Raw genomic sequence first — 64279 nt, forward strand, 5'->3', positions numbered from 1 at the left:
GACTGAACTAGAAGTTGGGACTCAAGCGAATGAATGTGTCGAAGAAGTCTATGAGCCAAATATTGAGAATTTTGTAGAAGACTTTGGAGACGACAAGACCGGGTTAGAGTTTCTCCAGGCTGAACCCCAAAAGGAGCCCACTGATCCAAATAACCAAAACCCTAGGCTTCATGTGGTTAGGTGCACTCTAACTCAGACTAAGACCGTACAAGATTGGCGTAGGACTTCCCTATTTTACATGCTCATTAAGATCAATGGTAAAACATGCAAAATCCTATTTGATAGCGGAAGTTGTATTAATGCCATTGCTTCCGGAGTTGTCTCCCGCCTCGGCCTGAAATCTACCCCTCATCCCAATCCATATAAAGTAGCTTGGGTAGATAAGACATCTCTTTCGGTGTCGGAAAGATGCCTCGTCCCGATTCAATTCCTATCCTATAAAGACGAAATCTGGTGCGACTGCATTCCGATGGACGTAGGTCAAGTCATCCTAGGAAGGCCTTGGCTATACGATATGGACATCACACTTCATGGGCGTCCGAATTCGTGTAGCTTTATGTTCCAGGATCGGAAAATTATACTGAACTCATTGCCTCCTAGAGAGTCCGCCCCTGAAAAGAAGAGTGTCACTCTACGAAAAGATAAATCACTTCACATCATTACTTCGAAAGAGGTAATGAAAGATATCGAAAGCCAATCACCTGTGTTTGCCTCGTGGCTAGGGTTATCAATGTGGAGTCGAGCCCTGAGCAACCACCGACAGTAGTTCCCCTGCTGGAGGAGTTTCACTCTGTTTTTTCTAAGAATCTTCCAGATACACTTTCTCCGATGCGTGATATCCAGCACGCAGTTGATCTCGTTCCCGGAGCATCCTTACCAAATCTTCCTCATCGTAGGCTCAACCCAAACAAGCACACTGAACTGAAATGTCAAGTTGACGAACTTCTCACCCAAGGGTATGTTCGTGAGAGTCTGAGCTCCTGTGCTGTACCCACACTCCTCACCCCTAATAAAATTACGGTTAAGTATCATTTTCCCATCCCTAGGCTGAACGACCTCTTAGATTTATGTCTAGTGCCACGATCCCATGGCAAGATGTCAGTATGACTAGAGTTGCCAAACTTTATTTCAATGAAGTCGTTAGATCTTCTGACCTTCCAAAATCTATTATATCTGATAGAGATGTTAGATTCATGAGCTCCTTTAGAAAAATTCTTAGGCACATGATTAGCACTAAATTAAAATTTTCGTCGGCCTATGCTAGGACTTGGGATTTAGTGTTACCAACCGCCGAGTTTGTATATAATAGTTCGGTCAATAGGTCCTTAGGCATGAGTCCCTTTGAAGTGGTGAATAGATATAAACCTAGGCAGCCCATAGACTTGATTTCCATGTCTCATCAACATAGAGTCTCTGAGTCTGCACAATCATTTGCATCACACCTGCATTCATTGCATCAGAAAATCAGCAAACGTATTCACTCTAATAATTTAAAATATAAATTTCTTGCTGATTTGCACAGATGTTATAAAGAGTTGAATATAGGAGATTCTGTCATGGTGAGAATTAGACCTGAACGACTTTCTTCGGAAACATTCAAAAAATTGTAATCCCGTAGTGCGGAACCGTTCAAAGTTCTAAAGAAAATCAGTTCGAATGCTTATGTTGTAGATCTTCCTGAAGCCTATAGGATTAGTACGACATTTAATATTGAAGATTTAGTTCCATTCAAAAGATCTACATTCATTCCTTCTGATCCTTTTGTTGATACACCTGTCTCTGTTGATCACCTTGCCCCATCACCGGCTATTGAGCCTCCACCTCCAAAGTTTCATGCACGTTGAGAACACATAGAACATATATTAGATGAGCAGATTATATCTACCAGGAGAGAAAGCTACCAACGTTACATTGTTCGGTGGAAAGGTCGACCCGAATTGAATGTGACATGGATTTCGCGAGCCGAGTTGCAGCGCCTTGACCCTGACCTTCCGGAGCAATACGACAGCCGGCCAGACCTGCACTCGACAGGGTCGAGCTTCTCCCACCCGGAAGAAGTTGATGGGGACATTAGAGCTGACCACCCTACCGTTTAGTCCCCAATTTTATTTGCATTTTATTTTCTTTTATTTCTGGGTTTGCTTGCAATTTTATTATTGTTGGACTTTATTTGTGTAGTTTGGGCTTATTGGAAATTATTTTGTGTAAGGGGGTTTTATTTTAATTGTTCTTATTGGGCCCTATTTATAGGAGACTTTTATGTTGATTAGGGTTAATGAAAGTGAATTAAGAATTTCTTTCCCCACGTCTCTTCTCCTCTCTCTCTTTTCCCTCTCCTTCTCTTCCTTCTTTCCTTCTCCTTCTTTCCCCCTTTCTTTCTTTTTTCCCCTCCTTTCTTCCTCCTCCTCTTCCCCCTCTTCTCTTCCTCTTCCTCCTTCTCTTCTCCCTCTTCTTCTGTTTCCATCTTACAGCTACAACGTGCAACAGTAATCCCAAGAGTACATTGTCACCACCGCAGTCATCCTTTCCGAAACCGGTTCTACATCACCGCTGGTGCTTGATAGCTTCACCAACTAGTTGAAGAAGTTGGGTATGCTTGGATAAGATCGAGATCGATGCTCTAAAATCGGTCAAGATGGGTATCCTCATCCGAGGGTGGTCTTGGGTCTTTTAGCAATTCTTCATGTACGAGAACATTCTGGTGTTTTGCTACTATTGTGGAAGGATCAGCGACAAGGACGAGGAGTGCTGCTTTCTCCTTCTCTTGCCGACAATAGGAGGTGGTGATCCGAGTGGAGCTTATTTAGCCCTGATGGTGGTGGAGATCGACAAGGAGACCCCCCCCAGAGGTGGAGGAGGAGCATCCTGTTGTGGGGAAGCGCTTGGTCTTTGGACCTTCGTTGGCCATGGTGAAAATTCAACCACCTGGGGTTTCCAAGGAATAGGTGAATTGAGGAAGAAGGCTGAGTCGACCCCGGAGTCGACATTGGGGCCAGGTTCGTCTCAGTCCGAGCCAAATTCCCTTTTAAATTCGACCGAGTTCGTCGAGGTCTCCATCGGATTTAGATGGGTGGCAAAAGCGATCCAAGGTGGTGCGGCGAAGATCTTCGACAAAAGGCTGCCCTGTCGATGAGTCTTGCTTGCTGGGTAGTGAGATGACTCAACCCGATTTTGGATCGGAGCTAGGCTCCAAGTCGTAGTAGGAAGTGGGCCAGTTTAGTGGAGACAGGCTACTGGGCCAGGCTGATGGGCTGAGCACCCCGAATATTGTTATGGGTGAGGTGGGCTCAGGCCTAGGCTAGCTCAAGAGGGATAAAAGCCCAGTCCCTCCTCGGGTGACTGCCCTTGCGGAGGAGGCTAATTCAGGCTTGACCCATATGCCGGTCCGAAAGGCAACACCAAGTATGATGGAAGGGAGCGATGGCCTTCATTGATCCTGATCGTCTTCTCCGTCTTTGCCCCCATCGGCAGAAGCCAGAAACCACTGGCAGTCCGACGCCCTCGATGACAAGCCGACGGCCACTTGGGAGGGAGGAGGGGGCGAAGACCCTTGTCCGAATGCAGAGGAGGTCATGGTCACCGTACTCGGACTAGTGAGTATAGGGGACAACAATTCGTCGGTGGCCATCGGCGAGGAAGGCTTGCCTAAGCAGATGGGTTGGACAAAGTAAGGAGGTGCAGCTGAGGGGGAAAACGATCAGGCGACCGGTAACCTAACAGAGGGCGGTGGGCATAAGGAGGAGGTCCGAAGGCTAAATTAGTCTTGACTGGTGGCCCTGCTGAGTCAATTTTAAGGGAGGGGGAGATTAGAGTCATCAGTGTTGACAAGCCATGTAGTGATGGGGGTGGTGCTTGTCCATCCGAATCTTCTGCCGGGTTGTGATGAAGTTCTTACTATGAAATTATAGGAGAGCCAGAAAGCCATCCTTTGCGTGCTCCTTTAGATGGCTTGTGCAATTGTATGACCTAAATGTGTGTGTTTTAGTTAAGATGCGCCTGTCTAGTGGGAGTCTACAACAGGCTAGGCGACATTTTTCTCCATCCCGAGGTTTTTATGCCATAAAATCCAGGGGTTTATCTGGGGGCATTATAGTGGTGTGGAGGTTGGGCTGTGCCACTATTGATGTTTTTCACAATTGTAGCGAACGAGTTGTTATAGTGATCTCTAAATCCAATAGGAAACCTTAGATTTTGTCTATGGTGTGTGCTAGCTTGGACTATCAGGAACGGTATACCTTGTGGGTGGAGGTGGCCAGCCTGATTCGATAAGGGGTCCCTGCTATTGTGGTAGGAGATTTCAACTATATCGATGGGCTTTAGGAGAAAAGAGGCGGGGGCAAGGCCTTCTCTAGTAAGTTGGAGGTGAGGGAGTTTTAGAACTTCATATCTTCCAATGGCCTCGTCAACCTTGGCTTCATAGGACCCAAATTTACATGGTGCAATAATCACATGGGTAGAGTGAGAGTCTAGGAAAGGATTGATCGGGATTTTGCCATGGCTATTTGGATCCAACACTACTCGAATTATCAGGTGCGCCACTTGTCCCATATTGCTTATGATCATTGCCCGATCCTAGTCCGCACCGATTAAGTTATTCCATATCGAAGTTCTTTCCACTTTGAGAGAATCTGGCTTTCTTATCCGCAATCCTAGGATATTGTGTATGGTGCATGGAGAACGACAGTGTGGGGGGACGCTATGTACCGACTCACCCGCAAGTTGGAGTTAACGATCCGAAGGTGGAATAGAGAGGACGTAGAAAATATTTTTAGGAGATTAGAGGAAATAGAGGACTCAATAACCCACTTACAAGCTGGGGGATTGCCCCTTAAGGAGATGGCAGACCTTAGAGGGAAGCTAGCAATGCACCACTCCTTACTGTACAAGTAGGACGTGCTCTGGAGGTAGAAATCTAGGGTGCAGTGGATCAAAGAAGGGGATAAGAATATAAGATTCTTCCACCAGTCGACAATTATCAGAAGACAGGGGAACATGATTCGAAGCCTAAGGGACAGTAGTGGCCAGACGATCGATGATACCGATAACATCAATCGGGAGCTCTTGCAGTTTTTTCAGATCTAGGTGGATGGCTCATCTTGGGTGAAGTGGGTTTATCTCCAGACCCATGCCCCCTGAGAGGATCTCGGACTCTAAAAATGCTATGCTCATCAGTCCGGTGGAGATGGAGGACGATTTGGTCCCTAACAGAGGACAAATCTCCAGGTCTGGATGGTTTTCGCCCCTTTTTCTTTAGGAGGTACTGAATGATTATTTGTTAGGAGGTAACTATGGCGGTCCAGCAGTTCTTCAGCACGACCTCTATATTTCAAGATTGAAAGAAGACCTACATCACCTTGGTCCTGAAGAGACAGAACGCCATGAAGCCTAGTCACTATAGACCTATCAGTTTGTGCACCACTCTTTATAAGATGGTAGCGAAGGTCATGGTGTCTAGATTGAGGAAAGTTTTGCCTGGTCTTATCAGCCAAGAGCAGGGGGCTTTCATTGGTGGGTGGAGTATCTCAGACAATGTCCTCATTGTACAAGAGTTTCTGCATGATCTTCAGAGGGCCACATGTCGATCCAGCTTAATTGCGATCAAGCTTGATATGGAGTTGGCCTATGATCAGATGAGCTGGCGGTTTCTTTCTTAGGCACTGATGAGCTTTGGCTTTCACAATATATGGGTCAAGTGGATCTTGGGTTGTGTCCATACTCCCTCCTTTACTATTCTAGTCAATAGTACAACGATGCCTTTCTTTGACTCTACGGTCGGGTTGAGACAAGGTTGTCTTCTATCACCTTATCTTTTTATTATTTGTGCTGAAACCCTATGTAGAGCCCTTCGGGTAGCTTCCTTTTTTAGGGTCCTAGAGGCCTATAGGCCATCTCCCTCCTCTGTGACGATCTCAAACCTTCTCTTTGCTGATGATTGCATGATCTTGATCCATGCCACGATGCAAAATGCGGTGGCTGTCAGAAGGATTTTGGAGGCATATTGTGAGGGGTCTGGGCAATAGGTGAATTTAACCAAATCAGCAATCCAGTTCAGTCCGAAGATCAAGCAGCAGATCAGGAGCAAACTTATTGGGTGTTGGGGAGCAAGAGGGAGCCTGAAGGTATCTTGGCATACCCATTGCTGGGGAAGATTACGAATGGCGGAGTGTAGCATTATTGAACAAAATATCCAGCAACGGCTTGAGGGGAGGAAGTTGAGAGTACTCTCTATGATGGTAGGGTTACTTTGACCAGGATAGTCCTTAGCTTGGTCTTGGTCTACCTTTTGTCCAACGTTGTATTACCGAAGGTCATATTGGCAAGACTGGAACAGATGTTTGTGAGGTTCTATGGGGTACTTGGGAGGTTAGGGGTGGAGTGCACCTCCTTGCATGGGAGGTGGTCTATCAGCCTCTTTGTTACGATGGGCCGAGAATTCACTCACTGATGATGAGGAGAGAAGCCCTAGTTGCCAGGCATGTAGCCAGATATATGCTCGAGCCAGGGAGCTTATGGAGCTCTAGGATGAGCGCCTAGAATGGCCTACGGATTGTTGTGATAGAATTTTAGGCCGGTCGCCATTGCTCTTATATCTAGAGAAAGATGTGCACCCGGGCTCTGCTGGTATTGCCCATGATCAGATGGATAATTGGAGATGGGTAGGCAGTTGATGTAATGGATGACATCTGGGTCTCTGACTTGCCGTTAAGGCTCTAGCTTATTACAGTTAACCCAAAGTATGTGGAAGGTCTCAAAATTTGTGATCTGCTTCTTCCTATTGAGAGGAGGTAGAATGTTGATGTTGTTCGATGCTCCTTCGGAGATCAATTGGCAGAAAGGATCCTAGTAGTGTTGATTCCTAGACAGGGGATCTCGAATAGGAGGATATGGAGGATGGCCATCAGATCAAAGGTTAGAGCTGATGACCTTTGTGATTTTAACAGAGCTGAGACTACTAGGTTGATCGATGGAGGCTGAATCTAGAAGCTTCGTGTTCACCCTCGTGTTGTCTCTTTCTTTGGAAAGTTGTATGGAATTGTCTCCCGACTAGAGGTGTTCTGTGCAGCAGAGGATTGAGGCTTCCCCTTTCATGTGTGGACTGTTCGTCGTCGGAGGAGTCTATGGCTCATGTATTGTTCCACTGCCTGAGGGTGGCTTGGGTTTGGAGGTGTTATGGGACCAACCTGACATTTCTACAGCAAATGGCATCGATTGAAGCTTTCTTGGCCTTACTAAAGGAAACTATGAGGAGGCCAGCCATGGTCCTTCTAAGTGTCAAGACAGCCTACATTACCTACCATATCTAGCTTGATAGAAATGCCCGACTATTCAAAAATAAAAGGCAATATTCTAGGCAAGTGGTGGATAGGGCCTTACTTTATGCGACCGAAATTCTCCATCCCTTCTCTACAAGTGAACTTGGAATAGTTAGGGACATCTGGGACTCCTGTTAGGCTTCCGCAGCGACTCGAATGATCCTCGTCTCCTGGGAATCTCCACCCTTGAGCTTTTTCAAGGTCAACTTCGATGGGAGCGTGTCTGACGACAGACACAAAGTCAGAGTGGGATTCTTGATCAAGGATTCTTACTCTAGATTGGTGGTAGCTGGGGCAGGCGCATCCATGATGTATCGGCTTCTTAAGCGGAGCTGAGGGCTGCATAAGAGGGTATCACCTATGTAAGGAGTATATTGAGAGCTGACAACATCCAACTTGAGGGGGACTTGGCAATGGTGGTTGGCTAGATTTAAAACCTCGCGGAAGCAGGTGGTGAGCATCCACTGTTGTAGGACATCCGCATGATGGTGATGGGTTGTGCCGCCTTCCGAGTTAACTATATGTATCATGAGACGAACTGGATGGCTGAATGGGTTACTTCCTATATGACTCGGTATTTTGGTAGTTGTTTGTGAGATAGACTTGAGGCTATCCCTTTGTTTTTTCATATTATTGTCCTCTAACTTATATAGATGTACCATACTAGAGTTGTATAATCTATTCGTATTATCAAAAAAAAAAAAAAAACAGAGAGAGAATCCGAACCACCAATGGGCTCAAAAGTGAAATGTAAAAGATAGTTATTTCTGGCTAAAGCATATGACTATTCATATGTTGCAATCAAATAAATCAAAAGAATCATCTGCAAGGTGGTAGCAGGCATGTGGTGTGGTCATGTGCTCCATTCAAGCCCAATAACTCATGGGATAGTTATGAGTTTCTTCTAGAAGATGTAGATTGATTGCGAACTATTTTATGTTTGTGCTCATATTTCCTATTGAAAATGATCTTTTGATGCGATCATTGTCAAAATATTCTCTAAAGTATTAAGAATTTATTATTCAAAAAAAATTACGTCATGCCAATGACTTTAGGAATTATTTTTTTGATATATGAATTTTAGTTATTCAAAACTATTTAGTGAAAACATGCTATGATGAAACGAGAGAAGCACTATTTATTGTGAACGAGGAATAATATTCTATAGGTCGAAAGCACAACCGTTATGGCGCGATGATGATATCCGATAAGATTTAGATGAAGAGATCTTCAAGGACGTCAGAATCCCTAGGTACTACCCACCAAAGATGAGAAAGTTGCTGGAGAAGTTCAGATGCAACTTCAGACAGTCTTGAGCTCAATACAAATTAATTCTTCCAAAAAATATGGAATCCACCTCAGAGGTGGGCTGTGTTGGATACTGGACATGCAGCACACTCCATGAGCCTGAGGTATCAATCTGAAACCCACACTTGCAGATGTCCAAATAAAAAAAATCCATGCCCATACTGATAAACTATTCATACCAAAAGGGTTATATCCATTGATAAGTTGTGAAGAGTTTAATCATAGATAATCTCTTAACCATCCCATCAAATAAGTGGAGGATTCATTAAATTGTGAAACATTACCCTACCATAATGTGATGTATTTCCAATGCCAATAAAAAGTAATCCATCCAATAGTATTTAACATCCAGAAAACTGCCAAATAAAATGTGTCCCAAGCAGAAATATCACAAGTACCACCGCGTCCTGGGCTGTTGCAAGGAAAACTATAACTGAAATTCTTTTTATCTGGCATTAACTTGGAACCGTGTGCATCTAAAGCACCGAACTTTGTGTAGCACATAATTAGCACTAATTCTATGACCATAGAATTAAAAAAAACAAAGAAAAGCAAAGAGGATGGCAAATAGTACCTATGCTTGCATTGTGAAAGCATTACGTAAGTTTTTTGTTCTTCTTGTATTAGAAGGAGATAAACATACTTTAGGGTCTGTTTGAGTGCATGGTGAGCTTTGCACCAAGCATATAATAGATGGTAGAGGCTGGGAAGAGGTTAGCTGGAGAGAGGAGAGTGAATGATGAAGAGAAACATTTTTTCTGATTATAGGAGCTTCTTTCTTTCTGGACTTTAACCAATGACTAAGATGAGGGCATGATAGATGAGGCCTATAAAAATGAGACAATTTGGTATGGCGTACGTCGCATGGTGCATGCAGTGCATGATATAATTTCTCTGGACCGACCCACTTATAATATATACTCTCGGCTGCAAAATGACAAGAGAAGACAAACGACAGCAGAGGAGATGATGAGCACTCTGATCATTGTTTTTGCAGTAGCCGTAATGTCTTCAAACCTGTTCATTTGGTGATGACAAGTGTATCCTGTCTATGGTTACGAATAGTGCTGGTTGCATGTTTTTGTTGTGTTATTTGTGCACCGCAGGGAACCAACATATGTATTAGTAATGGCTTTTGCTTGTTTTTTAGTAGGTCCCATACATGGGTGAGCAACTAGTCTGTTGATGTTTCAATAAGCCTGTGAGACAATTTAGCTCAATTAGCATGGTTAGCTAGTTCAGCAATTAATTTGAATCGATCCGGACTGTTATGAGTTGGGTGTAGGCTTTGTGAATTGTGAGATTATTGTTGGGATGATTTTCTCGGACCAATTCTTATTGCTTGTGTTGGGAGGAATATCCTGTTTCAGCAAAAAAAAAAAAAAAGAGTCCAGATTTGTTTATCATTTTAATTCCTTGCCGTCAAGTCACTTGGCTTTGCACTTGTATCTTCAAGATAGTATATCCGACCTCAAGCCCAAGTCATTTTTATCTAATGTAATGTTTCATAATACAGTAGTGTAATAAAGATATTTGATGGCTGAAGACATCATGGGCATAGATATCATTTTTAACAAAGTAAAGACTCATATAGAGAATTCCAAACCTATGACATCATTTACTAATAAACCTACCAAAGATGCTCCAAAAATGGTATCTTAATCTTATCTAGTTCAAATCAACATAATAATATGCAATCATTGGCCTACTCATCATAACTAATAAGAAATCGCTAAACTAAATTTGGACATGAAAATGACAACTAAATTTGAACGTATACCGCTGGAAAAAGGTGCAGGCACATAGATATTGGAATTAACTATTAACCCGAATAGCAAAGAGTGAAACTACTAAGCAAGTTTTTGTAAGAAACTCAATTGGGAACAAAGGAATCCTGTATTAATCTTAGTTTAAGAGGGTGTTTCGACTCGTAGGCACATAGGTTGGAGAGAACTATTAACCCACATAGCAGAGAGAAAGTACCAATTAAAAGAGAAATAATCTTAGTTTAAGGAGGAGAGTGATGCCAATCCTCAAACCCTTGCCAAGGTGACAAAACAGGAACATCCCTAGCCATCAAGACAAGAGGGTGATTGTTAATTTATTATTAAACCTAACATAAGAAACTTAGACTATCTTGGAGACCAAGAGGATTAGTTAAAAACTAAACCACTTGAAGGTTGTGCTAACAACCAAAGCAATTACTGAGATTTCTCTCTTCATAGATTTTAGGTACTAATGAGTTTTACTGGACAACCTTAGGAACAAAAAGTAAAGAAAATGAGAAGGAATAGATGAGTGAAGAAGACCAAAAGCGGCAGGCTGGTAGGATAAATCTCGGATGCTACAGTTATCTAACATAGCTCTTTAATTTTAAAGGCCACTCTTCTCATATCAAAAAAAAAAAAAAAAAAAACACTCTTTAATATTATTGTAAGAATCATGCAGGTGTATGTTTAGTCTCACATCGGTTATTCGCTGAGTAGATATTGGGTACTTATACAGGATCAAGAAATCCAAATAATACCTTCCAACTATCTATTTTAGGTGAGGTCCTGATTTGTTACAAGACAAAAAGAATATTCACAGGGATGCAGGAGAGATTGGTTCAGATACAAATAAGAAGAAGAAAACAAATTGAAACCTCACAAACCAAGTGAGGCAATCTTTTAATTTTATGCCAGACGCTACTATCCTCGGTTAAAGAGATGAGAGATTGTTGCATGTTCAAAAAATCCATCTTTTTCTTTCTCCAAATTGAGTGTGCCGATTCGGAGAAAAACCTTCGTTTCCATTCGACGCAAAGGCCTTCAATGGTGGAGTTGGTATGTAGGACACCAAGCAGTGCCAAATTGATGAGAAGAAACTAGAGCTGGAAACCAAGCGATCAACGGACTCAGGTGATTGGTGACAAAGAGCCCATCCACCAATATTTTTTTTTCCCGAGCTCTCTCCCAAGCACTTCACTTGTGGCTTGCGTTCAGCGTTTCACCCCAGCAGAGCCAAAGAAAGCATTTCTCTCTGAGGGGCACACTGATGCCCCAGGGAGAGGAAGCGAACCTACATTCAATTCCCCAAGTTAGGAAGTCGGCAGCTGGATGCGGTCTAGAACGCAACGGTGCAAATGCATCGGGTTGGGTCGGTTTGTGAGTGACTCCAATTCAACTCGGTTTCTTATTCGGATTCTAATTTTGGACACAGACCCAACTCGATAGAAGATCGGATCGAGTCTACCGCTACAATTTTTGACCCAACAGTTCATTCGGGTCGGGTCCATGTATAACCTGGACCCAACTCAAATAATTTGGGTCCGGGTTGGGTCCGGATTAGATTCGGTTCGGGTCAACCTATCCATGCTTTCAGAACTTGTTTGCACCCCTGCGGGCCCAAATAATTTTACAAATTCGGATCGGATCAGATCATAGGTTGAAAACCCAAAATTATCCAAATTTCAAATGGGTGGGATTGGGTCAGATCTGACTTCAGTAAACTCAGACCTAACCTAAAAAATGGAACAGGTCCAATTTTAGGACCTGACCCTGCCCCATGGGTCCTCCAAACGGCTCGAGTTGGGTCTAAGTGAGTCGGATCACGGGTTGGATCAAGTCATAGGTCAACCCTACCCATTTGCAGCCTTACTCCTATGCTACTTAGTTTCCAAATAAATTGATCCTTTTCTTTGCCCTGTTGAGAGACAACCAAATCAAGGAAGGATGAAAGGCGGGAGAAATGAGATTGATCCTCCAATGATGAGTTAGCCAGCAGCCTTGATGCCAAAGGAATAAAGAAGAGAAGGAAAAATCAACTAGAGAGGGGCATCGCATATCTAGCCGACCTTCCAAAAGAGCTTTTGGGTTCGTTGACCAATTCCTTATTTGAATTTCCAGAAGCCGAAAGTGCCTTAACAACATCCTTCCAAAGACTTGGGCATCTCTGTGGAGGCATCCATGACATGACATCGATGACTTGACGACTTTTTTTTTGTGATAAAGCGGTCTCAATTTATTTTCTCCAAATTCCAGGACCATTAGAGAGAAACCTCCCTCCCCATTTGGTTTGGAAGGAATTATTGAATTGTTTTGAGGTCTTTCACATTAAGACCTCCTTCTTCCTTCTCTATGCACACAGTTCTCCAATCAACCTTAGAGCCCATACAAGCTAGAGGACATGGTCCAAAAAAAAAAAAAAAAAAAAAAAAAATCCTTCTGTATCCATCGATTTGACAACCCAAGTAGGGAGCTTAAAAAGTGACATGAAATAGAGTGGAAACAAGGAGAGGACCAAATTGATCAATGTAAATCTTCCACCAAATAAGAGCTATTTGCTCTTTCAAGAATGAAAAGAAATGGGGACAATGGGCCATTCTGCCTCAACCCTCATCTACAAAAGATCCAATCCCCTATTTCACCATTCATATTAACGGCAAGTTGTTCTGTGAGGAGGATGTTCTCTATCCAATTGATCCAACGAGGAGAAAAATCTCTCAAAGATATTAACCTAATCAAGTACTTTGGGCAAACCCTATCGAAAGCTTTTATAAAGTCCAATTTACGGACAACTCCATCAATATCTGACTTCCGAGAGTGATGCAAGATTTCATTAGCACAAAAATAAAAATCTCTATAATGGATCTACTTTTAATGGACGCCATCTTTGCTGAATCAACCATTCCTTTTAGGAAATGCTGGAGTCCGTTTGCAAGGACTTTGGTGATAATCTTGATGCAACTATAAGTTAGATAGATAGGCTGAAAATTAGAGGCGACCTTAGCTGCCTCTTTCTTAGGAATGAGAGAGAGGATGACATAGTTTAATCTAAGTCAAGATTCCTCTCATGAAGGTGCCTAAAAAGCAAAAAAATATTATCCTTGATGAGGTCCTAGAAGTGCTGAACAAAGTGCCTATTTGATTTCCTCCAAGGAGAAAGGTGCTTCTAAGCTGCAAAGATTTTGGGGGGGAAGAGTGATAAATAAGGTTTCAATCCAAGTTAATGTGTGCCTCTTTAGGTGCCCCAAATATGCCTCTAAAGAACTGAGTGAAGTTTTTTTTTGATCTCCCCTTTTTCGATATATTCCGAACCATTCCAATCAACACTTGAGATCTAGTTATACTTCCTTTGGAGGTTGGCGGTATATTGGAAAAAATTAGTATCATTATCTCCTTCAGCAAGCCACTTGATCTTCACCTTCTATTTCCAATATCTCCTCTGATTGAAAGATATGCAAAAGCTTTATCCTATGAGATTCTTTGGTGGCTCTTGCTCCTCTTTTCAGTCTAATTCTCAAATTTTCTGAAGAAGTTTATCCTTATCTGCTTCGACAGAAGATCTTACTTTTGTAGACCACCTCTTGGGTGCATTTCTGGTAGACCTTAACTTGAGCACAAGATTAACTACTGCATCTCAGAAGATCCAGATCTATCCCAAACCCTAACTACAACTTCTGTAATACCTTCCAAAGACAGCCAACTTCTGTCAAATTTGACTAGTTTTTTGGTCTTTGAGGACCTAGAAAGAAGAGCTTGATTGGCATACGGTCGGAACAAAGATTTGGGAGGGCTTCCTGAATCTATCTAACTTAGACATGATAGGTAGTTTGCTTCGATTGCTCCAAGTATAGTCTTGCCTCTTCAGAGGAAGATCCAATAATTGAGTTGATCTAATAAGGAAGTAAAAGCTTTGGATTATTTTCGGGCTTGAGGCAGATCGCTTCTTTCATGGTGCTTGTAAGTAGCATTAAAATTCCCCTCAACAATCCAAGGATCTAGTAAGGGAGAATGAATTTGTTTTAGTTCTCTCCAAAGAAGTTTTTTGAGGTCATGGTCTATCCAGGCATAAACACAAGTGAAGGTCCAAATAACATTCAAGATTCAATCTGTCCACTGTATGGTCATGAGAACCTCTTAATTTCACTTCCTTTGACATCAAATCTTGCTATATTCTACCTAACGCGAATACCCCTTGATGATCTAGTCGCACCTCGAAAAATCCATCTGTCAATCTTTCCCCATGAAAGTGATCTAAGCACCCCCATAGAGGGCTCCTCCAATTTAGATTCCTGAATTCCAATGATGGAGCATACATTTGAAGCCAAGAAATCTCTCATAATTCTTCTGGCTCCCCAAGCCCTGCACATTCCAGCTAATTAGAGTCATGATTAGATGATGCACAAACCACTGTAGCCAAAAAGAGAGAGAATAACTCCATAGGAGGCAACAGAGAGAATAGAAAGGCAGCACAACACAAGCTGATGAGGCAAACGCAGAGAGAGGATCAACCGGAGACTAGCAACAGCTTTCATAGATTTCAGAGCAATAATATTGTGAGGGCCCATGCGGACGTGTGTTTAATCTCACATCGGTTATTTACTGGGTAGATCTTGGATATTTATACAGGATTAAAAAATCCAAATAATACCTTCCGACTAGCCATTTTGGATGAGATCCTAAGTTATTACAAATGGTATCAGAGCGGATCTGGCCCATAACCTATGTGGACTATGGAACACTGCAGCACGGATCTATTGGGACTAACAACGGGCTAATCATAGTGTTTGTGATTAGATTTGAATGGATTTGAATCCTTAGCCTGACAAGGACGTCAGGACTTGAACGGAGGGAGTATGTGAGGACCCGTGTGGGCATGTATTTAGTCTCACATCGGTTATTTGCTAGGTAGATTTTAGGTACTTATACAGAATCAAGGAACCCAAATAATATTTTCCGGCTAGCCATTTTGGATGAGGTCCTGAGTTGTTACAAACATAGCACAAAGCATTTCTAGGTAAGATACAACATTGCAACATAGAACTGCTATCTGTGACAACTAGAGGACCAAAAACAGTACTCAACCTTCATCTGATGGTGATCCATTCTTGGGGTTACCAAAGATGAAGAAAACAAAACAAGGCCTACTCACTCCAAACTCAGCAGCGCTCAGCTTAGCTCTGCTGGCATCCAATCCTTGAAGAATTTGTACAAATCTTTCCGCCTCAGTATCCAAGATCTTGACATCAGATAGGCAAGCCCATGGAATGGGGTTTGAGAGGGCATTTGTAAGAGTGTTGAAATTATTGTTCTAACATTCTAGTGTTTCATTTATACTGAACTTATAACATTCCTTACAAAGACTTCTAATTATTATTTACTAGAATATGGTATGTGTGATGCATATAGCCTGGAAAACATAGATGGTGAAATGCGAGTGGGGAACATAAACAGACATAATTTGAACATTCAATAGAGTTAGGTGATGGACAGCCCCACCAAGATTTTGTTTTACGTGACAATAAAATGGAATAGATCAATTGGAAAATGAGACAAATCTCAGTCTTTTGGGGGCTAAATAATGTTTAAATCAGTGTTTTCCTTTCTTTGGATCTTAAATCTCTCCTCTCCATCATCTATTTTTTAACCTATAGTCTTGCTATGGCATTTGGTTTGTACACAAAAGGAATGCTATGGAACTAAGTGTTCTTATGCAAATACTGTGTGACCATTTAAATATCTGAAGTTCTGAAAAAATTATGCACCTGACTATTGTTTTGAGAGACAACATGCACCTAAAATATATTGTCTCAAGGAAATTATGCACCTGCAATATAATATCAATGTTAATATGATCCTAGTGGTTGAAATGACTTGCTTTCTTTCTTTCATGACCCCTAACATGCAATTTCAGTTTTGCCCAACTATAGCCATAGTGTATATATATATATATATATATATATATATATATATATATATATATATATATATGGGGGCTGGCTTCTAGCAGTACCCAATTAGCAAATTTGATTTCGGTCTCTAAGGTATCGTTCGTTGTAATTTTGTCCTTCCAATCTATCTAATTAGACATATGCTTCCAACAAATAAAACACTCTCTTACCAATATTCTTCCGTCGGAATTAGAAAATAGTGTAGCAAGTGTGGATGATTCAATCACAAGTGTACAAATTATAGGCATTAGGAAACACAAATTCCCTTTAACTCCAAGTTTTTCACAGCAGCTGTATAGGTGCCTCATTTGATTCACTTTACTTACACATGTAAAAAAACTTAGAAATCTAAGGTGAGATATCAATAAAAATGGTCAATAAATGTGGAATGTGGCAGAGCCACAATTAGCTCTTGGTAATTTCTCTCTGGGTTTTTTCCTCTTTTTTTTTACTGATGTAAACTTTGTGAACACATCTGAATTCTTGCATTATAATTTTTTTTCCATTTCTTCTATAGACATTGAGAATCCTTTGATGAACATAGACAGTCAACTGTCTATAAAAGAAGATTACTAATGAATGTGAGAATTCCAGTGGGAACTGCACAGCTCTTGCATTTGGGCCCAAACCACCAGCAGCACAAATTTGCTGCCCCTTAACAACCCATCATGAGCTAACTTTTTGGAAGGCCATCAGAGGCAATCAGGCAAAGAGCAACTACCTTAAAAGATAATGACTGGTGCAAGGATCTAGGCCTACATCTTAGATCCTAAGAACGCAATGTCACATCAAGGTGTTTTGAGCCCTAACTCAATCATTTGGTCCCAATCTAGGGACCCAATTTCACTTCTATCCACTTCATCTGGTCTGGGACCCTGGAAACATTGAGCTGTGCTGCTTCTGCAATGCCTAGCCCCTTACCTCAAAGTCCAGTTGAAACACTGTTAAATAAGGTGGCTACATGGATGTAGAAGAAGGTGGTACTAGGTTAAGAGACACTGAGGTAGACTCCAATTGTAGTGGATGCTAGTGGTTAAAGGTGGTACATGCTTTGGAAAAGTGAACAAATATGATATATAAGTCGCCTGTACTGCTGTTCATCTGGCCGGTTGCTGATGTTCTCTCTACTGAGGTTGGCTGATCTCCCACAAAGACTTCCTCTTAAACCTCAGGTGTAGTGGAGGCTTTGCTCTGCTCCTTCTATTTCTATGTTTTTTATTCCTTCCTTTTGTATGTGAAACTTCCCCTTTCTTTAATAAAATTTTGGTGACTAATGGAGGTTTAAGCTCTTTAGTCTCCATTTATATCAAAAAAAAGGGCAAAGTTTAGGAGAAAAGATCAATAGTAGGATTGGTAAAGCAAGATACAGATGCTATTCTCCTTAGTCTGTTAAAACTGAAATGAAACCTAAGCAAATAAGTACACAAGTTGGGGGGTTGTCAGTCCCATATTGAGGCCTTAAAGCCCATTATTCTCAGAACAGATATCTGAAGAGAGGGCCCACACCATCACATTCAGGAGCTATCCCAGGATATCATATCAAAGCATCTATTTCACTGCAGAAAAATGGTCAGGAGATAAATGAAGAGGGAAGGTGAAGAAAAAAAAACTTTGGTAAATTGTAAAATTATGATGAGCTGCTCTTTTAACCAAGCACCAATCATGTTTTGTTTTGGTGATTTGGGACTCCCATGAGGATAGCAGTTTTAATATTCCACTGACATGTCCTCTGCTACCATGTACTGAATCTTAATGTGGTTATGCAAAGGCTATACATGTGTGGTTCCCCCTGCAGACCAACTAATTGCAAGAAAAATGCAGCTCTCTTTTTCCTGTAATTTAGGGATATCTGATCACCTTACTGGAATTCAGCATGTAATTAGGAAGTAAAATTCTTGTTAGACTCTAAATGTGAGCCCACATTCCTTTTCTTGTCACAACTTAATAGTTGATAACCAGTGGGTAAGTAATCACATTCTGTTGAGTCGCAGGCCAACTCGTATATGTTAATTGTAGTCTCACGCATTTTAGCAAAATTTTTTATGACATAATGCAAATACATTCGATGAGACTATAGATATTTGAAGTGGATTATTGTGATGCTACCAAAATACAGTATCGTCTAATTTATGCCCCATGGAGCCCCACTTATTTATACTGGGATGTGAATTCCTTAGTGCAACTATATAAATATAACTTTTATAGTTGCCTAACTATATATAACTTTGGTAGTGGCCTACTTTGTAAGAGTCGAACCGTAACTTGGTTTTTATTTATGTTTAAGGATCGTAACTTTATAAATTCATCATCAATATTTCTTTGCCATAATGTAAAGTAAGTCTGCACCATAAATTAAAAAGAGATTGACATATAAAGAGGGAAATAGTAAAGAGTGAGAGTGCATATGAATGTGCACAGGATAATTTCCTAAAGAGAGAAACAAGAGATGCACATTGATCAACATAGGATATTTATCAATTCACACTACTACTTGCGTTATGCGAATTGGCCCAATGTTAGGCTTTACGAGCTTGAGTTATCAATTAATAGGATTACTATGGCCTTCGAATGTTTCATCCTCTTAAATAAATCACATGGACCGAAGGTGCCTTGCAATGATTCCTCTACCATATAGGCTACTTTAGAAATCACCTCAAATAATGGTATGATAGCGTACGGTTTGACATGTTAAGATGAAACATCACATGCCTAACATAGGACTTACATTGTACAAACCATTAGGTCCTAAATTTATCAAGTACGAAGTCCTACTAGCTAGACTGATAGAATTTATCAAATTGTACTTTATCACAACTAGCAGTTAAGGATTTCATACTCATTCTTAAGATGGTATCAACCTTAATTAGGGATTCAAGGTACATATATATTCTGATTATTTGGGCAATATTGATAATCATTTTGTAATGTCATGTTGTGTGAAACGATTTCTTGTACTTTTCAAATTTATATTATTATTGTGTTGATATGTATGTGTGAAAATTCTTACTGTGCTGTAAAGCTCACAACCCTTTTCTCTTTCTCTTTTTCAGAGTTGCAGATTGCATAGTACATGATTATGGTTGAGATCGCAGGTGGAGGGGATAATTAGATAGAGCATCGTTATTACAAGTTGGTTGATCAAATTTTATAATTGGACCAACTCTATTGTTTGGTATGAATTGAGATCATTATTATTTAATGATATCAAGTTTGTAATATAGTTTTTTAGGCCTTGCATATTCTATAGAGCTCTGCCCTAGAAAGTGTGCAGCCATGTCATGTGCTACACCCGGATGCTGCATTCTAGGTGTGACAGATAGCGTACGGTTTGACATGTTAAGATGATACATTACATTCCTAACATAGGACTTGCACTACACAAACCATTAGGTTCTAAAATTCATCGAGTAAGAAATCCTACTAGCTAGACCGACAGAATTTATCAGATTGTACTTTCTCACAACTAGCAGTTAAGGATTTCCTATGCATTCTTAAGATGGTATCAACCTTAATTAGGGATTAAAGGTAGTAGTAATTTGAGATACCTTTTTCTTGATTCCATGTCCAATCCATCTCACATCAACATCCAATCATGGGAATTGGCTGTTAGGGAAGCAAGTCATCACTGATGTTGGTTGTCTCCACTAATAGCTTGGAAGTTTTTAACCCCACATTAATTAATCAATGCAAAGCTACTAATCCAAGCAAGGCAGGAGGAGAAGAAAATGGACAGATGGGATCCCTTCAATCAATGTTCCTGCCTACCATCACCATGCCTAGCCCACCGACGACACATTCAAAGACCAATGCCCATCTTTTCAATTATTTCCTCCTTTGCTTCAACTTTTCTCCTAACCTCCTTGTCTCTTTCCCATCTTCTTTTCCCCTTTGTCTCTTTTCCCATCACCTCTTCAACTCCTCTCCTCTCCTCTCCACCGACGAGGCATTGAAAGGAGAGCAAAGGTCACCCTCCATTTGTAAAGAGGGCTTGCTAAAGGCCAAATTACTCGTCTAAAACTGCTTTCTAATGTCTATATATATTGCTTCTCCAATATCCCTTTTCCCTCCCACAAGTCAATTGGGCATGTCTTGGAAAAAAATAATGTACTAGAGACATAAAGTATTCCATAGGCAATACAATCTTGCATTCTTTAGTTAAAGAAAGATATAGATTAATTGACATCAAGTATGTATTATATAAAACTAATCATCATGCGCGATGCTCATGGGAAGATAATTGGCAGTAGGTGACATCTATGTTGAATGATTGCCAATATTATATCGACGCACAGTCTAATATTCTCATGAATGTATAGTCTTATATGACATATTTGAGAGAAAAGATGATACTGATGACATTATATTAAGCTTTCTTTAATATTGCAGTTATGGTATTATGCGAGGATTAAGTTTATAATGGCTTTTCCACTCTAGATGGTACCATTTGATGCTCTCTTGGAAGCTAAGCCCAAGTTTCTTTTGGACAAAGCTCCAATATAACTTTGGAAGGAAAGCAAACAGCTTTGGCAACGAACCATGTGGACGACTGTCCTCGCTTTAGCAGTGTGACGTTGTGGGCCGGTCAACTTCAAATCTCTCAACATTCAATAATGCTAAGGTTATTGCCGAGTCACTTTCAGCCTAAAAAATTGAGGACAACGATAAGATCGAGAAAAGATCTTAACAATTATTCAATGAGTTCATTAAGTTGGGCAGGGACTCTCATGGATTAAAGCAAATGAACTAAATGTGCAGTGAGTTGAGTTGGGGTGCATGGTGACAATTGGTTGGCTATTGGATTCGGATCGAACTACAAGCCAAATTCCCTGTAACCATGAGTTCTAGTCTTAATGTTCCAGATTCTGCATCCGATTTCCCCTACCAATGCGACATTTTCGAGCACTTGGAGTCAACTTTCTGCCGAACCCATGGAATCTTATTCGGGATATCGAAAACTAATCATGAGTCAAGATCGTCGATCTGAATCAAAGACTACATAGATCCAGATTAAGTCAGCCCACCCCTTTGAATCTAGATTGCTGAGGTCGGCCTTGAGTAGACTCGGCTCGATTGCAGCTTTAGCTGAAACCATGGAGGAGGTGAGATATGAACATGTAGCCATTTAGGTGGTGTTTCCATGGGGTTAATCAAATCAATTTTTTAGGGTTCCTCACCATCATTTGTTAGAGTAAATCAATATATAGACATGGCTTGCAATGATAGGATAAAAAGTTACATGCATAAATGCAGTGTGGTCCCCCTGCTACCTCTATATGCATATGGTATATAGTATCCCTAGAGGATATGCCTCAGGTCTATAAAACCTAGAAGGTACATGGGGTGGGAGGATAAGATATTTCTCATCTCCTTTTGAGGAGTCTAATACTCTTGGGGGGGGGGGGGGGGGGGGGTGGAAATCTCATAGATAATTTCATTTTAGAATGATATGCCCACAGACATGTACTCCAATGTAAAAGTGGAGACCATCAAAGATGGCTCATTCATTTATAGTTTATACTACCCAAAAACAAGGATGTTTCATCTATCATGGTACACTATTAATATCATAAATTAAGAAAGACACTGGACCCTTTTTATCTTGTTTGAAGTGATATCTAAGATAAGCCTTCTCTTAGTAAAGTAGTGCATGAAAAAGATATCATGCATATATATGGATTGCCTTGTGCCACATATAGTTCCAATTTCTGCCTATTGAGTTGTAACATATAAGCTCATACAGTTACTTTTATCTAAAAGGAGGCATTTAAACCACTTCCTTATATTTGAGCACAACCAGTGGTTCTCAACTTTAAAACATGTGCAACACTATACCATGGGAGTGCATGCCACATTTGAGAGGCCCACCTTGGATTTCTATTTTTCTCCTCAAAAAAAAAAAAAGGAAAAAGCAATACGCCTAGCTGAATTTATGGTGGTATCCCTTCAATTGCAAACTCCTTTTTTCTACTTAGAGAAAGTTTGACCACACCAATAAGCCTTCTTTAAGGCGACATACAAACATCCAAGCTTGATATTCATAATGGATTAAAGTATTTCTAAAACATAAAATTAAAGATTGATGATTACTCTCACTTCTATTCTTCATCTTCTTTCTTAAACTCTTTTGGTGAAACATATCCATGGATTAGCAGTTAATTAGCATAGTATCTTCCCTAGCCATCTCTTCTTCTACCATTTGATTATTTTGGCCACGCCAAACGTGATCGAAGGTAATGCTTGCTTCTATACCAAATCCATTAGCAAGTCAACTGCATGCACACACATAAATATAGTTTAATGTACTTTTACTTTTCAAGGATGCACAAGCGTTCTAATAGTGCTATGGACTGAATGGCATCATATATATGTTGCTGCTCACATGAGATTGGCACCATGGATGTCTGATTCTCCTTGTCAATTGTTAGATATTTTATTTTTTGATTCCTATGAAGGAGTGAAGTGGATCAGATAATAACCATCCGGACCTATTTTCGTATCTGAATCTATCCGAATATGGATAAAAATTTAAGCATCTGACTAATATCCATATCTTTCAAAGAAAAATGGATATGAATATGAATCGACAACTATTCCATCCGTATCTGAATATCCAATTTTATTTGTAACTCTATTTAATTTCATATAACACCCATAAAATTTTAAGAAAAATAAATGACCACATTAGCATGCTATTGACTTAATTGATTATCCACTTAGCAATTAATTAATATTTTTGATTATGCCGTAATGAAGTTTAATTATTCGATTTGTATACATATATGTTCAAAATGAATACGGATATGAATTTTTCCATTCGGCTAGCATCCGTATCCATATATGTAGTCATCAAATAAAACAAATATCTTGTCTGAATCCATTTCGATTTCGGCCCTATATATTCTCATAGTTGTATTTACTCTAAATTGGTTTAATGAATTCCGGTTTAACAATAATGAAAAAAAGTAAAGTATATAAATATAAGGTGCCAAACAATAATATCACAACAACTGGCGACGACGAAGAAGATAGGAAAGAGGATAAGAAAAAATAAATATTGGGAGGTGACAGTGGAAGCACGAAGCCGGCTCTCCGTTGGTGACAGCAGTACATGCAAAGGTGCATCCCACTATTGTAGATTCTCTTCGCTGTCTGTACCTTCCCTTGTATCCTCCATGTTCTCATCCCTCTACGTTGTCCAATTCACCACTATGCACCATGAAACCACTCCATGTATCAACCCCAAGAAGCTTCTCCTTCCCACTCTTCTAAATTTTTTAAAACTATTTCACAGCTGGAACTTGCTTTCCCTAGACGATCGAAGTCTCACTTGACAAGCCTGCATGGTGCTCAATGTCATGGATGTCAGTATGCATTAGAGCTATATGCGCTCCTGCTCCCACAGAGATGGGGTCGAAGAGTAGTTGGTTTCCTTTAAATGATTCATGCGTCGATGGACCACATGATGATATCGGGTTTCATCTCCCCACTGATGGTTTGGTTTCGGTAGGAGGCACAGGAATGACATGCATGCCTTGGAGGAGATCACTTAATTAAATATCGATATAGTGGTACTGCTGTTGGAAATGAGTAATGATAGGTTACTGGTCACGGTCCCCTCCTCGTTGTTTTGTTTTAGCCAACATCCCATGAGCTGTAGAGGTACATCTACTCACAAGCACTTCGCCCTGGGCATCAAATGGCAGGACCACTTCATGGTTATAAGGTCAGTCCCAGGATGACAGCACAAAAGAATGAGAGAGAGGGGATGAGAGAGTTAAAACTAGAGGAATTACTTTGAGATATATATATTACCTAAACTTGTATAATTAAGAAGGATAATATGCCTTTCATTCACCTAACATTCTTCTTTGCAAAGTTGATCCGACCTAACTATGTGAATAAAAAATTGGAGTTAACTTTTAGGAATATCGATGTGCTTTATTGTAAGACATATAAATGGTGGACAGCTTTTTAAAGCGGCTTGAGAGCAGGTCATGTCGAGCTGTGGAAACTAACATTCCGGATTCTGTAATCTTTTTGATACTTCGGAGAACTCATTAGCATCCAAATGCATGCTCCGAGGTTTCCACACCTATTTTTCTACACCTCTCACCTGGATTCACCGCTGTCAAACAGTGTTATGAAACCGGGTCCCACCCCACGAGATCACTCTGAACTTTGTTTGATGACGATAGGATTCAAGTCGAGAACGTTTGCCTGCCATCAGAAGAACATTTATTTATGGTTTTCTATCTTTGGAGTGTGAATCAGCAAGACTCCTTGAAATATAGAACAGCACCAAGCAAGCACCAATGGCCACCATTTTGTCTCCTTGCCTCCCTTTGCATGGTAGTTCATCAGCACAAACTACTATCACCTTCCTAATTCTACCTCCCAACGACTCCACAAAGGCCCAAAGTTTCAGAGCCAATTCCTTCTCATGGGGCCTGGCCATAGTAAACAAATCCAGATAAAAACAAAGTCCCCTCTAATGATCCTCCCCCTTATTCATACTCCTCTTTCCTCTCTCAAAAGTAAAAAAGAAAGAAGAGAAAGGAAACTGTGCTCTTTTACCCCTAGAACATAGAGGCCGGTGGTGGTGGACCGGACGATAAGGATACGTTATGGCCAACGGTACCTGGTCCCCTCTTCTCCTCTCTTAACGGAGATCCATCCCTCAAAATGGGCAGGCCGGGGCGCCATGTGGAGGACTTATAGTTGTCGGAGGCCTAGATCTGGCTTTGGTTGGTGACCACAAACTGGAGAAAACTGCCTCATTAAAAGGATGGAAGATGAAACAGAGCAAGGAGATGCCTCCCTCTCTCATGACAGCATCTCAATTAATCCAAAAGTGGATGAGTCTCCAATGAGACAGCTTGTATCATTAGCTTGTAGTAGAGGGGAAGAAGAATTGATCATGCATGGAGTTAAATCTTGGTGGTGTTCAACTTATCATTTTATTATCACGTAATGTAATTTAATTATTACCATTGCATGATGCAGGCACGTGTTTTTGTATCAACTTTTTTGAGCTTTTTCTTCCCTGTACCAGACCTCTTACTAAGTAGTAAGTAGTATAGGTTGTAGGCTTTTGTGGGGAAGCCATTGTCTCTTTTTTCAGCGCGGGAGAGATGCAATGAGAAGTGTTATTATATTCAATGGTGCATGCTCGTTGTAGCCGCAGCCTGTTATTTATTTCTAAATAAATTTCTATGCTCTTTTGTTTTGTCCTCCGCGTAGTCTTATCCGTCGAGTTATATAACGGTCAATAAGTAATAACTTCACCATCCTCGATCTTCTGCATCCAATTTTTTTTTATTTAAAATTTTAACTGAATTGAGTTGGAATATTAGGTAATCAAAAATTTATCTGCAAAAATCTACTCCAACTATTAATCGTCTGTTTTTTTGTTTTTTTTTGGGAATCAGTACGTAACTGTTTATTTCGAATATATATATATATATATCATTAAAATGGTCTAGTCCAAAATCTTACAATTTGGTAGAATCAATGATTCTGGACTAGAGAAATTGATACATCTTAGCTATAATATATTGCTCTTTTGAAGCGCAAATAATTTTTTATTCATTATATGCATCATAAAAATGGACTTATCCAAAATCTCACTATTTGATATGATTGTTGATTCTGGATCATAAAAATTTTACCTTCCCAAAAAATGGAATGGACTTATTGCTACTATTACTCTCTTGCTTTTTCTTACTAGTAATTTCCTTTTTTTAATATATATATATATATATATATATATCATTAAAATGGTCTCGTCGAAACTCTCACAATTTGGTATAATTGTTGAGTCTTGGCTATAGAAACTGATACATCTAAGCTATAATATACTGGCAAAAATTTTGTATTGCTACTAAAATTGATCTACTATGCCTTACCAAAGGAAGAAATAGATCTACAACTACCACTAGTCACTTGCTTTTTTTGAGCACTAAAATTTTATTTAGTATATATATATATATATATATATATATATATATATATATATATATATATATATATATATATATATGTATCATTAAAATGATCTCGCCTAAACCTTCACAATTTTTGGTACCATCATTGATTCTTGACTTTATAAATTGATACCTTGTAGCTATAATATATTAGCCAAAGTTTTATCATCTCTTCTAGCCATCCTTTTTTTTTTAAAAAAAAAATAATTATTAGATATAAAAATAATAATTGTCATCATACTGTTGCTATAATTTTAAAATATTTTGGTTTGGGAATTAAGTAGGCAATATAATTTTTCTTTTTCTAAGTGAAAGTAGGCATTTGACTTAGAGAATATCAAACAACAGTTAAACCTAGTTCAGAAGTTGAATGAGAAATTTTAACACAAACCTTTAAACCCTCGGTGTATATACACACAAATGATAGGTGCTGGTTGGTTTTTGTTGCGAAAGATAAGTATATCCTTAGGTTTTTGCTTGCTTTTCCTCGGAAAGGGCTTCTTGCAGTCATTCTAATAATGAAACAAGGACAGCAAATGTGGATTACATTACACTAGTCATGAAGAATTTATGGAATCAGGGAGTTCCCATTTATTCATGATTTAATTGAAGTATTGAGGATCAGCAATCCTACTTTGTTTTTTTATGACTTTGGGTATTTGCTCCTAGAATAACAACATGCAGCCTCCTTATCTTGAGAAGCTTTCCTATAATAGAATACACATATAAGAACATTAGCTTAATCAAACTCACTAACATTGGGCTATCCATACCATGAAATTGCTATTATTTACTATATAAAATTTTCATTTAAGCTTTTCTTCCATTTTCTCTCTTGATGGACAAAAACATTATTAGCCTAAACTTCTTCGAGAAGTTATAATTAAACAAAAGAAAGAATAATTTATATAATTTCTCAAAAAGAAATAACTTAGAGGCCGTTTGGTATTATTTTTATTTTTAAATATTTAAGAGAAAAATATACCCTATCGGATCCTGTATGGTGAATTTTTTCTTTATTTTTTAAATTAATTTTTGCAAATATCAATAGTCTTTGAAAGTAAAAATTTATTGCTTTCAGAAAACTAGCAGGAAAGAATAGTGAAAGTTTGGTACCAACTTTACCTTCCACATCAATTTGCACATAAAATTTTTATTTTTTAAAGAAATAAATCTCATCCACTCATTATTTGAAAAAGAAAAAAAAGGGACAATAAGATCCATATCATTTGGGTTTTTTACATAAGCATCCTCCTAACTATTAAATTTTATATGAATATCCTTCCAAAATTGATATTTGCATGTATACCTTTGTAAAACACTTATTTTGCTATTCTACCCATTTTTATCCTTGTTTTGTAAATATACCCATGCCATCTAACGCCGTTAAAAAATTAAGAATTTTAAATTAAAATGACTAAAATATTTTTAATAAGCAGATGTGCTAAAAAATATATATTTATAAGAAGATCACAATAGAGGACCAAAAAGAAATTTCAAAATTTAAATTTGTAGAAGAAAAAAAATCTATCAGTTTTTCCTGTCTAAGTCCATCTCCTGGGCCTGAGCCGAGTCAAACCGGCGGAACGGTTCGGCTCCCACCCCCTCTACGGCTCCCCAACAATTGTACCAAAGAAGACATCACCGTTACTAAAGAGTGGGATTGTTACCCGACGGCAGCAATAGAAAAAGAGAGAGAGAGAGAGAGACAGTAGTAAGTAGGGGGGAGGTAAGATAATGAACCGATAAAGACCGCATCACCCATGTCATCGTTTTTAGACGATGGATAGAATCGATAGATCTACTCCCTCCCTCCCACCCCCGACACCAAAACCAACGCCTTCATCATTTTTCCCCGCATCGGGTTTCGGTCCCCTTCTCTTCTCCCCCGATCCCCGCCTCATATCCACACTCCCTTTCGGTTTCGAGAACTCCGTCGCCGCCGCAACCGCGTCTTGTGCGATAACTCTCCTCTCTGGCGCCCCCTCGCGACCTATGCGGGTTGCGAGATGAGCACTCCGTCGGACGAAGAGGAGGAGGACGAGGAGGAGGAATTTTACGAGCCGCTTGATCGGATTCTCTCGTCGTCGTGCTCCTCCACCTCTGCATCCGACGACGACGACGCCGACGCCCACCACCACCGACGCCGCGGCCGCCACCACCTGCCTCGCTTCCCGCCGCTGTCCGCGGTGTCCCTCGACGTCTGGATCTCCGAGCCGGCGTCCGTGGAGGAGCGCCGCCGGAGGCTACTCCAGCAGCTGGGCCTGGCCGGCGATCCCGCCCTCGCCCGCCTCAAATCCCCCGCCGCCGGCGAGGCGGGGATTCGGGAAGGGGAGATCGGGAGATCCGTGTCCTCTGACGGCCTCTGCCGTCGCCCCGGTTCTTCCTCCGCCGCCGCCGCCGCCGTCGGCCCCGCCATTGCGCGATCTAGATCCGACGGCTCCGTGGATCCCGGCCCTGTATATAATCAGCTGCAGTTAGAGCGGCCGCAGGTGCACTGCCATCAGCGGGCGATCCATATGCCGGTCTCCAGCAAGCCGCTTCTCGTCGGGAGAACCCGGCCGGCGTCGGGCGGGAATCTTGAGGCTTCCGACGCCGATGGCGGCGGCGGAGACCGCCGGGAAGATGGCGACGACGGGGATGATGATGATGATCCGAGGTACTTGATCAAGAATCTCGACAACGGGAGGGAGTTTGTGGTGAAGGAGTTTAGGGAGGACGGGATGTGGAATAAGCTGAGGGAGGTCGGGACCGGGCGGCAGCTCACGATGGAGGAGTTCGACATGTGCGTCGGCCTGTCTCCTATAGTCCAAGAGCTCATGAGGCGGCAAAATGTCGAGGAGTCCGCGAAGGGCAGCGGCCTTGGTGCCCTTGGTGGCGAGCCGAGAGCCGGCGCTGGGTCCGCGGGCGCGATGAGGTCGAAGAAGAGGGGGAGCTGGCTCAGGAGCATCAAGAACGTTGCAGGCTCCGTGGTGGCTGGAGGCCACCACAGGGACCCGCGGAGCAGTGATGAGAAGGACACATCGTCGGAGAAAGGAGGGAGGAGGTCGAGCTCTGCCACTGATGACAGCCAGGATGGTTTGCGCTCTCTCCGTCACCACCACGGCCCCGAGCGGACTAAGGTCCGGCAGTATGGCAAGTCGCACAAGGAGCTCAGTGGTCTGTACATGACCCAGGAGATTCAGGCCCACAAAGGGTCCATCTGGTGCATCAAATTCAGCTTGGATGGGCGGTACTTGGCGAGTGCAGGGGAGGACTGCGTCATTCATGTGTGGGAGGTGACGGAATATGAGAGGAAGGGGGAATTGCCGGTGGAGAGGGAGGATAATGGGAGTTGCAATCCTTTTGCTGCAATTAGTAATGGATCGCCCGAACCAACACTGGCACTGGCTTGTGTGGAAGGGAACAATTGGGAGAAGAAGAGGAGAGCAAACGTCCCCGGTGGCAGGAAGTCAATGGCTTCGGACCATCTGATGGTGCCGGATCATTTGTTTGCACTGTCTGAGAAGCCGGTCTGCTCTTTCAGAGGGCACTCGGATGACATTCTCGATCTCTCGTGGTCGAAATCACAGGTATATCTCAGTTGCTCTGACTGCATTTTTGACATGTATATGAGAAGGGTAGTTTCATGTGAAATTCAGGAGCTACGTAATCTTGAATTTTGAGTACTGAAATTTAACAGTTGTTCTAGCACATAAGGTTCTCTGTTGCTAATGGTTGCTAAAGAACTGACAAAGTTAACCAACATCCTTTTTATTCATCGTCATCCTCTTCTTTCTTTGTCTGCGACAGAATAGAAGCTCAAGAGAGTATATAATTTGACCTGACACTTGAATTTTAAAGCAGAGATATTGTTTCTAAGGACTCTTTAACTTCTAAGATGCTTGAGGAGAATCTCTGGTGGAAGGTCAATGTTTAATGAGATAAAGACAAATCTAAGTGGACGACAGTTTGTAGCATAACAGATAAAACATCAGGTAACAGTTGGGGCAATACCTGATTTACATCTGCATTCTGCACATGTCTTCCCACCAGAATGTATGTGATTTTATTTCCAAAAGTTGTATGTAGGAAAGAGGACATCTGTATGATTTAATTTGTATGACGGATATTCTATTTTTCAAGAAAAAGAAATGCTAGGCCACTAACAGAACTAAAAGTGGTTAACATTTACATAGGCCTATAACATTGTGATGAGCAAGGTTAATTTGGTCATTTAGTTTTACAAATATGATGACTGGTATTTGGAAAGTGCGGTGCATGCAAAAGCATCTATGGCTGGGATTCTATGGAAGGCTAGTGGGCTCCAAGCTTTTGCATTCAGTGGGGTTCTGAAGGATTCTGTTCTTGACATAAATAAGAGAGGGTTTGTTGTGTCTGGTTTCAAGTTGAGAATCCGGCACCTTGAGGGACTAGGTGAGGCTTTTTCATTTTCAAGATAGAGTGCTACATGAGCATTTTACAGCCAGCTAATAACAAAAAACATCAATACATGGAGTGAAATTGATCCATCAAACTGTGTTTTAGTTGTGGGTTTCCCATGTGTATTCAAGTTCTGGTACACAATTTGATGCTTGTGTTAGTCAGGCAGATCCTTATTCTAGACATGATAAGCTTTCTTTCATGGGAGAAACTTTTGATTTTTTGGTATGGCTTTCTGATACTATCATATGTAGACTGAATTGGACAACCTTATTGGGTTTAAAAGTGATGTTTTATCATATTGGTATATTTAGGTATGGAATTCTAAAGAAATCATTTCTAAGGTGGTGGGCATAACTAGGTTCTTTATGTAAATGCAATGTTTCTTTAATTATTAATTTTTGTTATTGTTTTTAGTTTCTAGAGCAATTTTGAATATTCTAGTGTCATTTTGACAGCATGAACAAAGAATTTCTTCAGGTAGGATTTGCTTTTTGTAATGTTCGGTATAACCAAACCAATTTTATTTTCTTAGGTGGTATTGATTACAACATGACATGCTCATTTGCTGTACCATCTATACTCCCATGCTTCCATATTATTAGTTTTTTAGGTTGTTTATATTTCTTTTTTTCCACTTAAGTTATGGGTATTATCTACATGTAATTTTGGAATGTTAGCTCTTTGGGCATGTGGAGATGGACAGCATGATACCCCTGAACACTCTGAAAATATTCCTGCTTATGCTTAATATGTCAGCACTTCGCACTTAATATTTGGAATAAAATTTTAGTGTGTCTTGCTAATGCAAGTAATGACGATTCAAGTTTTCAAAAACTTCCAAAAAAGTGTCGTATGATTGTTTGTCCCGAGGTACACTATTTTGGTACCAGGCCTCATACCGGTGTCATCCTATCACTATGTCGGTACATCCGGCATAGGGACCGGTTCAGCGTACCAAGTGTAGGTATGCCCCCCATATCGGTACCGATACCTGTACGCCCCCAGTACACGAATGAGGCACATTTTGTCCCATTCTTCTAAATAACATGAGAATGAAGCACATTTTTGAACACAAATCAATGCTAATAGTTTAATCGGAATTCAACATATTTATCTAAATTTTATCTGCTAATTCTTTATGTTTTCTTATTATGGTAGTTTTCTGGTGTCATCATTGGAGGTTCAAACACCAGACGCTTTGGGATGAATTGAGACTTGGCACCCAAGTGATTCGGTATCGATGTGATTTATGGAAGGGTAATGGGAAGGTTAAGAGTTTGTGGAACTAGACTGGATAAGGTTGGCTTGTTATTCTACTATCTACGACAAGAAAAATAGAGAGTTTAAAGGAGATAGGGAAAGATATATAAGGGTAATCCTAGTGGGTTATCGACCATAGCTGTTAGAGGCTGAGATGGGGTAAAAGGTTTATGATCAGTTTATGGATTTGCAGCCGTGTCCAGGATTGCTATATGCAGCAACTCTGGCCAGATTTCAGTGACCAATTTTATGTATATATTATGCTGAACTAGGTATAATGTGCAGTCTTAGTGTTATTAAGCTTGTCTAGAGATTTCGGGATTGGCTAGGTGAAGAGTTGAAATCTAAGGAGATTGTTGGTTTTCAAAGTTGCCATTCCTAAATGCTAAAATTGTCCACTCAAATTGTGTTTTGGATTTAGAAGAAATGTTTCGCCGAACACAAGCTGGAACATGCACCAATCTTTTTTAACTTTTCGAAAACAGAACTATCATTGTGAAGTAACCATTTTATTGTTGGGATTAAATGCTATTCTTCTGTTTTCTTATAATACTATACAGCCATTGTTTCCTTGATCTTCCATTTGGTGACCCGCATTATTTTCCTCTCAGTTAGGCTGAACAACCAAATTAGGAATTAGTTGTCTGATGCTTCTTACTTATCATCCTAATCTACTATAGAACGGTCGTGGGGAAGTAGATATTTTACAAACACTTTAGTAAGAAAATGTTTAGGAAGCAGGTGCATGTTTAAGATTCCAACAAGATTTTGAATTGGATATGTTACCTGATATGCCTCAGAACCGACCATAGCCGACATGACAAACCAACTAATCAGAGCTCGCCTCGAAACCTTCAATCAACTAGTCAAAGCCCTCTACGTAGCCGACCCAGAGGCGTGCAGAGAATCCTTTGAATTTCAAATTCTCCCCCCAGCTGGCGACACCTTGGCCACAATCACGAGCAGTTTCTATAACCGCACGGATGAGACGTGCGAAGCACGATGCATGGGTGAAATGCCCGCATGTGATCTTTAGGACATGTGATGGGCTACCAAAAATGGCCGATTCGCATGCCCAAATTCTTTGGCAATGGACTCTGACCGTCGCCTATGTCAACCATTTTTGGAGGATCCTCCAGATAAGTGCTCTCGAGCCCTCTTATGCTCTTGTGCTGCCACTTTGTTGCTCTCACAACACCGCTGCTGTTTTTTGAGAGTCCGTCTGACTTAGGCGTTAGAGGGTCCTCTGTTAGACATTTTTCGGCAAGAGGATTTCTTTGTCTTTGCTGTTTTAGATCAGATTCGGCGTCGGAGTGAATGTCCGAGCACTATCTCTTCCCAGTGCCATCTCGGGAGCGACCAACGTTGGAGCCATTGCCACCTGAGCACAATGACCACTGCCTCATCACCTTGGAGGCATATCGCGATCTTTGGCCAACCTCTAGGGTCTGAATAGCCAATTGTCCGAGCCCTCAAGAAGCTTAGTCAAGTTGGTGCCTCAGTTGGGCCAATTTCCAGCGACAACAAAAAGACCGAGGTACTCGTACTAGAAGCAACTCGCCAGGCTTGAACGAGCTCCGACCTGGAGACTTGGTGCTCAAAAGGACTAAGGTGGCCCAACCAGCAGAACAAGGTAAGCTCGCACTGAATTGGGAAGGGCCGTACAAGGTATCCGAAGTCGTACGCTCTGAAACCTACTGTTTGGAGCATCTGAATGAGACACCTATACCTTGGACACGGAACTCATCCAACCTTCAAGCTTATCACTAGTAAGATGTATCAATGCATTCTATGAACTTGACTTATCAATGAAACTCTTTTCTTCTTGCAAGAAATTGTTCTTAAGTTTTTTAGGTTGGGTACTTAGCTCCCAAGCGAGCATGAGGTCGGATACAGCGACCACCGATAAAGGCGCTCTCATTCGTAACAAGTCGGGCGAGCCATCCAACAACCCTGACTTGCGAGCCCCTTGTGGCTAGGAAGTTCTTGGAGAGCTTCCATGGAGGCTAAACCTCTGTTCGTCGGGCGAGCCCTCCAATGATCTTGGCCTGCAAGCCTTCACAGCTAGGAAGTTTCTAGAAGTGTCTCCATGGGGGCTACACCTCCGTTTGTCGGATGAGGTAGCTAATGACCCCGACCTACAAGCCTTCGCGGCTAGAAAATTTTTGGAGGAGCTTCCATGGGGGCTACACCTTTGTTTGTCGGACGAGCCATCCAACTGCCCCAACTTGCAAGCCTTCGCGGCTAGAAAGTTTCTAAGGGAGCTTTCACAGGAGCTACACCTCTGTTTGATGGGCGAGCCATCCAACGACCTCAACCAGTGAGCCTTCGTGGCTAAAAAGTTTATGGGAGAGCTTTTGCATGAGCTACACCTCCGTTCGTCGGACGAGCCATCCAAGGGCCCCGACCTACAAGCTTTCGCATCTAGAAAGTTTCTAGAAATTTTTTTCGTGGGGGCTACACCTCTATTCGTCCAACAACCTCGACTTGCAAGCTTTGCAGCTAGAAAGTTCTTGGAGGAGCTTTCGCGGGGGCTAACCTTTGTTCGTCAAATGAGCCATCCAACTGCCCCGACCTACAAGCCATCGTGGCTAGAAAGTTTCTAGAAGAGCTTCCATAGGGGCTACACTCCCATTTTTCTGATATCCAAGCTGAGGACTTAGCGAGCTAACCAACTTCTCTAGGTTGGGACGACCCAAGTGGAGATGTCGACCTTTTGTCTATCAGCCTCTGAACTAAAAACTGGGCGAGCCAACCGACCTATTCAGGTTGGGATGTCCCAAGTGGAGATGCCGACATCCCGTCTCACCGGCCTTCAAGCCGAAGACCTGGTGAGTTAACCGATTTCCATCAAGATGGCAACGACCCAGGTTGAAACGTTGACCAACGTCATGGGCAAACAAATAAAGTCCGCCGACCACAAGGCTACAACATAGTTCTTGGATCTTGATAGCTAGAGGTTCAAGCCTTTGGGTATTCCTTGCCTGCAAACACTACCTTAAAAGCTCCAAGTCCCCGCTTTAGCTGAGCAAAGCTGAGACTAGGGGGCAAGACTCTAACGACCTCCTAATGGCGGTTAAGGAAGACCGAGATAGGAGGGCAAGGCCCCAATGTTTCTCCAACGATAAGCTCACTCTTGGCCCCTGGGAGGGCTAGCCTGGACAATCATTGGGGCGATTACACACCATGCCGATTGGTTCTTCTCAATAGAATTGCATGCATCACAGAAATTAGAGCAGAAAAAAAAAAAAAGTTGAGAACTTTTATTCATTCATTGCTTTAATTATAGTGGTGTTAGCTTGGCAACCGAGCAGATTTACAAAAAAACACAACCTAAGACACTATAGATAATTCGGATGAAGCAGCTACTGACTAGGAAGCCACGCTCCGTCTCTTTTGCCACTTCGTCCTCATCAAAAAGCAGCTTGAGGATGGCCGGACCCTTGCTGAGTACAACATCCAGGAGTTCGACCTCCGCCTCGCCCCACATCTTAGGAAGACCAAGGAGATCAAGGGGGAGTCCTCAGTCGAGCAGTCCCTAATGAGGACTTGACGATGTCCCACTCAAGCGCGGCCAAAGGCTCGCACTCCATTGCTTAGGCAGTCTTCCCTTCGACTTTCATGGCCTGCTGTCAGGTGACCTGCAACTCCTTCAAGAGTTCGGAGATCTTGAGGTCCGCATCCTACGTTTGGATTTCACCCATTCTCAGCTCCGCCTCCATCTGACGGAGGATCGTCATCTTCTCTGCGGCCAACCTATCTCATTGAAGCCTCAACTCACTTTCGACCTCCACCACCCTCTCTATGGCCTGTTGGAGGGCCAGCTGGAGAGCCTTAAGGTGGTATGGTAGCCATTCTGCTGGCGAATGATCCATAGCGACAGAGCAAGGGAGAAAGAAGACAGAGAGGATGAAAAACATAGAAACTTTTCCATCTAGAGGGGCGATGCCCTCTCCTTTTATAAAGTTCCCAGACGATTGAGATCGAGCCGTCCCACCTAATCGCTCACCATGTGTTGAGTTTACTGACAGTCCATCTTTTTTTTGGAAAACATTCTCAAGGACCCGTCCTTCGAAACACCGCCCCAAAGTTATTATCCTCATAAAGCCAGTGTAAAGTTCGACAAAGGATTTGCACCAGGCAGCAAGCTTGAGGAAAAATTTTTGGGACTTTGAAAACAAGCATGGTGTCATCAGCACCTTCATAAGGCAAATAGGCGACCTTGGAAGGCCGTCTTGGATGCGCGATCTTGGCCATGCTGAGACCGGGGGACAAGCCACCTTCGAACCTGCCTTAGCTCATGCACCAATCTGCCTCATTGGATTGATGATAACTTGCATGCTCGCCTGCTCGAGCAGACCTACATTGGCTCATACACTGAGCTACAATGAAGCTTACATCGGCCATGGCGTAGAACTGCTTCAAACGACTTAACAAACTTGGCAAAAGCATGAGTTAGGCCTATGGATCGAGCGACTTCGAGCAGAACACTTAATGAAAAGCAAATGGACTAGAGGAACATAAAAGGATAGTTCATTTTATTTCAAAGGAGAAGGTTACAAAAGAGCAAGAGAAAGAAAAGGGAAATACAAAACCGCAGTTTGTGAATACCCAAGTTGGGGGACTATCCTACTCTCCTTCCTCTTCTCGTTCCTCCTCTTTTTCTTCTTCTTCGGCTCCTCCCAAGAAATCTTTTTCACTAGAAGATTCTCCCGAAAAGATGATTGAGTTGAGGTCGACCTTGGTAAGTAGCTTGTTGACCCTTCCCCTACAAATGGTGAAGCTCTTCTTGAAGGAGTCTCTAGTGGCTTCCAGCATCTCGTTGCGAAACTTCTGCAAATTTTTGTACTCTGTGGTCGCCTGTCGGGCCTCCTCAACTTGGGCGGTTTTCTTCTCGTCTTGGATAGCTTTCTCCTTAGATTGGACGGGCCTTGTCTTCCGCCTAGGCGAATCTCTCGAGAAGCTCTGCCCTCAGCCTCTGCCACTAGGCCATTGAGATGAGCGATCTCTTCCTCGTCCTCCTTTCTGATTTGGTCGGTGCATGGTGGGCATAAGGACTTTTCATTTGTTTCTCTTCGTGCGGCAATGGTGCCCATCTCCTTGTTGATCTCCTGTTGGATCCTCTTGAGCTTGGCCTCCAACAGGTTGAGCTGGGCCTCGGCGGCATCGACCCTTATTTCGAAGAGACGAGCTTAAGCCTCAGCCTTCTTCCTCGCCTTCTCGATCGTCGATTGCTTCTCCTTGGCCTGAGCCTTTCCTCACTTGGCCTAATGGATCCGGCGATCGGCACTCTTTAAGTTGTGCTGGTAGGTGTGGGTGATCTCGACGAGCAACCATGCAGCGTAGAGCCCATGTGAGCAGAAAAAAAACGGTCAGTTCTATTAATCAAAGAAGAACTTCGAAGTAGCGAAGCTTGTAACCTTACCTCAATAGCAGTGCGCACAATGAGAAAATAAGACCCGACCGACCACTTTCGGAGCTCCTCCTCATCCTCGGGTAGCGTAAACTCTCAGTCCATTTTCCACTTCATCTAGGGGTTTTTCTGGTGGAGCACTGATATTCCCGCTACGAATGATACCGCTTCGGAAAGTGCAGACGTCGGCCCGTCCTTCATAAATGAGGTATCTAGAAGATCTCTGCAACAAAATCGAAGAGATGGCTGCGATGGCTCGGCTTCGTTGCTTGATTTCACAACCCGGCTTCACAGCTCACCTCAGTTGGTTGGCCTCACCTGCAAGTCTACTTCCATTGCTCGAGTCAACAAGTTAGCTCGGCTTCGGAAGTGGGGGGCAAGTGATACGCCTTGAAACTGATCACAATTGATGTGGCCGACCGACCAATCAGAGCTTGCCATAAAGCCTCTTATCAACCAGCCAAAGCCTGCCACATGGCCAACCTAAAGGCACACAGAGTTCTTTGAGTTTCAAATTCTCTCCTAAGCTAGCGACACCTCAGTGATGACCGAGAGCAGTTCCTATAATTGCGTGCGTGAGATGCATGGCTGAAACGCTCGCGCGTGACCTTCAAAACGTGCAATGGGCTACCAAAAACTGTCAACTTGTAGGCCCGAATTTTTCGGTGACGGGCACTGACCTTTTTCTATATAAATCATTTTCGAAGGACCCTCTAAGTAAGTGCTCTCGAGTCCTCTTACTCTCTTATGCTACTCTCACAACACCTTCGTTGTTTCTTGAGAGTCCGTCTGACTCAAGCATCAGAGGACTTCTTCGGATTTGTTGTTTCGGGTTGGATCCAGCATTGTAGTGAAGGTCCAAGCACGGTCTTCTCTTTCCGGTACTGCATCGGGAGCGTTCCAACATTGGAGCCATCGCCATTTGAGCACAACGACGACCACCTCGCCACCTTGGTGGCACATCACAATCTTTGGCCATCTCCATGGTCTAAACAGTCAATCGTCTAAGCCCTCCAGCAGCTCAGCTAGTTTGGCATCTCGGTCGAGCCAATTCCCAGCGACAATGTTATCGTAGATAGAAGATTCCCTCTGCTAAGCTATAAACCACACAATTCACTGTTGTCAGATGCCATAGGATCTTTTAATCAGATTATTGCTTCTGTTGTTGTTGTTTTCTAAATCTCATGATGACATACAATCCACTTCTATGCTTATGTTTTAAAGTACGTGCAGCAGCCTTCTCTCCAATATGGCATGGAATACCGATTGCTAATGGTTTTTTCAAGTAATTGCTAAGGAATGATTTTTCCTTCTGTTTTTTTTCTGAATCTCATTAAGACATGAAGTCCGGCTTGTCTCCATCAAGGCATGGAAATGTCCTACTGATAACAGCTTTTTCATTAAATTGTTTAGGAATGGTTTGTCCGTAAAGACTCGTTGAAATGCCTTTGTCTTGCATTTAATTGGTATTTCCTTTCCCTTATAACACATTTACCCATAGGAGCAATTCTTGAATCTTAAGCTAGTTTAAGTTTTAAAGCATCTAATCATCAAATTTTACCTTGTTTCCTGGTCATCCAAAACCTTTGCCATTATTCCAGTAATAAGTAAGGAAAAGACTCTGGTTAACATCCTTTCACAAAAATATCATGTCAAAAGCTGATTTTCATCTCATTCCTTTCTAAAGTCCAGCTCTGACCTAAAAGGAGGCACTACCTTGTAAAGATAGGAGGAATACGGTTCTAGAGGGTTTTTGGCTAACCGAGAAAGTTCCTCGTTGACCTATAATTGAATTAAGCAAACAGCATATGCAATTTTGTTCACAAAAAGATATATGATATAAAAGAAAGTTAAAGAAGAGAATAAAGGGAGAATTGATATTAGACTAGGAGAGGAAGAGGGAATAGACAAAAGAGGAAGAAAGAGAGGAAGAAAAAAAGGTGAGGATAGGAATATGGTTCTAGTGGGTTTTTAGCTAACCGAGAAAGTTCGTAGTTGGCTTATAATTGAATTAAGCAAACAACATATGCAATTTTGTTTACAAAAAGATAAATAATATAAAAGAAAGTTAAAGAAGAGAATAAAGGAAGAATTGATATTAGACCAGAGGAGAAGGGGGGAAGAGGAAGAAAGAAACGGAGAGAAAGGATTATAGAACAGCAAATCTCCATGACTCTTATTCTAAGTAAATTAGAGCTCTAACCTGAGCAGCAAATCTCCATATGGACATCCAAAATCTTTTCTAAAATGCAAAATTCTGAAGCCCTCAGGCCCCATGTGGAGAGATGGCTAAAACAACAACAAAAAAAAAAAAAGAAAAAAAAACAGAAAGAAAGAAAGAAAGGAAAAAAGTGAACTGACTTTGATTGTTTCAACGTCCATGAACCAAGAAAAGAAGCTTACATGTTGCAACATAAGAAGATTCTGGATTTAAGAAAAATCAGATCATATATTTTGTCATTTTATTTGTTTTGGAAAGTTTTTTTCTGCCATGTAACATTTATGCCTGCACATACATACATGCAATGATAGTTTATTTGTTGTTGTATTAACCTAAAGTTTCTTGTGGGGTTTATGTCCATGACTTCTTTTTGTGTATCTGCTTTGGATGGGGGGAGGGTTTTGCAGCTAAGATTTATTATGCTGTGTAACTTTGATGGCATCCCTAGGCAATAATGCTGCTAGAACAAATGGTTACTGTAATTTTTTTCTTAGGTAGTAATGCCATTACAGCAAGAAATTTGCTGGGGATGTGTCTAAGAAGACTACGCATTTCTGGGACCATATTGTGGAGAGAAGAAAGGCTGTTCCATTGTTTTTGCAAGAAATGAAACCAAGAAGGGGAAAAAAACCACTAGGTCACAATAACAGGTTTTAGATATTATAAAAGACTAACATGCTTGGGGAAGTGGTACTCATGCGAACAACATTGTGGTAGAAGTTCTAGGAAAGCTGTAGTTCCTTTGTGTTTTATAATTTTACCTTCCCCCTATATTGGCTATTTATGCAGAAGGTACTATAATTAGTGGGTTTGTTGGTGAATGAGGATACATAAAGCCAAAAACTGAACATTTGGGACAAGGCTTGATGGCTATGGTTATGGTAATACTGAAATGAGTGAAATAAAATGATGTACTTCTTTCGGCAAGAGGTAACATCTTTAATTACATATTGGTTAAGGAACTTTTGTTCATTGTATTAGTATTCCAAGCCATTGAATTACATTCATCAAAATATTAATATATCATCTCTATACTTTGGTGGATCAGTTACATTGGCTCTCATACTTTTGTGTTGCATATTCCAGAGCTAGAGAATTAGATTGATTCAAATTATAGCTCAACATAGAAAATTCAAGCCAGAAAGTCAAGTAAGTATGAATGTTCATGAGTTCATTTGTGTTCAGTCATTGTAATTTATGCACTTAGTGAATCGTTCAAAATAAATAAAACTATAAGCCTGATCAGTATTAACTCATTAAGGATATTGATAAGGTGTTTGGATATTCCGAAAAAAATGAAAACTCTGTTCAAGATCGTGTAGTAGATAAAATTTTGGAATTTGACTCATCTAGTTCCCAGTGGTTCTAAGTCAAGTCTAACATTTGATTTTTAGTTGGGCAAAATGTGTAGCTTGCTTATAGAATCTGACCCTATCAAATTTTTGCCACCTTGTCCTTATTCTATTTCCACATGGTTTAAAAGGCAGCAAAATTAAACAGGCACTTAAGCAGGTTCTGTAGATTCAAGTCCTAGATTTGAAACCTAGTTGCGTGATATTTGAATATGTTAACAATATTCCAGTCAAAAAAAGAATATGTTAAAGCTAGAGCACCTCCATCCCATTACATCTACTGGCCAGTTGGTTAATGCTGATGATTTAATAATGGTGGCGATGAGGCAAATTCATTATTATGTGTTCTCAAAGAATTTAGTGGTTGGGTGAGGATAATCTTGGTTTTATAACAAGGAAAAAATTTATGGAGGTGGGATCTTTGGAAAAACAAATGTAGTGTCATAGACCATAAACCCACAGAAAGTAGATGTCCAGAAACACGACTGGTGTTTGACCTAAAGTCATATAAATTTAATTAAAAGGAATGGACTGAAAGTAGGTTTGAGTAAAAATTTTCTACTTCTCTATATACTATATAATCCTAATTCCTAATGCTCCAAGAAAGTTAGAAATGCCTGTATAAGTGAAATCTGCCATTGTAATACATACCAGATTTTGAGAAATAAGGCAAAGATTCTATCTGTTCTTCTTCATGGTGTTCCATGCGCTGAATGTGAAACCCTATGATCTTAGATGTGATTGCTAGTAATTTGGTGGTCTAATGCCGCCTTCCTCGTCTATCTTATTATTTCCATCTATAATTTTTAATCTAAAGTATCTCTAATACCAATGCATTTGTTTCTTGCCTTATTTTTGACCTTTGTAGGTCTCTCCCAATTAAAATTGAAGTAAACTTTAAATTTCCAGTAAACAAAATATTTAGCTTCTCCTATTGTAGAAACTCCATAAAAAATCTCAGTGAACCTGCCTTTCTAATGCATTTTCATTAAAATATTAGACCCAAGTTCTAGTAGACCCTGAATTTTAGGTTTAATAGGCTGAACCCTGTCGGACCCGCGAGATCATTATCTATATTCCTGTTATACATATTATTAGTTCAGTGCTTCACGTGTTTGATTTTGCAGCATTACTTCTTAAGGTTAACAATCTACATAAAATATGAGAGGCCAAAGATTCTGCAGAAAATTATCATAAATAAGTTCATCTTATTTATATCGAACTTGGCCTTATTTTCTGACTCTTGCTCATATTGTATTTGCAGCTTCCTTTTAAGCCCTGCATTATTTTATTATTTAGGAAACCAATTTCTTGGAACCATCTTTAATTAATTTATTAATGAAATCAGATGCCATTTAGTATTTTGTGGATGTTGTTTCTTTCTGTTATGTCTATTTTATTTGAAACTAGAGAAAAAGTAAAGCGGAAGTATTATGGACACAATTAGACTATTTATTCGTGAATGTATAAACTATGTGGCTTAACAGTCATGTGATTATATATTATGAATTTTTATGCATTACAGGAATATGTATTTGCTAGTTTCAGTAACCACTCATATGAGAGCTTTCTAAGATTTCTATTATATATATATATATATATATATATATATATATATATATATATATATATATATATATATATATATATATATATATATATATATATATATATATATATATATCTTTGTTTATCAGTATTGCGCTGCTTTTAGTGTTCCTGAGCGATGCTTATTTAAGATAAATAGATATTTAGAGTCAGGAGTTTGTCATATTACTTGTAGTACTGAGTGATATTGAGTCTATTTGCATCACAGTATCTGCTATCATCTTCAATGGACAAAACAGTTCGACTATGGCACATGTCTAGCAATTCCTGTTTGAAAACATTCTCTCACAGTGACTATGGTAAGTATATTATGTGCTTTCTTGTCTTGCATTGGTCCTTCATTTTGGTTTAGGCTTCTTAACTAGCTAATGTCTTCATGATGCTTTCTTCACTTTCCTTGATGTAGTGACTTGCATCCAATTCAATCCTGTTGACGACAGATACTTCATTAGTGGATCCCTAGATGAGAAAGTTCGCATATGGAGTATTCCTGATCGTCAAATAGTTGACTGGAATGATTTGCATGAAATGGTCACTGCTGCATGCTATACGCCTGATGGACAGGTTTTTATGCTTGATACTGTGATTACTTCATTTTTATTGTTTCAGTTTACAATTACATTTCCAGGAATTTGAATCGATCCTCCAGGTTTGTCTTAATGCTTGTTATCTGTTGGCTTCTGAAGGGTGCACTAGTTGGTTCACACAAGGGAAGTTGCCTCTTGTACGACACATCTGGTATGGACCATCACGAACTTATCTCTCTCTCTTCTCTCTATCTCCATCCCTCCCCCTCCCTTCCCCACTTCTTTCCCCCCTCATGTGTCTTATAGTGAACTTTTTTTGCTTGTCTGATAGGGAGCTTTTTGCTACGCCAAATCTAAGTGAAGGACCTGTATGTTTATACTCTGTAACCTTTTATTTGTTCTTCCAGATAATAAACTTGTTCAAAAATGTCAAATTGACTTGCAAAACAAGAAAAAGAAGTCTAGTCACAAGAAAATTACTGGTTTCCAGGTATCTAATTGCAAAAGGCATGAATTATCTTTATTCTGATCGTATCTCACAAATTTTTTGAGGTTCTCCATCTTGTAGTAAATTTCAGAACATTGTATGGTTGGCTTTGCTGATTAGTTCTCTTCGACAGTTTGCCCCAGGGAGCTTCTCAAAAGTGCTGATTACATCTGCAGATTCACGAATCCGGGTAATTGATGGTGTTGAATTGGTTCACAAATTCAAAGGTAGAAGCCTGTCCTTGAAATTATGCTCTCACTATACAGTATACATAAGGTTGCATATTTGCAAGTTATACAACATAGCTTAAGTTATATTAGTAGAGATTAGAAAATTTTCATTTAAAAGATGACTGCTTTAGCTGCCTAGACAGCCTGCTTGGGTGCCTCATCTTAACATTTTTTATCATGTTAGAGTGTGGAGGATGTGATTGGTTGTAGCTTTGTACTGGATCCTGCCATGTTGATACCTAACAATTCTTAGTTCTTAGATATTCTTTTGTATTGTTGATTATTACTGTTTATTTTATGTTTCTCTTATTGTTTTTTGTAATTTATTATTTTGGTCCATCTTGACCTCTCGGCACATATTTAGCACCAAGGTACCAGGCACTCCCCTTGGCTGTCCATTAACTGCTTGCAGTCTTTGAGACAAGGATCTCTATGCAATTTCCAAAAATGGACTATGAAGTTGGTAGCATATTTCACATGTATTCTAGTGTGAATGATTTGTACTTACCAATTTTTGAAGAGAAGTCCAAATCTTACTCAAGATTGTCATCTTCTCCCATATGCTTGAATTTGGAATTCTTAATGCATCGTCCATCCCATCTTCAAGCAAGGATAGCACTTTGTACCTATCTCCTCATAGATGATCCAAGAATTATTAGTATGATCATTGTATCTATCTGCTTTCAGTTATGGCAATATGAAATGTGAGATTGAATTGAAGATGTCAGCATAGCTACAATTTGTATTAAAGATACTGCCAAATGTAGTTTAGCAATTGAGGTGAAATGGCTTGGTTTTCCCTCTTTAAAATGAGCTTTTTAAGTTTCATTTTGGAAGGGTCTGTATCTTTTTAATCTAGAGTGAACCATGTGAAGAATGAAAGTCATTATAACAATTAGAGGATGAAAACCTTGATATAAAGAACTTCAATTTTTTTTACAGCAATACAAATTAAGTTCATGTTCCAGTTATTAAGAATTAGTGGTCTTTGATATATTTATTTGTAGTTGGTTCCATTGAAGCTCAAGCTGGGTTCATTTCCAACATTATAGTACTAGCTCCAGTGAAGCCAAAACAAATATGGCTTGTTGAATTTGAATTTTTCTAGTCCTAATTATAATCATATTTCACCTTCCTTGTTACATGTGCACAATATAAAAATAGCCGAATGCTTTGTGAATTTCACTGCTATTGCTTAAAGTTGTTGAAACTACACACAAAGAACCTATACTGCAAGAAAATACTGTAGAATGTTGTTAATAATTTGTTTGGTTTCTTTGGCTTTCTTTAATGTTTTCAATTTTTTGAATTCTTGTTTTCTTTGAATGAAACCTGAAATTTGGAGCAAAGCTGCCAAGACAATCAAAACTCTGAAATTGGAACTCCATAAGCACTACTGAAGCTGAAATTCAGTTTTCACCCCATGTTTCTAATTATTCTAGGAGTCAAAATGTAGCTACTTGTAAAATAAAACACCCCAGGGTACACCAAATTTAGTAGCAAGAGATCTAGGCATAGAAGCGATAAAGAACAAGGTAGAATTAGAAAACAAAAGTCCTGCAGAAGACAGAGGTATTAATCATCTTATAATGGAATCTCAAAGTTGCGTCTTTCATATAGCTTGTCTTTGAAATGTTCTTCCCCCTCAAACAGTGATTGGTAGATTTTCACAAAACAAGGACTAAAAGAGAACTTATGGGCGATCAGAGGAGTGAACAAAAGCTAAAACTTTAGTAATTGATGAGAGTTGAAGAAGCCATTAAGAGGGCTGTCGTCTGCAATGCGATTACCATCCTCAATGTTGATTAGAAAACATGACAGGAAAGAGGGTGCTGGGGACTGGAGGTAGGAGGCGAGGGCTATGGTGTGATAGTATGAGTAACTAGATGCGAGGTAGCAGAGGATCAGGGATTTGATGACCCAATTCCCTTGATACTCTCAACTAAGTTCATTGAAGGCATCGCTTCAATTTATTGTTAACTATGTCTACACATCAAATCCTTTCAATGTATAAAAATTTTAATGTGAAATGGAATACTTCCTCTTGTTTCTCTCGTTCTCACTTGCTTGATTCTTTCATTAGCATGGCTGCTTAAATATTCTTACATCTTCATCTGTGTTTGGTTTTTTTTTTAACTGATTAATGCTTAGAATGGTGGCATGGAGATTGGACATCTTAGGTTTCAGATTTGACAGCCGGTTAGGTTTATGGACTACTGAGGAGGCTGGATATGGCATTTGGGAACTGGTGAAATCTACAGTAGGGACAGTACGGATGTTAGTGGATTTAGAGGTAGGAGAGTAGAGGATTTTGATCTAAGGTAAGGAGCTATGATGCATGAACGATGGCATATCATAAGTTAGGGCTGGACCACAAGCTTATGATGGGTTAACAGAAATATCTTATTAATGAACTATGATGCACATGAATCACTTTTTATGCGGGTAATATTTTTCTGCAACACATAAAAACAAAAGTGCATAGCTTCAGCATTCAGTTTTATTGTTTCAACTAAGGCAAGATATCTTCTCATTGTTCATATCAAAACTAACTTATAAAGAAAACATCTTTTTAACAGGAGAAATTAGCTAAGTTTTCTTGTTAAAAGGGCATAGCAAAAGTTACCATGTTGACCAAATATTTTGCTGGTTGCTGATGCAATCACCTTTTTTTGAGGAAGCGAAACATGACAGTTGTTAAAGTGAATGGACCAATAGGGTGGTTTGACAAATGATATGTGAGTTCTTAACTTGGTTGATCTTCCTGCAATGAGTTATAGATCTTCATCCCATGTTACATACCAAGATTAACTGTGCATGCTAATCCTGGGACATGATCAATAGTCTTACTAAAGAAGTCTCATGCCTTGGACTGGAATATTTGCCTGCAACCATCGCTTTGTTGCAGGAAGCTTCTACCTAGGTAATATACCTGCTCCAGAAACACCCTAGAAACTTGAATCGGCATCCCACGACCTTCCTTCAAGTGTTTTTAGAATATTTACTTCCTCGTACTCGCAGCAGTACCCTCTCTTTATTCTGGCAATTAAGAACTATCCACCAAATCTCAGTAGTCTACATTTTACAATCCCAAAATTGCCTCCATTAATTAATGGGCATGTCAAATTTGCATAGCATGTGATACTTTTGAGGAGATATTAGTGCTCAATAAAACAGGCATAGCAATTTTTGTGATTGATCTGAAAAGTGTCATGATTTGAACAGACAAAATCCTGATCAAAGGCCTTCTTTTGTTAATTTTTATCAAATTTATCTAGAAATTAATAATCTGTTTAATTCTGAGGATCCTGTTTCTATCATCCTGATCTACACTTCAAACTACTAATTTACTGCATATTTAACCATATTTACTGTTTATGGAAGCCATCCTGTTTCCAATGTATGTAATGTCATCCCATCTGATTTTTGCTTGTAACAGTTTTGGATTTATGAAGCATATTCAAGTTTTCTATTTGATTTGATATTATCATGGAGTTTGCAATATTTCTGTACGATATCCAAAAAATGTTTTCGATTGTTCTTTATGATGTTAGCTGAAATTGATATATGGCTATTCTTTTTCAGGTTTTCGCAACACAAGCAGCCAAATTTCAGCCTGTGTGACTGTGGATGGGAAGTATGTGATTTGTGCTAGTGAGGACTCACATGTGTTTGCGTGGAAATATGATGATGATTCTCAACCTAGTAGAAGCAAAGGTGTTGCCACTGTTATGCATTCTTACGAGCATTTTCATTGCCGGGATGTGACAGTTGCTGTTCCTTGGCCGACCAGCAGCATGGGAGGGAAGCCAGGGACTCGATGCGATAGACTGAATGGAGTTTCCAAGGCAAATCCACAGCTGCTGGTTGAGGCAAATGGGCACCAGCATTCACCTTTTCCTGCTTGTCGGTATATAGATATAAACTCGAGCAACTATTGTGACAAGGTTTCTGCTACCTGGCCTGAAGAGCTCATGACAGCAAACAAACAGAGCCCTCCTAGTATTGGTGATATTTCCGATGGGGGCATGCCGGGGCAGAGCAGGTCAGCCTGGGGATTAGTTATTTTGACTGCGAGTCGTGGGGGTGAAATCAGGACATTTCAGAATTTTGGCTTTCCAATTCGGGTATAAATTCCTCCATTGCTCCAAGAAATTGCTAAAGCCCTTGGCTGGGGATGGAATCATTTGTCCCACAATTCAACAGGGCTCTTCCCAACTTGATGCTATCATAGTTTTGTGTATAGATAGATATGGATGTGGGAGGCCTGTGATACCCATGCTCCCTTGTTCACTTGCTTGGCCGATTTGTGAGAGAACCAATGCAGCCGTACTGCTCCCTGATTCAAGAGTTACCCAGCTTCCTTTATTCCCAAATGTACATTAAAGTGAAAGCGAAAAGGGATGATGCTGCCGGCTGGTTGGACCTCAACTGATTCTTTTTACCATTCGGAGTTTGTCTTGTTCAGGGGTATACAGTTCAAGGTACCCCATGCTGTCCCACTTTTGTTTTTATTTAAATCAATGTAAGAAGGAAATTTCAGTGCTATAACAAAATTACAGTTAGGATGGGGAATTTGTTTATGTTTAGCAGCTTATGTGGCATGAGAAAGGAAGCAAATGGTATGCAGCAAAAGTAATGCGTGACCTCTTTCAGCTATAAATTCAAGCAATCCATGAAAGTAGGGTTTTTTTTTTCAATTAAAAAGAATTCCCTACTTCCACCTGTCTAAAAGTGGAAGTCAGTCTCCCACATACTACAGCTTCCACCATGAATGTGTCCAACAGACACCATGCAGAGAGTGAATAAAATAAGCAAGTGCAGGTGCATATGATTGGCAAAGTAGCCCACCAATCGCTAGATAAATTCTTAAACAAATTGGATGAACTTTCGAACTGCAAAGCAATTTGCCACGAATCCCTTCACTGACATATAACTGCCCAAGGAGTCAGTGCCTGGATGTTCAACGTGGTGAATGAATGATCATATGACCGCAGTTTGCTGAATCCCACAGGCTAGTTTATCCAAAAACTCGAAATGGGTTCGTGCTCGCACAGCTCGATAGGATTTTTTTTTTTTACTAAAATAAATTATATACATTACAGATACGAATACATTCAAAAAAAATTAAAAAATAATAAATTTCGAAATATACCAGATAGCTCCTTCTTCTTCACTTAGAGTATTTTTGAAATGATTGGCTATATATGAGGCCATCCAATCTGCTGCTCCATTAATCTCTTTATATACATGCCGGTAAAATTATTTCATCAAGAACCATAATTTAGATATTTCTAAACAGCAGGTCATATTCGTCCTCTCTACCCTCGTGCCGACAGGTTATTATAAGAGTATATGGCAGCTTAATGTTTTGCCTGATGCATGTCCTTGCAATAGTAGGTAACCAGAAGCTGCTGCTGCTGCTACTCTCGCTTCAGCTAATTGTGATCCAAAAGATTTGTGAGTAGGTTCACTACCATTTATTGTCATGCAGCGATATGCATGATTCAGAGCATGTACTCTCACAGGAAACGATTGGAACAACTCGGACTCGACTGTAGGAAAAAAAAAAAAGAAGGGTGGGGGACGGGGGGAGATCATGCCCTGCTCTTCGATATGCATGATTCAGAACATGTACTCTCACAGGAAACGATTGGAACAACTCGGACTCGACTGTAGGAAAAAAAGAAGGGGGGGGGGGGGATCATGCCCTGCTTTTCCTCTTCCAACTGTATCACACTAACTGATTATTATTGCTTATCCACAGAAGCGATGGCCTACACTGCAATGGAAGTAGATAAAAGGAGGACAGACACTTAACCCTACAAGCTGAAACCGCACTCGAAAGGATGGTATCACATCCTGACAAGATACTTGACATAGCACTGCACATCACTATAGCATTCTAGCGCACACCGTCCTAAATTGTAAACACCAAAGGAGCAACAAGGATTTTTAGTAAAAAAAATGGAGCAACAAGGACAAACATTCCTATCTTCCTTCATGGCTGCTCGGTTTTGTCGCGGCTGGGAAGTTTGAGCTCTGTAGTAACAAAGCCGGCCATGTCATCCTCCCAACCACTCCAATACGCTGAAGAAGGATCTGGAATTACGGGCTGCGGAGGAGGAGCGACCTGCCATGAGCTCCCCATGGTGACGTTGATGCTGGGGCTCTGACCCTCAGCAACGGGGACATATGGGTAGGAGGAGGAGGAGGAGAAAGGATTGATGATGTTGCTGTATGAGTCGATGGTGAGGGGCATTGTGGTGGAGAATTGAGAAGGTGGTGGCAGCGGGGGATCAGTTGCCAGCAGCGAGGTGATGAAGCTGCCGGCAACGCCGTATTCGGCCTGCATCGGCAGCGCCGGCGGGCGAAGCAGCACCTGGCGGAGAACTTCAGGAAAGATGATGCTGCTATGATCCCGGGAGAACGGTAGGGACTGCTTCTGCTGCCGCTGAGGCTGAGGAGGCATCACCGGACTGCTATTTATGACGCTGGCATTTGTATCGCTATCAGCAGCAGAAGCGTTGCCAGCGGTGGAGGTGGTTGGAGTGCTCTTCTGGCGCTTGTTCTTGCGGCCGCCGCCGACGGGGACGTTGCGGAGGGTGCCGCCCTCGGTCCAGTGCCGGCGGCAGGTCTTGCAGAAGTGCCGTGGCTGCGACTTGCTGTAGTTGTTGTAGTAGCAGAACTTGGTGTTGTTGGACTGGCACCTCGGGCACACCAGCGGCGGCCAGTGCTGCCTCTGCTGCTGCTGCTGCGGCTGCAGGTTCCTCGCCTGGCTCACCGGCTTCGGCATCTCCAGCCCTCCACTCCTCAATATATCCTTCAAAAATCTCATCGATCAGATGAAGAAAGAGAGTTTGGCTATCAAAACAGATCACACACACATATATATATAGGTGGGGATCGATGAGATGCGATATACCTGCGACCAGTCGAGGCCGGTGGCGGAAGCCTGATTGGAGCTGAGGCCCATGGTGAAGAAGTACTTAACGATTGGGGAAGAGGAGACAGCACAGGCAGCAGAAGATGAGGCCGGTGACTCGGTTGAGCCAGAGAACCCAGCTCTCCGGGAGGAGGACACGGCAGGAGGAGGCTTCGACTGCTTGCGAGCGGCAGCGGATGACAACTAGTCGTTCCAAAAGGAGGGACCGAGATGGCATGTCGGGCTGGTAGCGAAGCTTCTTAGCTCGACCACTTCTCACTACTACTACTCGAATCAACACAGGAACAACTCTATCTATCTATGTAAGAGATTTGAAGAGGAGGAGGAGAAGGAGGTGATGGAGAGATTGGGTATAGCGAGAGAAATGAAGATTGGAAAATGGTTAATACAGGGTCTTCGGTGTGTGGGACTCCCCATGGGTTCTTATATGGGTGGGGAGGAAGGGGGCCAAAGGGCGAGAGCGAGGGCTGGTGTTACTTAGGCCGTAAGGCGGAAGTGGACGAAACGGAACGGGACGGAACGGAGGGGAGGAGGTGGGGATTGCGAAACACGTGCAGGTTTGCTTGGGACGGGACGGGGGGGGACACGTGAGCCGGTCTGCGTTTATTTGAGGGTTGGTAGGATTGGAACCTAAGCTTTCAGCTCTTCTCGTGGGCGGTTTCGCTGAAAAACCCTGGCGGTGTCTTAGAGTGCAGACGAAAAACCCAGCCACCAGTTTGTGCAACAACCGTTTTGTAGCCCTGGGTTCCATTTTTGAAAAGCAGTAACATGGCTGTCACACTTAACTAGGTCGGCGATTGGGTTCGGTTCGGATCGGATCTAAATGTCTCGATGAATAGTTCGATGATTTGAACCAATGTGCTTGCTGAACAAGTTATTCGATTCAATTTTACATCAAGAAAGATGTAACTCGATTCGATTGGTGTTCGTTAGATTGATAGATTTGGTTAAGGGGGTTATGTCTGAGATGGTATGATTAACTAGTTAATTAACTCGACAGATTGAGCCGTTGTAACGTTTCTGAGATTGAATACCTTTTCATGTTTCTGAATTTCAAGTCATTGTAATGTTTTCCAATGTCAGATGCATAAGGTTAGCGTATGATCAAGTACGATTTGAAGGTAAGTATAAGGTCCACAAGCACGTACCCACATCAATATATTGCTTCAATGTAGGACGAAAAGGGTTACGAAGTAAGTCGTTGTGGGCCACTCTAAACTTGCTCAAGCAATGAATCTAATTACTCTATTTCACCAAGCTTACCTGGTCGGTATGATATTTTTTTTAACCTGAGTTGCTACTAAACATCCAAGATCTATCAATGAGAAGTGGCTTAAAATTCAAGTACGTAAATAAAATTCTCAGGGATCACAAATGTTCAGCTCAACATTCATATAATTGCCCATGACATGATCTGAATTGCTCTACTCTAACTGCCAGGACCAACAACAGAACTTAAATCAAGAAAAGTCATCTCCATTTCGGCTCAAAATTAACCGAAGCAGGACTTCCAACTTGGCCAACTAAAGAAGGGATTAAAATAAAAAAAAAAGAAGGCTCTGGCTGATCGATCACTCCTTGGTCTTCTGTTTTCAACTGCATGAACGAAGAAGACGCGGAAACCTCTTGGTCTCGAACGTTGGCAACCCAGAAAGGGACGAGATTCGAGTGCGTTGCACGAGGACGGCTTGGGGCCTCCGTTTCTTTCCGCTGCCGGCCGGGCGTATCAGCCAAAAATGGCTGGCTCCCGCTAGTGGACGACAGAGAGAGCGACTGACAGCGAGATGAGTCGGTGGCGATAGTGGGTTCTGTGGGCCATCTTCTCTCTCCCTCTCACTCTCCTCTCCCTCCCTCCCTCCCTCTCTTTCTCTCTCACTGTCTCTCTCTCTCTCTCTCACGAAAGACACAGCGAAAGACACAGCGCCAGTGTTGTCCTCGCCCCAGTAGATGCGTTCACTTTTGAGAACGGAAACGGAAGGCGTTCGTGGCTTCTCCCTTCGTTGTCCGTTTGGGCGAGGGTGGCGAGTGGCACGGTGACCTCACGCTGGACCTCGCTAGAGGACGTCATAGCTTTGGAGTGGGGCCCTTGCAACGTTTGCCCATGTGTCAAAAGCTTATTGGGCCTCTTTTGTATACAGGGTGGATATACCGCGGGAAATAGTTTACGTGCATGATTAGGTCATAGTATATACTACAACCACAATATCGAACAAATAGTTATTGGAAAAAAAAAAAAAAGGCTCGAAAGATACTTTATGCGCCTTGCGTATCACATTCATCTCGAGCTTCTCATGTTGGATGAGTGCAAGCATATCTCATATATAAACATGATTTTAGAGGGAATTAAGGCTGCTATCCACATTTGTTGTCTTGAATATATTCAAGGATCATGTGGTCAATTGCCTTGTGATTCGGTGTCGTCGTTCGATGTTGCTAGCACAATATATTGTAGCTTGCTCTCGCCAACATTCTCGAATTTTGAATCATGTTTGTGCATCGACCAGCAAGTGTTCATCAATGTTTTCGTGGTGTTAGTATTTCAAAATTCTCAAGTAACCACCACAGAGTAACGCTAGTTTAGATTAGAAATCTTGCTTGAGTTATCTAGTTGATGTGTAGCTCTTGTAACTTTTCTATGCGAGATTTATATTGTTAAATCGCCTCACCTCCATGTGCAAGGTTTCGTTTTCCTCTAGCCAAAGACTCTCTTTTCTTGAACATGCAACTCAGCATCAAGACCAACTCCCAAATCTTTGTAATGTTTGGTTCCACCTGGAGACCCTTCCTGCTTTTTCCTCTATCAGTAGCCAAGCTAGCCCCCGGAACAGTCCGAAATCAATCAGTAGGTGACCCTAAAAGTCCTTTTCCTAAACTCCGCAAAAATACCTGTTGAAAAAACCACCTGGAACACAATCTTTGGCTTGATGCTCTTGAACTACTCCTACATCTATATATAAATGTTGGTTCATCAAGAATATGCAAGAAAGGCATTTCAAATTGTTGATTCATCGCCAAAGATGGCTCTGAACCAATAGTTCATTATCTAATGGATCTTTCCGTTCTAATACTCTATCCGAGAGTTACCAATATTTATCAAATTTGTTCTCATCTAACAAAACGCTATTGGATCAAATGGCAAATACATTGTTGAAAAAGATATGGCTTTTTCCAGATGAAATGAAACATTTGATTCATGTAATAGGAGAAATATTTTTCATTCCTTAGACATAAAAATATGTGGCCATGAAAAATGAATTAAGTGGAACAAACAGAATTGACTGGGTGGTAGAGTCGTGCAGCAGGCCCCGTTGCTTGTGGAGAAAAAGTGACAAAGAATTTGATTGTGATGCCCGTAAAGCTCCCCTTTCTCTCCCTTTCCCATATTTCTATACCTGGCAACTGTCTCCACATAGAAATTCTCTTCTTTTCTCCCTTATTGGTTAGACAATCATCCAAATGGTCTCGCTTGAATAATTGAGGGTGTTATCTCCATACAAAAAGACGCCCTAGATCTTGGGATACTTCTTCTCTAGCAGATTATTTATTTTTTCGTTCTTCTGTCTCAGAAGGTGTTTAGAAAAAAATAAAGGATTAATTCGTTCTTGATAGTCATTTCTTTAATCAGTGAATAGGAGAATACTCGAGATCAGAATTGTAGGGAGGTGCTTCTTGATTATTACTACCAACTTAAGGCCCTTATTATGATTTGTTTTATGCCAAAATATCTCTTTTTTTCATCGGGGGATAGTTTTCCGCAGCGACAATGAATTGGCAATCCACCTTTCACAACACGAAGGACATTTGCCTTTAAAGTGAATTCCTTGAGCAGCCATTCGAGCTTATCCGATGAAAAGAAAGAGACTTCCTCAAGACATTTAAGTGCTAATATTATTGTTTCCCGATATCGTGTGTAGGAAAAAGGAAAAACTTCAAACATGGCTAAATCAAATTCATCTAGATAAAATTATAAGAGAAAACACGTAATTAAGTTGGCGGGAGTAATCTCATGAGACAATGACATATCCTTTTCCTTATTGTCACGACCCTCGCCCCGCTTCTGGCGGGCCGCCGCGACGGTCCTAGGGTGCGGGTAGGCATAAGGCCACCAGCCACCACGTAGAACCCTACTACCTATCAATCATCAATAAATTCTAAAAAAATTTTGGCATGATGCATGCACAAAATGATCACCTTTCCTATGGTGACCTGTCAGGATTATTTCAATAAATACAACAACACTCCCTGTCAGAGCAGCAATCACATAATCTGTCACATAATGAACCTAGACAATATATATCAACACATCATCACAGGCATATAACTCATCTGTATAAAAATCTGGTTTCCATTCCATCCATGGTTAAACCCATATCCACAACAGGATCTATGACTGTAACTATACACTATATACAACAGAAGGTTTATAATACACCAAAAGGGTATAAACCTCTATCTACATTATACTATACTATAGAGCGGCACAGCTAGCAGGCAATTTCTAACCCTGCTCCTCTCTATACAATACCTGCCCTGCAATCAAAAACACCAAACTGAAAAGTGAGTATATGAATACTCAGTGAGTGGAGTAGAGAGTACTATGCACATGAGACAGAATATAATCATGGCTCGAGATGAAATCTCAAGATCAATAACAAGATGAACATAAACTCAACATAGAGAATATGGAGTAAATCATCAATATCATCACAATCAATATCAACTCATCTGAAGCATATATGGAATAATCAAGTAAACATATATGCTACTCATGAATATGCTCAACAAATCATAATGCTGGAATATACAAATCAGGTGTCAATATGCTGAATCATCGATAAATAGCTATCGGGAGGTGGATCTTACGCCCCAGGCGAACCACAACAACTTCCTACTGCCATATGCATACATAGAATATGACACCACACCAATATGTAAATCAGGATGTTAATATGCGAAATCATCACTAGACAGCTGTCGGAAGGTGGGTTTTACGCCCCAGGCGAACCAGCAACAACTTCCTACTGTCACATGCATATGCAGGATAAGATACCATATCGATAATGTAAATGCTAGACAGCTGTCGGGAGGTGGGTTTTACGCCCCAGGCGAACCAGCAACAACTCCCTACTGTCACATGCATATGCAGGATAGGACACCATACCGATAATGTAAATGCTAGACAGCTATCGGGAGGTGGGTTTTACGCCCCAGGCGAACCAGCAACAACTCCCCACTATCACATGCATATGCAGGATAAGACACCACACTGATCATGTAAATGCTGGCCAGTATCCAGAACAGAAATCCATCTCACATCTATATACTAAACGGCACCTCGCGGGAATTCTACATCCGCGGAAAGCCATACTGCACCTCGCGGGGTCTTACTATACCCGGCGGCAAGCAGAATATAAGTCGTAAGACCGGCCGATCCTACGCCTAGGGTCGTGTCCCCCCTACGAAGAGACTGGGCTCCACCCACCCAGAAGGCTACTATGTGCACAAAGGCCGATGTTCAACCCCCATCGACTATAGGTGTCCTGCAGATACTGCCAAGCCATGCATAAATGCCATAATGCATCCTCCCAATACTCTACTAAAAAGGAGTATGATCAAGACTACCACTCACTCGACTCCGACCCAATCATAAACTAACATCAGGGTTGGGATTGAGGGGTCAAGGGTGTGCAATGCAACTCAATATACCATGAGAAGAGCTCTACAAGTCTTTGAAATAGAGGAAATGAAATCAATTTACAAAAGAAGTCATTTCACAATTCGGATCCAATTTAACTACTCATAAAGGAGTATAATCAAGGCTACCACTCACAAGTCTTTGAAATAGAGGAAATGAAATCAATTTATAAAAGAAGTCATTTCACAATTCAGATCCAATTTGATTACTCATCTACCCCTCGTAATTTCTCTCAATGTTTCCTCAAATGCATGTACAGAATAATCAAGCATGGAGAACAAAACATAGAGGGATCTACCACAATAATTAATCAATAAGCTCAGGTGGAATCAAGTCACACTTGGCAACATTCATGAAAATGAATAAGAAATGTGCTCATGGTGCAAAGTACAAACTCCCACTCACCTGTCAATCCGGAACAGCCCTGATACGCTTCTAGAACTTTATGGTAGGCAGTAGGGGATTTCCTCTTCTTGTTCCCTAGCTTCTTGCCCAACTGATACATGCATTTACAATACATTTAGTATTGTATCAAGGGCCATAATCTATGTGCCAATCATAAATATATGAACTTTAATTGATTCAACTCTCCCGTTCCCTAAATCTTTTCTTTTCTTTCTTTTTTTCTTTGTCTATTAATTAACTCACCATTTATGTATATTAGGGACTCCCTTGCATGAGTACAAGGTCCCCTTAGCTTAATCTAGGCTTAATACCCTATTATGGCATGAAATCTCCTATTTTCCCACCCGGATGAACAGTAACCCGGACCGACAGCCGGTTACTTCATCCCGGGTTTGATCCACTTTCCAATATCCAAATTTGATGAAATTTTTACCTAACATTCTACTCTCATAGAAAATTCCAAAAAGGTAACATGCATCACTATCGAAGGCCGTTTGACCTCCAAAATAATTTGCCGAAGTTGGGACTTCGACACAGTTTTTTCCTAATGCCGGAAAAATTTGTCAAAATTCGATTCTTCTTCTTTTAACCACCTCTACAACCCTTATCCAACCCCTCTAGACTACATACACCCTTTGTATAGCCTAATGTCATCAAAAGACTAGATAGAGATGGATATTTACTTTTTTCTTTTTGGAAATCGAGGTCCTTGCGTAGAGGAGAAGGAGATCTACTCTTTTCCCTTCAGCTGGCAGCGCAACCGGGATTTCCTTCCCTTCCTTTTTCTTCTTCTTCTTCCTCTTCTTTTCTTCCTTTCTTTTTCTCTTCTTCTTTTTCCTCTCTCTGTCCATCTGAGACTTCCCCCTCTGTGACTCTCTCTCGGTTTCCATCCAAAAGCCACAGCAAACCCCCCTAATTAAGTCACATTAAAACACTATTCACGCTTTGTTTAATATTATTAAATTCTCATTTTGCCCCTAACACTTCAACATATCTACTGTTATACCATTAACTTTTGATTCCTTTCCAATTTTACCCTTACCACTTCAACGCATCTACAACTATGCCATTATCTTTTGATTCCTTCCAATTTTGCCCCTTATTTCAATTTTAAAGGACTATTCTATCCTTTTTTATATAAAAAAAATATTTTGGGGTTATTACATCCTCCCCCCCTTATATAAAATTCGTCCTCGAATTTAAAAGAGTAAATTACCTGATTACTCAAAGGGGTGAGTGTATCTGCTCTTCATATTCTGCTCGGTGTGGTATTGGAAATCAAATAAATTGGGAGTGTTTTACCTTCTATCTCTACCACATAGGTAGGATATACATACTTCGCTTCTATACTATCCCCTACAGGTGTACTAATAGCTAAGGGAATATACATTAATATCTTATCCTTAGCTAACTTTTTAGCAAAATAAGGGGATACAAATGAATGGGTAGCTCCAGAATCAAATAACACTCTAGCTTTAATCTTATCAATGAGGAGCATACCTGTTACAGCTGCATTCGATGCCTGTGCCTCCTGTGGATTTACCGTAAACACCCTTCCTTGCCCTCTGCCTACTGGAGCTGACAGTTGAGATGGTCCAGCACTCTGTTGTGATATTTGTGCTTGACCTCTGCTTCTGCCTACAGGCTCCCTAGTACTAGGCCTATCCATCTGCACAGAAGGGTAGGATGCCAAAGGCACAAACTGCTGGGTGGCACCCTGCGGGCATTCTCTGGCAAAATGATCCGGCTGTCCACATCTGTAGCACACTCCCTGGCCCATTCTACATCTGCTAGGGTGCTGCTTCCCACATATGCCACACAATGGCCATGATTGGAACCCGGATTTAGTTCTGGCTATAGTGACTGGAGGACAAGGTACTGATGATAGAAAAGTATCTTGTGATTGACCTCTTCCCCTCCATTTCCTCTTACGTGGGGCAGGTGGAGCTGAGCGTACAGACTGCTCCGTCGGGCCCTCCGAGAGATCTACTCCCTTAGATCTACCTCCACTGTTTTGCTCCTTCCCCACAATCATTTTTCTCTGTTCTCTTTCAACTCTTTCCTCTTTGTTTCTGGTCTCCCACTGTTTTGCTTTATCTATCAGCCTAGACAAGGTGGGGACCTCTACTGCCAGTACTGCATTATAAAGTGGGAAAATCAAACCTCGTCTGAACCTTTCTATCCGGGCAGCTTCAGTGGGGATGATGTAAGGAGCATACTTTCCCAATCTAGTGAACTCACGAGCGTACTCAGATACGCTCATTTCGGGCATCTGCTTCAGCCTCTCAAACTGAAGAGCCCGATTCTGCCTCTCAGCCGGAGACAAAAACTCATCCATCACTGCTTGCCTGAACTCTTCCCAGGTTGAAGGATTTCCACTGTACAATCTGTCCTCCATATGCCTATGGTACCAGTCCCAGGCATCTTCCTTCATTGTAAGCCCTACAAGTTCTATAGCTCTTGCATCAGAACAGGGCAGTCTTCATATCATCTTTTCAGTCTTCTCCAGGAATCTCTGAGGATCTTCACCTTCTTCCCCCTTAAACTCCGGGGTTCTGAGCCTCAGAAATTTCTGTACAGTAATCCCCTCATCATCTAGAGCCCGCCTGGCCAAACTTATTGGCACAGGTATAGGAGGTGGGATGGATACTACTGACTGTGGGAATAGGGAGATGTCATCCATCTACACGACACGATAGCTTAAGCAAAGAGTAGAGAGAGCTAGGGGCCGGAGATTTCCCCCGAGCAATCTGCTCTCTCAGAGCCTGATTCTCCGTCAGTAACTGTTCCATCAATGCATCTCTACTTCCTACCTCTCCTTGATCATCAACCCTCCACTATCAGCAGGAGGAGATTTTTCTCTTTGGGGCTCGACATGTGCAGATCCCGCATCCAATGATATATCTGGCTCCATCCTCCTTCCAAGACGAGCAGGTCCTCTCCTTGGAGGTATTCTTTATATGTCTTTAAAAGGGTCAAAAAGAGAGGGCAGTCGTTACACACTCAGTCATAATATATTTTACTGAATTGTAAATGACTCATAAATTAACATACAAAAAAACCCTATGCTCCATAGTATAATCCTATACTTAATCTTGACTCACCCTATTGCTCTGACAGGACTCTTCTGAACCTTTGCTCTGATACCAAGCTTTGTCACGACCCCCGCCCCGCTTTCGGCGGGCCGCCGCGACGGTCCTAGGATGCGGGTAGGCATAAGGCCACCAGCCACCACGTAGAACCCTACTACCTATCAATCATCAATAAATTCTGAAAATTTTTTGGCATGATGCATGCACAAAATAACCACCTTTCCTATGGTGACCTGTCAGGATTATCTCAATACATACAACAACACTCCCTATCAGAGCAGCAATCACATAATCTGTCACATAATGAACCTGGACAATATATATCAATACATCATCACAGGCATATAACTCATCTGTATAAAAATCTGGTTCCCATTCCATCCATGGTTAAACCCATATCCATAACAGGATCTATGACTGTAACTATACACTATATACAACAGAAGGTTTATAATACACCAAAAGGGTATAAACCTCTATCTACATTATACTATACTATGGAGCGGCACAGCTAGCAGGCAATCTCTAACCCTGCTCCTCTCCATACAATACCTGCCCTGCAATCAAAAACACCAAATTGGAAAGTGAGTATATGAATACTCAGTGAGTGGAGTAGAGAGTACTATGCACATGAGACAGAATATAATCATGGCTCGAGATGAAATCTCAAGATCAATAACAAGATGAACATGAACTCAACATAGAAAATATGGAGTAAATCATCAATATCACCACAATCAATATCAACTCATCTGAAGCATATATGGAATAATCAAGTAAACATATATGCTACTCATGAATATGCTCAACAAATCAGAATGCTGGAACATACAAATCAGGTGTCAATATGCTGAATCATCGATAAATAGCTATCGGGAGGTGGATCTTACGCCCCAGGCGAACCACAACAACTTCCTACTGGCCATATGCATACATAGAATATGACACCACACCAATATGTAAATCAGAATGTCAATACGCGAAATCATCACTAGACAGCTGTCGGAAGGTGGGTTTTACGCCCCAGGCGAACCAGCAACAACTCCCTACTGTCACATGCATATGCAGGATAGGACACCATACCGATAATGTAAATGCTAGACAGCTGTCGGGAGGTGGGTTTTACGCCTCAGGCGAACCAGCAACAACTCCCCACTATCACATGCATATGCAGGATAAGACACCACACTGATCATGTAATGCTGTCCAGTATCCAGAACAGAAATCCATCTCACATCTATATATTAAACGGCACCTCGCGGGAATTCAACATCCGCGGAAAGCAATACTGCACCTCGCGGGGTCTTACTATGCCCGGCGGCAAGCAGAATATAAGTCGTAGGACCGGCCGATCCTACGCTTAGGGCCATGTCCCCCTAGGAAGGGACTGGGCTCCGCCCACCCAGAAGGCTACTATGTGCACAAAGGCCGATGTTCAACCCCCATCGACTATAGGTGTCCTGCAGATACTGCCAAGCCATGCATAAATGCCATAATGCACCCTCCCAATACTCTACTAAAAAGGAGTATGATCAAGACTACCACTCACTCGACTCCGACCCAATCATAAACTAACATTAGGGTTGGGAGTGAGGGGTCAAGGGTGTGCAATGCAACTCAATATACCATGAGAAGAGCTCTACAAGTCTTTGAAATAGAGGAAATGAAATCAATTTACAAAAGAAGTCATTTCACAATTCGGATCCAATTTAACTACTCATAAAGGAGTATAATCAAGGCTACCACTCACAAGTCTTTGAAATAGAGGAAATAAAATCAATTTACAAAAGAAGTCATTTCACAATTCAGATCCAATTTGATTACTCATCTACCCCTCGTAATTTCTCTCAATGTTTCCTCAAATGCATGTACAGAATAATCAAGCATGGAGAACAAAATATAGAGGGATCTACCACAATAATTAATCAATAAGCTCAGGTGGAATCAAGCCACACTTGGCAACATTCATGAAAATGAATAAGAAATGTGCTCATGGTGCAAAGTATAAACTCCCACTCACCTGTCAATCCGGCACAGCCCTGATACGCCTCTAAAACTTTATGGTAGGCAGTAGGGGACTTCCTCCTCTTATTCCCTAGCTTCTTGCCCAACTGATACATGCATTTACCAATACATTTAGTATTGTATCAAGGGCCATAATCTACGTGCCAATCATAAATATATGAACTTTAATTGATTCAACTCCCCCGTTCTCTAAATCTTTTCTTTCTTTCTTTTTTTTCTTTGTCCATTAATTAACTCACCATTTATGTGTATTAGGGACTCCCTTTGCATGAGTACAAGGTCCCCTTAGCTTAATCTAGGCTTAATACCCTATTATGGCATGAAATCCCCTATTTTCCTACCCGGATGAACAGTAACCCGGGCCGACAGCCGGTTACTTCATCCCGGGTTTGATCCACTTTCCAATATCCAAATTTGATGAAATTTTTACCTAACATTCTACACTCATAGGGGATTCCAAAAGGTAACATGCATCACTATCAAAGGCCGTTTGACCCCCAAAATAATTCGCCCGAAGTTGGGACTTTGGCACAGTTTTTCCCTAGTGCCGGAAAAATTTGTCAAAATCCGATTCTTCTTCTTTTAACCACCTCTACAACCCTTATCCGACCCCTCTAGACTATATCCACCCTTTGTATAGCCTAATGTCATCAAAAGATTAGATAGAGATGGATATTTACCTTTTTCTTTTTGGAAATCGAGGTCCTTGCGTAGAGGAGAAGGAGATCTACACTTTTTCCTTCAGCTGGCAGCGCAACCGGGATTTCCTTCCCTTCCTTTTTTTTCTTCTTCTTCCTCTTCTTTTCTTCCTTTCTTTTTCTCTTCTTCTTTTTCTTCTCTCTGTCCGTTATGAGACTTCCCCTCTGTGACTCTCTCTCGGTTTCCATCCAAAAGCCACCAGCAAACCCCTAATTAAGTCACATCAAAACACTATTCACCCTTTGTTAATATTATTAAATTCTCATTTTGCTCCTAACACTTCAACATATCTACTGTTATGCCATTAACTTTTGATTCCTTTCCAATTTTACCCTTACCACTTCAACGCATCTACAACTATGCTATTATCTTTTGATTCCTTCCAATTTTACCCCCTTATATCAATTTTAAAGGACTATTCTATCCCTTTTTATATAAAAAAAATATTTTGGGGTTATTACACTTATCCATTAGGATACTGATATTTAAAAAGCTTTTCACCAAAGTCAAAATAACACGATCATAACAAACATCACTATTCTTTTGCCATCTTTCTTTATCTAAAACAATAAGTTCATACATGCATAATACCATATATATTATTTTTGTAATTGTTGGCTTACTGTCACTCCTCTAGTACAGTAGCTTGCACCCTGAAAGCTCGCACAAATTGAGCCTCGCTACCACACTAGGTCATCAAGCTTTTGGTGAAGTTTTCATGCTGCTCAGTTAAGTTTACGGTCTGTATAGTCAACCCACTTGAGAAAGGCTCTAGAAGAGAGCTCCCTTGCCCGTCGTGAATGAAGTGAACGACGTCCCCAATAGGCCAACTCGAAAATTCGGATATTCAGGTGCAGTTGTTCGATCTGAGAAGGATGATTCTCGACACGGACCACTTACCACGAGAAGCTAAATGAGAGGTCGCACTAGAGCAAGGCTAGCAGCCAGCTCGCACATAAAATGTTTGTTTCATTCATCTTAGTTTGTATTTTATAGAATCCACCTTGGTGCAAGACCAACCATCACATTTAAATGCTAATGGAGTACCCGACTGATGACAGTTAACAGAATTACATCGATGGGAAGGTTTGGCACCTCGATGTCGGCTCTTCGCCACCTAGGGTTGTAGTATGTTCCAAGGGTTGGGCTGTTCGCTCATTAAAGCGGTGCGTGAGCTGGGTTCAGAATGTCGTGAGACAGTTCGCACCGCCACTATTCAGCCCGAAAGGCTTCTACCTTCCACGAAAAACACCCTTCTAATGCCTACTTGGGGCAAGATTAAGAACTTTATTTAGGGTCAACGCCGAGATTCTCGAGTATGCCCTGGCAGTAGAGCTTGCTGAATTCGAAAAAGAAAAAGGATACTTCGAACCATATTACGAAGACAGAATGGATGTGATCTGAGTTCCTATGGCGAGAAATTTGGGCTTTCTTTTCCTCTGGCTACTAAGATGTTTCAGTTCGCCAGGTTGTTTCTTGCCTGCCCCATGGATACGTGAGCCCTTTTGATCATGATGATCCATAGAATATATGTCACTGTTGTACAGGAGGTCACCATTAATCCGTTCATTCTGGT

The 64279-nt window shown here is 41.2% G+C and overlaps 2 protein-coding genes across 3 annotated transcripts; one reads left to right on the plus strand and one right to left on the minus strand.

The window, feature by feature from the left end:
* The first annotated feature begins 28079 nt into the window (after nucleotides 1-28079).
* LOC103707690 (WD repeat-containing protein 44-like) lies at nucleotides 28080-48430 on the plus strand. 2 transcript variants are annotated; one of them, XR_005507352.1, is made up of 7 exons: nucleotides 28080-29890; nucleotides 42806-42896; nucleotides 43004-43161; nucleotides 43247-43335; nucleotides 43456-43614; nucleotides 43745-43838; nucleotides 47427-47866. XR_005507352.1 is itself a non-coding variant. In XM_039116930.1 (7 exons), exons 1-7 carry the CDS (start codon nucleotides 28328-28330, stop codon nucleotides 47972-47974), a joined length of 2589 nt encoding a protein of 862 aa, XP_038972858.1. In that variant the 5' UTR covers nucleotides 28096-28327; the 3' UTR covers nucleotides 47975-48430. The 2 variants fall into 2 exon arrangements, 1 of the variants encoding a protein (XP_038972858.1); XM_039116930.1 differs by having other exon boundaries at nucleotides 28096-29890; nucleotides 43284-43335; nucleotides 43532-43614; nucleotides 47427-48430.
* A 1126-nt stretch (nucleotides 48431-49556) lies between these two features.
* On the minus strand, nucleotides 49557-51199 carry LOC103707689 (dof zinc finger protein 1-like). The gene is made up of 2 exons (XM_008792278.4): nucleotides 50767-51199; nucleotides 49557-50664 (listed from the first exon to the last, which is right to left on the minus strand). Exons 1-2 carry the CDS (start codon nucleotides 50815-50817, stop codon nucleotides 49843-49845), a joined length of 873 nt encoding a protein of 290 aa, XP_008790500.1. The 5' UTR covers nucleotides 50818-51199; the 3' UTR covers nucleotides 49557-49842.
* Between the last annotated feature and the right edge of the window lie 13080 nt (nucleotides 51200-64279).

Source organism: Phoenix dactylifera, unplaced genomic scaffold (genome assembly GCF_009389715.1).
Source record: "Phoenix dactylifera cultivar Barhee BC4 unplaced genomic scaffold, palm_55x_up_171113_PBpolish2nd_filt_p 000144F, whole genome shotgun sequence".
NCBI classification, from domain to species: domain Eukaryota; kingdom Viridiplantae; phylum Streptophyta; class Magnoliopsida; order Arecales; family Arecaceae; genus Phoenix; species Phoenix dactylifera.

Bases quoted from the DNA above. Each gene is read 5' to 3' on its own strand.
- LOC103707690 (XM_039116930.1), top strand. From the start codon at position 28,328: ATGAGCACTCCGTCGGACGAAGAGGAGGAGGACGAGGAGGAGGAATTT. The intron at 42,897-43,003 runs GTAAGTATATTA...TCCTTGATGTAG, and splicing joins ATTCTCTCACAGTGACTATG to TGACTTGCATCCAATTCAAT. The intron at 43,839-47,426 runs GTAGAAGCCTGT...ATTCTTTTTCAG, and splicing joins ATTGGTTCACAAATTCAAAG to GTTTTCGCAACACAAGCAGC.
- LOC103707689 (XM_008792278.4), bottom strand. From the start codon at position 50,817: ATGGGCCTCAGCTCCAATCAGGCTTCCGCCACCGGCCTCGACTGGTCG. The intron at 50,665-50,766 runs GTATATCGCATC...AGATTTTTGAAG, and splicing joins CCGGCCTCGACTGGTCGCAG to GATATATTGAGGAGTGGAGG.